This window comes from Cricetulus griseus (genome assembly GCF_003668045.3).
Source record: "Cricetulus griseus strain 17A/GY chromosome 1 unlocalized genomic scaffold, alternate assembly CriGri-PICRH-1.0 chr1_0, whole genome shotgun sequence".
Classification (NCBI taxonomy): Eukaryota; Metazoa; Chordata; class Mammalia; order Rodentia; family Cricetidae; genus Cricetulus; species Cricetulus griseus.
The window spans coordinates 323,022-389,198 of NW_023276806.1; the positions used below are offsets into that span (position 1 = coordinate 323,022).

At 38.6% G+C, this 66,177-nt stretch overlaps 1 protein-coding gene across 1 annotated transcript; it reads right to left on the reverse strand.

The window, feature by feature from the left end:
• Positions 1-4,053: 4,053 nt before the first annotated feature.
• On the reverse strand, positions 4,054-43,453 carry Rpe65 (retinoid isomerohydrolase RPE65). The gene is made up of 15 exons (XM_027395218.2): positions 43,258-43,453; positions 24,983-25,030; positions 23,874-23,956; positions 22,163-22,313; positions 19,446-19,553; positions 19,214-19,355; positions 17,322-17,469; positions 15,848-15,929; positions 15,512-15,644; positions 15,267-15,406; positions 14,380-14,509; positions 6,813-6,927; positions 6,626-6,720; positions 6,411-6,522; positions 4,054-4,869 (listed from the first exon to the last, which is right to left on the reverse strand). Exons 2-15 carry the CDS (start codon positions 24,991-24,993, stop codon positions 4,718-4,720), a joined length of 1,602 nt encoding a protein of 533 aa, XP_027251019.1. The 5' UTR covers positions 24,994-25,030; positions 43,258-43,453; the 3' UTR covers positions 4,054-4,717.
• Positions 43,454-66,177: the final 22,724 nt, after the last annotated feature.

Here is a 66,177-nt window from a genome sequence, read left to right on the forward strand (position 1 = left end):
TTTTAGAGAAGGTATAAGATATCTTTCTGGGTCTCTGCCTTTCCTCTTTCCATAATTCTTCTAGTCTGGTATCCCCACCTATACTTCCTGATTGGCTCTATGATGACTACATTTCTCTATGTAGTTTTCTCCCCAAATACTCAGCATCTGTGATTTGGCAATAAAAGTTATTCTATGAAAATGTTTGTGATATATCTTAAATGGTACCTCACAAATGTGAGTTTTAATTATTTCCCCATTATAAATGTTATAACACTATTCCTTGATCCCAGAAACAATCCATAAGAGACTGTAGGAACACTTTTCTCAGCTATAGTGCTTCAGTCAAAGGTAAAATGTAGGTATGGATTTAATAATGTAAACAGAAGGACATAGTAAAGTAAAAAAAAAAAAAACCACCAAATTGTGACCTAGATCTGGCTCTGTAAGTAAATAGAAGGGTTTTAGGGAACTTGTTCTATACTAATCTAGCCATCTGACATGTTATAGAAGGGAGACAAGTCCAATAGAAATGAAGAGAGTCTACTCCACAGAGTTGCTGTGGAGGTTAGTTGGGTATAATGAAGAATGTGTAGAACAAGGTCTGGTACATTTAAGTCAGAAGATTATATCCTCTCCAGACTGGTGAGAAACTGATCAAGAGAGTACCCAACCAAAGGTAAGCACAATTTCTACAGCCACCAACAGCAAGGTAGATGAGAGTTTCTGGGTCTTCAGAGGAAGCCTGTCCCCACCAGGGGTCCTCACCTTCATCAGTGAAAGACAGGTGTGAGAACGTGAACAGTGCTGGCTCTGGTAAGATACCCAGAGGATACAATGAATTTCTTTCCAAAATACTCATGACTTCACTATCATTCCATCCTTTGTGTGTGCCAGAAATCATTTCATAGTATCCTTCAACTGCACATACTCCCTTATTTTTCTCATTCTTTAGTTTCTAATTCTGCAAGAGCCTAGACCTTGTCTTTTTGTTCTTATTTTCCCCACTTGAGAATCATCAAGAAAAATGCCTTCTATTTTCAGTTTCTCTTTTCTTTAGCTATATCCTGAAAATACTGCATCTTTAAAGCCTTTTGATTTAGTGATTGTTTCTTTTCTGAACCCCTGTATTATGGGAACTGGCTTTTTTTCTCTTTCAGGAAAATATTCAGTTCCAATCTCAGTGTCTCAGACTTTCTAAGAGCTTCTCTCTCTCTCTCTCTCTCTCTCTCTCTCTCTCTCTCTCTCTCTCTCCTTCCATACATACTCTCCATCTTAGGGTTTTATTGCTATGAAGAGACAACATGACCACAGCATCTCTCAGAAAGAAAAAAAATTTAATTGGTGTTGCCTACACTCCACTATCATAATGCTGCAACATGGTGGATGTAGGTAGACATGATGCTGTAGAAGGAATCCAGTGTCCTATATCTTGGCTTGTAGGTAACAGGAGTGGTCTGTCTCACTGGGAGTAGCTCGAGCATAGGATACCTTAAAGCCCACCCCCAAAATGACACACTTCCTCCAAGGCCACACCCACTCTAACAAAGCCATATCTCCTGATATTGCCATTCTTTTTGAGGATCCTTTTCTTTCAAACCACCTCTCTCTCTCTCTCTCTCTCTCTCTCTCTCTCTCTCTCTCTCTCTCTCTCTGTGTGTGTGTGTGTCTGTGTTTCTCTTTCTCACACAGTCTCTAGGTGTGTTTGTGTGTGTCCCTGTGACCATATGCACGGGTTCCTATGCAATTCTAGAGACTCTCAGCATTCATTTTAATAATTGCATATTTTCCAATGCTCCACTGTGATACCTTAACTTTCTCTTTTCTACCCTTCCTTGGCAATGTATTTCTGTGTCCTTGCCTTGACCTTATCATTTTTCCTCCTACAAACCCTATGAGATTCAGACATTCTATTTTTTTTTTGAGACAAGGTTTCTCTGTAAAGTGAAATGCAATAAATTCAGATTGAGATGGAGTCAGAGCAAGTTTGATAAGAAGTTTATTAGAAAAGTACTCAGGCTACAGAGTCAGTCTTATACCACCAGGCAGGTGAGGGAACAGAGAGAGCTGCGTGCATGCAATCATCATATTTAAGGTCTTGCTACATCACTCTGACCATGCCCAAGTGTATATGTTCTGCCTCACCTGTGCCAGCCCCCAAGAGGACGTGGCTAGCATTTCCTCTATATCTCTGTGTAGTTGTGGAGCCAGTACTGAAACTGGCTCTTGTAGACCAGGTTGGTCTTGAACTCACAAAGATCTGCCTGCCTCTGCCTCCCAAGTTCTGGGATTAGAGGGATGCACCACTATTGCCCGGCTCAGACATTCTATCTTGCAATTACTACTTTTGTTTTGCCTTATTACAATAGGACTCTGACAATATACAACTAACAATCACCAGTCCATTCCTGTGATTTCTGATTTTCCTATTTTCCTTCTCTTCAATTCCACGATAATTTGTCTTAAATATTATTTATTATTAATGTGTGCACTATTAAATTCCTAAACCTATCCAACATGAAAGTGGTCAAGAAAGCATCCAGGTCCCATCCTCTTCTGCCCATTTGATATTTACCCCAAACCTTCTTTTCCCTCATGTTTTCTTTGTCAACTATGTCATCCTTATTATATAAATAAATAAATAAATAAGCTATTTTAGATTACATCTACCTCAACTATCTGACTACCATCTTTTCTCTCAACTGTCCTTTATAGAAAGGAATGTTTCAAGCATTTTGGGTTCCATATGTTTTCATTTCCTCTTCCTTCCTTCCTTCCTTCCTTCCTTTCTTCCTTCCTTCCTTCCTTCCTTGGGCCTATTACTAGTAGTCCTCTCATTTCATTTATTATACCTTTTGACATAGTTGAATACATTTTAAAAAAATATGTTGTCTCCATAACTCTTACTTTGATTTTTGTTATATTTATGTCTGTTTTTGTGAACTCCTTCCCATATCCCTGATTTTCCCCAGTACTATTTTTACATGTTCTGGGGAGTCAAGCATGAGGGAGGAGTGACTGTGTCCAGTCTTCAAGTCTTTCAGATTATTTTTCCTGTCTCATTTGTTTCATGGCTTTAAATATAATTTGCATGGTGTGGAAACTTAGCCAATCTGTTTAATTTTGCTGAGCTTCAAACTTTCCTTCAAAACAAGGGCACAGAGTGTATGATCAGGACTTTGTAGGGAACTAACATAATAAAATACTTGGAGCAGAGAAGCTATTACTCAAGGATGGTTTGGACTCACAAATCAATTGTAGCATTTAGTGAGGAGTTAAGGTTTTTAATATGTACTTAGACTTGTATAAGACTTATCTGTACTTTACTAAGTACTATGATAGTGTTTTTTTTAAGTGAAAATTTAAATTAATTAGATTATTTTTGGTGTTATCAGAAACCAAACATTCTAGGAAAATGTGTTTTATTTCAATGTAGACTTTAGTCAATGCTTTACTACTCTTTAAGAAAATAACTAGGCATTGCTGTTTCATCTTCATACCATAAGTGTAGGAATAAAAGAGCTTAGTTTATTGTAGGTACCCCTGAGTGTTAATTTCTTTGTGTCTGCTTTTAGAGATTATTTCCCATCAACATGATATGACAGACTTTGAAGGTCCCTGGTGGAGGGCCTCACTATCCCTGGGGTGAGTTGGGGTGTGGGTTGGGGGCGTTGGTGGGGAACTTGGGAGGATGGGGGGTGAGGGAATGGGGGGATGGACATGTAAATATGAGTAGTAATTAAAGACTTTAAATAAAAAATTAAAAAGTTGATGAGCTTGAGAATTCTCAGGAAATACACACACACACACACACACACACACACACACACACACACACACGCACACACACACAATAATTGCTATGACATTCCCAAATCTAAGTATACAGTAAGTATACTTTCTCTTCCTTGACTGAACAATACTACATACAAATCAGGTAAATAAGATTTTGTTTCATGTTTTTAAATCGATATTATTTATTTATTATATATACAGTCTTTTGCCTGCATGTATGGTTGGACACCAGAAGAGGGCACCAGATCTTATTATAAATGGTTGTGAGCCACTATGTGTTTGCTGGGAATTGAACTCAGGACCTCTGGAAGAGCAGCCAGTGTTCTTAACCTCCAAGAACCATCTTTCCAGCTCCAAGAATTTATTTCTTAAACGTTAAAGAATAATGTGAAATATGTAGGCAGATAGCTTACTAGAAACAACTGTGATTATAGAAAAGACAGCTTTAAAAGTTTACATTTCTTTCCCATTTGATTACTAAGTGCTTCAGATGATTTTTCAGTTTATGTTTATCTCACAGAAAAGGTATCATCATGTAAATAAGCACTTAGCTTTTAAAGGAATTACTTGCTCAACTCAGTGATTTCTAAAAAGCACTGCAAAATTGTGTTCATCTTCAACTTAAAACCATGATACACAGCAAGCTAAAATACACAGAATTTGATTGTCGATTGGGAACAAGTGGCTTTCTTGGTTTTGCCATTAGAAACATGTCTTGCTAGAACATGTTGATGATTTTATTTATTTTTTAATTAAAATTACATTTATTTATTGCATGTGGACATGTACATGCCATGCTGTGTGTATAAAGAGATCAAAGGACAAATTCTAGGAGTAAGTTCTGTTCTTTCATTATGTGGATCCCAGAGACTGAACTCAGGTTTCTAGGCCTGGCAAGAAATTAATTTACCCAGGGAGCCATTTTTGCTGACTTGTAATATGTTCATGCTCTTTTGAACAGTCCATGGAAGGTAACAGGGATATTAGTTTCCACCTCAGCCCTTGCAACTTCACTCAAGTCTTTGGCATTCAGAATCAGGAGATATGCAGGCTTTTGTCCTGCTCCAGGGTTCACCACCACGCTCAGAACCACACCTGTTAATTAAGGCAGTTTAGAAATTTTAAAATCAGGTCTTAACATTATCTGGTATTGAAATTATATAGATAGTAATGTGGTATTACATTAACAAATAGAGAAAACCATGTGATTTAGCTTGTTCTGGCTCTTCAATTACCTGGTTATGTGACCACTTGAAGGACTCCTCTAAACTCTTTCTTCCTGGGTTACCACCACCCCAGGAAGGGAGTGACCTTGTCTTTGTCTCTTACAGCTGCAACCACAGTGTCTTACTACAATGACTAGATCAAAGTATGAACTCATTAATGCTTGCTAAGTTAATGGTTCTGCATTTCTATCTAATATAAGAATATAGTCTTGGTTCTATTTACTATAAAAAGTTATGATAAAGTAAAAATTTGTACTTTAAAAATTTTAAAGTGGAAGAGTGTGTTATAATTATAATTTACAAGACCTATATGTAAGTTTACTACTTTCAGACAAAATGAAAACATACCCTTTGCACTTTTGAATGTGTGTTATGAATGTAAAAACTACTTATCAGAAAATGGCCCTCTAATTATTTACTTCATTCTTCTACAGTTCCCCATATTTTAATAAATTAATCCCACAATATATTTCTCTGTCCTTACATTAATTTTTAGAAGTTATTTTATTATTTTTAAGTGCATCAGTGTTTTACCTGCATGAATGTGTATGGACCTATATGTCTGGTACTCAAACAGGCCAGAAGGGGGTGTAGGATCACCTGAGTTATAGGTGGTTGTGATACATATATGGGCACTGAAAATTGAACCCAGTTTTCTTTTCTTTTTTTAGGGGGGGGCATTAAAACAGGGTTTCTTTGTGGCTTTGGAGGCTGCCCTGGAACTAGCTCTTGTAGACCAGGCTGGTCTCAAACTCACAGAGATCTGCCTGCCTCTGCCTCCCGAGTGCTGGGACCAAAGGCGTGCACCACCACTGCCTGGCTTGAACCCAGTTTACAACAAGAGCAGGCAGTGCTCTTAACCACTGTCCTCAGCTCTCCCCGCTCCCCTAGCATTAAGTTGAGACTGATGCTATGTAATGCAATTGCTCAATTATATGCTGAGGCTCGGAATTGTTTCCAGGTCTAAACAAACAAAGAAAGAAACACTAGACTTCCAGAGATGCATGTTAATCGATCTGCTAGAATATTCTATTTCCCTTCTTAGAACTCTGTCTGCATTTTCAGAAATATATTTAGGTCAGGAAAAGCAAATACCTAAAATTCTTGCTGTCACACCCTTTTCTCATCCCTTCCATTTAGAGCTCCACTATGACACAAATGGTGTTTTATTGTGTTTTTTTTTTTTTTTGTTCTTTGTTTGCTGTTTTTTTTTTTCTAGTGCAATCAATGACACCTGACCACAGATGAAAGTCACTTTCAGTAAAATTTCAATTATTAAGAATATATCAATTACAGTTTAAGAATTACTTTTGAAGGTTAAGAAATAGTCAGCCTAACTACTTTCCTAATATCAAACACACAGAATTTCAGCATAAAGGGAAGTTCAGACACACGCATTGCTCTCATTACCATCATCCTCTTCCAGGGCATCTGGATGAGAAACAAAGATGGGTTCAGATGGGTAAGAATTCGGCTCTTGCCACATCCAGATTTCTTTACTTTTGACATTCAGCTTACAGAGCTGTTTGTGTTCAAGAAAAAGCAATTGGTTAATTAATGAGCTGCTTTACTTGACTACCACATGACTAAAAGTTATATTGGGTGTTAGCAAGGTGCTTCATTACCTTGTCTGGAATGAAGTGATTCAACCCAAGTCCATACACATAGGTATAAGGCTTCCCCCCATATTTCTGATAATTGATTTGAGGAAATTCAAAGGCTTCAAAATAGAACACAGACATAGGAAAACTCAATCTCTCTAAGTAGAACATCTGTTCCCTTCTCAGTGATATTTTCCTTAGATCATCTTACCTTGACGGGGTCCTGAAAAGAGAACCTCAGGTTCCAGCCAGATGGTCTCATCACTGCACAGAACAGCTGTGGCAGTTGTATGGGCAAGTGTGACTAAATTCCTGCCTGTATCAGCCTTAGAAAGAAGATAACAGAGACCTCAGTGAGCAGTGAAGGAAATTCAAGTATCTATAAATGAAAACTTCTCAAATTTTGTCGCCTCCTTTCAGAGGTCCTCATGCAGGGAGGAACAACAAAATAAGAAGCAGTCTAGGTAGGTGGCTACTGTATCAGACTTGAAAGTCTCTCAGATGACATATTGGTAGGTTATAAGTAACCCACTGGAAACACATTGTTTAGGGTTAAATGTCTGCCTAAATTTGAATGTGACAGCCATACTAATTAGCTTAAAATTCTAGATAATTGTCATAGACTTTAGAAAACATGGCATATGACACAGTCCTGTCCTAAAATTCCATTCTTCCATGTAGCCAATCAGTCAGGCAGATTAGTTTCTTAACTACTTATTTATTTGTATGCTAGACACCATGCTAGGTGCTAGGAGGCCAAAGGGTATTTAGGGATTCTACAATTGTCTACAAATTCTCTATTACAAATGCAATTGGCATGACTGAAAACATCTTGGTCATTTGATTTCTTCATGAGCACTTATTGAACATCTCCTGTAGACCATGGATTATATTAGGTGTTGGGGAGACAGCTCTAAGAAGGGTTGAAATGGTCCATGTGGCATGTGAATGTGGAATTTTGGAAAACACATGTAAGCATTGTAATTCAGGACTTTTGTAATACTATAAAAGTATATTATATAGTATAAAGTATATATATTATATTATATAGTATAAAGGAGAACATAGGTAGCACTTGCTTGTGGGTAGAAGGATGGGACATTACAATGGGCTCAGAACATGAGGCAGTAGGTGTGTCCATGAGTGTCTGGAAGAAACTTTCTCTCTGTTTTAAGGAGTCAGAAAGACATGGCCCTAAGAACAGTCTGAAGTTGAAATTTGACTTCAGTTTAAAACAAGAACAAGACTTTAAACCTCAGGAGGAAATAAGGACTGTTCAGGGAATAAGAGTGGTATAGAGCTATTTAGCATGCTAGAGACTTGTAAATAAGCAGGTTTGGCTGGAAAGGTGTCCCTGTGACAATGAGAAGAAGAAGTTTTGAAACCCTGGTGAGACTGGAGCCTGAACCAGAGAAAGCCAGATTGTGGGGCTGGAGTTACAGCCTGGAAGCATGTTTTCACCCATTCAGAGTTTCTGAAGGCTCTGAATTTTAGGAAAGGTGACATGGCTCTATGAAGGTGAAGAGCAGGGAAGATAGAAAATAAGGAAAGGTCTGCTCAGAGATGATTGAAAAGATCCTACACATACAATGGTAAAGCCAAACTGAGTGAAAAGGAAAACAAGACTGAGAACATGAAGGAAAGGCAATAGGGAAGTGATGCCATCATGCACTGAACTATCATTATTACATCCAACATACACTGTCAAAGGAGACTGAAAAAGTAGCCAGTTTCTGACATCTCCTTTTACCACTGATTTGAATACAGAAGACTGATACATCACCATGACAATATTTTTATTTAGATCCAGACACTGTGCAATGCATTTGGCATGTATCATATACTTTTGGTCCTCACGGTGGCTAAGTCCTGTCTTTCTCCCATTTTACACATGAGGAAATTGAGCCTCAGATGAAGCACCATGCAAAGGCATAGAGCTATGGTGTGTCTTCATCCCAGTCTGAATCTGCCTACTTGGCTGGAAGCTGACTTGGGATCCCAGACCCATGGGGAAATCACAAGATCTTAGGGACCCAAAGATGAAATGCTTCTTAGGAGTGAAAGAGGGGGGTAAAATATTTCTATAGTAACTTTTCACACAATCTGAGTCTCATACTTTTTATTTCATGTGCTCTTTATTGTTGTTTCTACTCTAATAATCCAGTCCTATTTCTACATTCTCCATGCTTCTTCTATTCTAAAAACTCTTCTCCTTCAGAAGCCTTGCAGTGATTAAAAAATTCCTCTCATTGGTAAAAAACACATTCCTAGAACAAGCGATAAGGAGCTAAGCCATTTACCATGGCAACACAAGGGTCCAAGACCATAGGAGCAAAACTGCAAGCAGACAAGGAGGGTGAAGTGACCAACGACAACTTTAAGACACAGATCTATTGGTAGTAGACTAGAAAGTGAAGAATTGGCATGCCTTTCTTAGTAATATTGGTAGACATATGTGGCTCTGACCTTGTACATAGCTTTAAGGTTTTAAACTCATGATCTATTTACAAAAGACCTTTAATCTCATCTGAACTTGCTCTGAGGTAAAAGTTAGCTGATTGCTCCAAAGCTACACAGAGAAACCTTGTCTTGAAAAACAAAACAAAACAAAACAAAAAAAGTGAGCTGATTGTGTGCATTTTGTCTAAGCAAGAGAACAAGGCAGAGTGATAAGAATCCATAGTCCTTGTAGGACAAACAAATCCAGTTGTGAAGCATGTCCTAGTATATATTCTATATATCAGAATTATATAGCTAAATGAAAAGTCATCGTCTAGACCATTCACAGATATATGTGCCCAGTAAACAATTAATACACTGTAGTACTGTGGGAAAAATCCCCAAGCTGTAATGTGAGGGAAAGAGCTCATCACACAAGAAGCCAGCAAGGAGGACAGTTACCACATTCAGAAAGCAACATTCCTTATTGCCCTGCTAAATAATTTATCTCCATCATATGTGCATCTCTTGTGACAATATTCCCCATAGCCTTGCTAAATGAAGCCTATTCTCCATGAGATATACATCTCTGGTTGTTTGACCCCTAAAGTATGTGCTGAACTCTCATTGCATAATTCTGCATTCCATAGAAATAGGCCTCTTTGTAAAACAGGCATTTCATATAAAACTCTTAGATGTGGAAACATGCAATGCATTCAAGCAGGGAGAAAAAGAAGCAAAAAAAAAAAATAAAATAAAAAACCAAAAACAAAACAAAAAGTGTCTAAATCTTGGAGAACAATGATACGGAGTATATTCTAGGAGCATCAGGGATCAGCGCAGTGAAAATTAAGAGAGCTTGTAGGGAGTTAGTGTGTTTTGATTGTGTAAGGCACATGAGTTATAGAAAGGACCGGGGCTTTCCCTCTGGATAATTGGGGGAAACTATGAGCGTTTTGAGTAGATAAAGAACACACCACAGTGATTTACTTTTAATGAAATCCTTCTGGTTCCTTTGTTGAGTCTACTTGGGAATTTGTTTTGTGAATGTGGGTAATAACAAAAGATTGGATTCAGCAAAACCAGTTTGTTTTATAGTAGTCCAATCTCAAGAAAATGATTCTAGCTAGGCTGGTGACATTGGAGTCAGTGAGACAGGGTAGATAGAGTTGACAGTTTCCTGGTGAAAAGTGTTTGAAAATGAGAGAGAGTGTGAGCTCAGCTCCATGGTATCCATTCTAAACAACTAAAGGTTGGTAATGTCCCGGAATATTTGAAACTGTTACAGGTGGGTACACTGTAACCCACGTGTTTTGCTGCTGAATATTAAATGAAAAAATGGGGCTGGGAGGTGGTGGTGTATACCTTTAATACCAGCGTCTGGGAGGCAGAGACAGGTGGATCTCTGTGTCTTTGAGGCCGGACTCATCTACAGAGCTAGTTCCAGAACAGCCAGAGCTACACACACACACACACACACACACACACACACACACACACACACACACACACACACACACAAAACAAAAACAAAAAAAACCAAACCTGTCTCAAAAACAAAATAAGCTCTAGTTAGGAAGATAGATATTCAAGACATAGTACAGATGCTGGTGGGTGGTATATGAGGCAGCAGGGATATGTAATTCTTTTCTGATTAATTTGTTTCAGATGAAGAGAAAGCATCATCAATATTAAATATGAAGGTGGAGTAGGAGGCATAAAAGTAAGGAGAGGAGGGGGATTACTTTTTAGCATTTTTGTTCAGTTTTTAAATTAATTTTTTGCATTCCGTTCCCAGTTCCTCCTCACTCCTTTCCTTGAGGATGGGGATATTTAACTAGCAAAGTAAAACAATATGTAAAGTTAGGAAATGAAGCAGTAAGATTTTTGGTTAGACATTTAAAGTTGGATGAATTAACATGACCGTGTATTTACAGCACTTAAATTTAGACTTAGAGGTACAAAAATAGAGAGGATAGATAATCTAATTGAACTATGGTGTGATTTTTGACAAGTTTGATAAAGAGGTTAGATATGTTCAATGGAAGGAAATTTATAGTAGGAGTGGTAGCAGGGCAGGCAATATTAAAATATAAAAAGTACAGCTAGATCATGGAGTGAATAGGATTGAAATACCATTGAAATTGCAGAAAAGCATTTATATTCTTAAAGGAATTTTTAGCTTTAGACTGTCTACTACCCAATCTGCCCTCCATGCCATTTGCCGAGGGAACCATGTCATAACCCCACCCCTCCAAAACACAAATGCTTGAACTTTGGCAGTGAGCCCTTACCAATTATATGCTACCCAGAATCTGATAAAGAATGCCCCTGTACAGTCTCACTCAAATCCGTATTTCCAGCTGTTCTTACAAACTCCAGCCTCTCCTCTGCTCACAATGAAGCATCCCAGGGACTCTGTTATACTTCTGTGTTAAGTCCTGTTTGCTTTTTTTTTCTATTTTTTTTTTTTTGGTAAAAACTCTACAGAGCCCATTTTCACCCAACTGTTATTCTTTATCAGCTTGCAGATATGCTTACAGGCAAGAACATTATCTTCTAAGCTGGGTTAGCTTTCCTCTGCCTCTGATTTAAGTCTTTAGTTCAATGTATCTTCCTTAATACCTTTTGTTCAAACTGGGAGCACAAAGACAAGAAAAGTATGTTATATGCTCATGTGTTTACGTAAGAAAATTATATTTTTCTTGGCTTTGACTTGTATTTCAGTAAAAATTCTGGATGTTGCTGAAGTTATTCAAACACTGAAGAGACCAAAATGCAGAAATAAAGAGATGGCTGTCAGAACTAAACAGAGAATTCTCAATAGAGGAATCTAAAATGGCTGAAAAACACTTTAGAAATTGCTCAACATCTTAGCAATCAATGAAATGCAAATCAAAACAACTCTGAGATATCATCTTACACCAGTCAGAATGACTAAAATCAAAAACACCAATGACAGTTTATGCTGGAGATGATGTGGAGAAAGGAGAATGCTTCTTTATTGCTGGAGGGAGTGCAAACTTGTACAGCCACTTTGGAAATCAGTATGGCAGTTTCTCCGAAAAATGGGAGCCAGTCTACCTCAAGATCCAGCAATTCCACTCGTAGGCATATACCCAAAGGATGCACATTCATACAACAAGGACATCTGTTTAACTATGTTCACAGCAGCATTATTAGTAATAGCCAGAACCTGAAAGCAACCTAGATATCCCTCAACTGAAGAATGGATACAGAAAATGTGGTTCATTTACACAATGGAGTACTACTCAGCAGAAAAAAAGAAAAAAAAAAGGAATCTTGAAATTTGCAGCCAAATGGATGGAACTAGAAGAAACCATCCTAAGTGAGGTAACCCAGTCACAGAAAGACAAACATGGTATGTACTCACTCATACATAGACATAGACATACATTAGACATAGAGAAAAGGATTACGAGCTTACAATCCACACTTCCAGAGAAGCTAGGAAACAAGGATGACCATAAGAGAGGCATGCATAGTCCCCTAGTGAAGCAGAAAGTGACAAGAGCCCCTGAACAAATTGGGAGCATGGGGGAGAGGGGAAGGAGCTAGGAAAAAGAGGAGGGGAGGAGAACATGAGAGATCAGGAAGACTGAGTGGGGAGAGGAATATCGGAGAACAAGAAAAGAGACAAATCAATAGAGGGAGCCATTATAGGTTTAAAAAGAAATCTGGCACTAGGGAATTGTACAGAGATCCACAAGGATGACCCCAACTAGGAATCTAAGCAATAGTGAAGAGTCTACCTTAAATGCCCTTCCCCTATAATGAGAATGATGACTACCTTAAATGCCATCCCATAGCCTTCATCCAGTAGCTGATGGAAGCAGAAGCAGAGACCTACAGTTAGGCACTGAGCCAAACTCCTAGAATCCAGTTTCAGAGAGGGAGTGACCAACAAAGTGGTCAAGACCATGCTGGGAAAACCCACAAAAACAGCTGACCTGAGAAAGTAGGAACTCATGGATTCCAGTCTGACAGCTAGGGAACCAACATAGGACCATACCAGGCCCCCTGAACATAGGTGTCAGCTAGAGCACTGGGCAGTCTATGGGGACTCTGACAGTGAAACCAGGATGTATCCCTAGTGCATGAATGGACTTTGGGGGCCCATTTCCCATAGATGGATACTCTCTTATCCCTGCCCCAAATGACTTGAGAGATTTTGATGATTCCCCCATGGAAGGCCTCATTCTCGCTGGGGAGTGAACATGGGGAGGTTCAGTGGGGGTCATAGGAGGATGGGTGGGAGAGGGAACTGGGATTAATATGTAAAATACGTTTCTAATTTAAATAAAATTATAAAAATAGATGATTTGTGGGATTCAGAAAGCCAAATCTCCAAACATTCATGAAAACTGTGGTTTCTGATTCTAGATCTGCCATTCTTTAAATCACAAAGTCCATTTAAAAGCATACTTTTTCAGTGGTAGTGTAGACCCACTGATTCCTACAGCATTTCACAGCTGGATAACTGCAGATTCAGAGTAGGCTTTCCCCAAGTCACCTTGTCTACTTAAGCAGAGTCTCACAGTTACCTTCAAACGTCTCATTTCCAAAGGAAGATTAAACTCATATCACAGAGGAAGAAACGCCTGGAGCCCAGAAGATCTTTGTTTTTGATACCATCTATTCTCCAGGTTTATTTTTTTCTGAAAATCACCCCTCTATCATATTCATGGATCCCTACTTTCTTTTACCTTATGAAGAAAGTGTTTAAGACTCAACTTTTAGTTTCATGTTTTTTAAGGGTTCTTATTTATACATTAATTTGAATCCTATTTCTTTTGTGCCTACTGCAGTTATTTCAGTTACCAAACCTCCAAAGGATTACTCTGAATTCCTATAACTGTCTAATATTATTAATTACTTTTGTTGTTTAATGGCATCTTCAGATTTATAGAAAACCAAATTTCCTTTGCCAATGAACCTAACGCTTGCAAGAATGAATTCTGATCTATCATTTCTCCACATTTAAAATTATTTAGAATATTTATACAACTGACAAATGATACTAGGAATCACTGGATCTGTAGACATTAAGTATGCTTTCAAAGGGATTTTGCGACTGAAAAAGTCACAGAATTAATATCAAGAAAAGTACATTTTGTCTGGGTTCTGTGGAAGTCCTCTTTTCTAAATCACTGCATTTTTTTTCAGCTTCAGTTTTCTCATTTGTAAAATGAGAGGTTTAGTTAGTATTTTTAAAGCTCCTCCCAGACATAAAATTTCAAGATTACATGTATAAGCATGGCAGTTTCCAAGAGAGATAAAACATACTTTATATGTGCAATCCTCGTAAAGCAGATTACCTTGTCAATTATCAAAGGAAGTACATATCTCCTGACTTCAGGCTGAGGAGCCTTCATGGCATTTCTTTTCACTTCTTCCCAGTTCTCACGTAAATTGGCTAAATATAAGTAATTATAAACAAATTCAAACCTGTGAAACCAAGAAGTCAAGCATGAACATAATTACAAACAATCTGTCTTACTTTGTTTTGAAGCAGGGTATAAATTTGTAGCACAAGCTGGCCTTGTACATAAGATCTTCCTGCCTCTCCCTCCCAAAAGCTGGGATTTAAGTCATGTGACATCATATCTAACCAATCACAAATAGTTTTAGAGATGATTCATGATATTGATAGCCCATGTGTCTGGTTGTTCTTAAGGCTACATCCCAGACTGCTGTTGACAAAAAAGAGTGTAAGAAACATTTCCTTCTCCTATTCATTGAGGGGAAAACAGAGAGTTTTCTTGCCTCATGGATACACTGGAGTAATAGTGGCCTTATATACTCTTTGTTCTGCTTTACTGTCTCCACTCTGTCTTTAGGAATCAATGTGTTTTAAATGACTAGCCTGAGAATAGCACATCTGCTTCTCTTATTCAGAATTAGGGAAGTTCAAGATATCATAAAGAGCTTGTGAAGTTTAAACATACTTTTCAAGTCACAGAACCTTCTATTTTCAGGTCTAGTTCAGGTCCAGTTGGTTTTCATTATCAACTATAGTTCTAATAGTCTGTTTCTGATTTTTCTGAACTCTCTGATAATCATTAATTTCACTTTTTATTGTTTCATATCACTCCCCTTTTTATATGTGGTTCACATTAAACAGGAAGGGCTTGTACCTTTATTAAGACACTTTGTTTCCAGAAAAAAACTGGAGATGGGGAATTAATCCAACACATTTTCTTACCCTTTCCAACAACAGAGATCCACAATCAGAAACCCATTTTCTTCATAAGTATTGATGTGATGAAAAAGATTGAAAGGGGAGGTCCTGTATTTATTATTCAGATATTTTCTTCTTCTTTTGTCAGCAACATGAAGCCAAACCTGGGAAAGCAGAGAAATATTTTGATAAAAGTATAAAGGAAAGAATTATAAAATGCTTTTCTTAGTATTACAAGCTTAACAGATGAATAAACGAATCAGACATACCCCCATGTTTTCATTGGACTCAAAACAATCCATGTAGTTGGCTCCCCAAAGACTCCATGAAGAAAGGAACTTGAAAAGATTAATTTTGACTGGCGTCTCCACAAAAACAATATAGTTGGGAGTCAGACCAAAACTGTTCAGAAACACAAATAAACTTGTGAATGGGAGGGCTAGTTCTTGGTTACAAAGAAATAGGTCTACACAAGGTATATCTAGTTATTCATATCTACAATGATTACATGAATCTAATTAGCTTTAAACTTAGTTTTAACCAAGGAAATGTCCTGGCCAGGTAGACAAAGGAGATCTTTAAATTTGATCTAATCTTCAAATTACCTGTGTACATAAGATGGCTTGAACCGATCACTGCAAGGAAACTGCACAACAATCTCTGACTTGTTTATTGGATCTTCCTTGTCTGAAATAAAGTAGTTTTAAAGGCTTTAGAACATCATCATCATCTTTTTCTTCTTTCTCTTCTTCATATAAAACATTTAAAACAGCTTATACAGGCAAAAATAAATTTTCAGATGTGTATTTCTTTTCAGAGCTTGTTTTCATCTCCTCAATCACTGGGGCATCTTAATGGAATGACATATTGTTAACAGGGTCTTGAGTGAGAGGTGGTTACTTAGTGAGAGGTGTCTCACTAAGTTCTTTCTGTAGTAAGGACAAAATTTGTACATCTTAGATAGAAGCCTCACTCAGGAAAATAAAGTGACAGTTGGAGATCGAGGAGCCATTGACATACTGTCAGCTAAAGAACTGAGGAAGAGGACAATAAGTGGCAGCTGAGGGTCCTGGACAGAAAGTATCAGGTACAGCTGAGGGATGAAAGAAAGTTACAGATTGGCAGGAGAACAAAGATGCACCAGACACAGACAGAATTAAAGAACAAACACCCCAAATTTGACTTTAACAGACAAACCGCTTCGATTGAGAGCATGGAGAAACTCCAGGAGTTGGACTCCACTCTGGGTCTCTGGGTAAGACTTTTTATAGGCTCTGCTTCACTCACGCCTCCCTCTCTTTTCTGATTGGTCCTAGCCTGGGTATCTTCCCTTCAATAGGCTCTTTTCCTTTAGCCTGTCATTTATAGTCAGAAACAGTTTCAGTCTCTTCCAGGGAGGGGGATCTCCCCCCACACCCTGGAAGCATCATGTTGCTCTTCTTTAAGAGGCCCATCTTGTTTCTCAGATCTGTCCATGTTCTGACGACTTCCTTACCCTAACCTAGGAAAATCCAAACAGCAGCAAATTTGACAAAACATAGAATATCATGGAGTCACATCTTAGAATAAGTGGAGGTCAGGTTTAAGTCCAGGGAAGTAAAGCAGTGGGTTAGTGTGGGCAAAACCCCCTCATGGAACTGTAGAATTCCTTAAAACTACAATTTGGATGCGTGATATTAACTGTTCTGTCAAATAAGTACTATACATGCTAAAGTTCATGCATGAGAAAATAATATAAGTGACTTCTTAAATCATGACAATTGCCTCACTCTCAAATTTTTTCAGTCTACCCAAAGAGGAATTCAATATTTTTCTTGGCATATGAATAAATGTTCAATAAATGGTAAATATAAATTAAAATAATATTTAAATACACATATGCACTAGTTCTTGAAACAGTGAAAAATAGAACTTAACCCCCTGATTTCTGGATTTGAAGCCATCATTGTTTATTGTCCTGCCTCTGGACTTTAGTCACCTGGTAGGATAGCAATGAGAACAAGTCTTATCGAGCCTGAAAATAATCCTGATATTATGATTCATATCCTGTATCTCCAGAATTTTTGATAGCAGACTCACCTGATTGCAGTGGAGGTATCTTAACAATATTGTAAGCAATTGAAAAATTTTTCCCAAAGCAATTTCCAATATTATAAACAGTTCCATCACTTTCAATATGTGGATGAGCAGTGATGCCATTGACTGAGACATAGTTGCAAAGATCAACCTGTGGGACGAAAAATGAATCTTGGGGGTCCTGTCAGCTTCAGTTGTACACTATAGATATAGTATTGATAGTGACATTGTGTTTGTCAATAAACTAATGGTAGGATATCCAAACTCCCTTCTTCTATCTCTTTGAAAACAATATCACATTAATGTTATTTATAGTCCTGAATTCCATGACTGACCACCTAGATAGCCCTTATCTCCTTTGTACTCCCATTTCCAAGTAAACACCTTAAAATATAACTGTTTATATAATTTCTTTGAGCAAAGACTTTCAGCAACTTTTGATCAGGAAAACCATTTACTTCAAAATTTTAGTTCATTTATTTAAGCTTTCAGATTTACCCAACTGTTCCACTGCTACTTTTTTTTCTGTCCTGGAACTAGCTCTTGTAGACCAGGCTGGTCTCGAACTCACAAAGATCTGCCTGCCTCTGCCTCCCGAATGCTGGGACTAAAGGCATACGCCACCACTGCCCGGCTCCTCTGCTACCTTTGAAACTACTTATGCTTCTGTATTACTAGTTTAAAGACTGTCTTAAATATCCTAGCCATTTTTGAATTGCATAGTGGTCAAGGACATTTCTGGTATGTGGTAGACAAGGTCAAGACCAGCAAGCCTCTGCAGTGTGTGGGACAGCCCTACAGTAAAGAGCCATCTCCTGCCCAAAGCTTTCACAGGGAACTGCTGTAGGTATAGTCTAAAATGAGTATTCTCAGTTTCTGCAAACATGCCTCTTATATTTCTCCTTCTCTGTGCCTTTGATAATGAAACCCCTCATTTTAGAATGTTCTTTCACCAAATTCACGGAAGTTGTCCTGTATTCAGAAAATATACAAAAGTTCCACCTTTGATCTTTCTATACCCTCAACAACTCCCTTGAGATATACTTTTATATCTGCTTTCCTTAGGTTTACATTTTCTTAAAAGATTCATCACAATCTGAACCTTGCAATTGGGTGTCTATTTAATTTCCCCATATAGAGGTTAAGCTTACTAAAGACAAGCACAATACCTTGCAAAATATGTTAATACATACTGGTTGAGATTGTGTGTCTATTTTAAGAAATATTCAAGAAGACTGTGTAAGTTCTCAGCAATATGTCATTTTCTAATATTTTGGATTTTTATTTTAAACTTTTTATTCATTTTACATACCAAACACATTTCCCCCTTCCTTCCTTCCTCCTGATCCCTCCCATCTCTCCCCTACCCCATTCCCCATTCACTCCTCAGAAAGCTTAAGATCTCCCATGGGGGGAGTCAACCAAGACTGGCACATCAAGTTGAGACAGGAACAAGGGCCTCCCCCTGCATCAAAGATGAACAAGGAATCCCAACATAGTTGCCTAGAATCACCAATGGCAGATTTTCAATATTAATGGCTGTAATTTTTGAACACTGGTATTTGTATCTTATGGGTCAGAGTCAGTCCTGTGTTACTCATTGATACATCCCTTGTATCTTACAAAAGTTTTGATACATGGAGAGGTATCAGAAAATATTTGTGTTACAAATGAACAAAGTTTAGCTGTTTGAAGTTGTTCCTTCTATGTATTAAAAATGTCATAGATTAAGAAATAAAATTCATAGTATGTTACATATCTAGCAAGAAGTTGGTGACCAGAAAGAAGTTGAAACTTAATCTGCCTCATGTTCTTTATGTTGAATTTATCATAATATTTCATTCTAAATTTCCAATTTTATGTGCTTGAGCAATGTTCCCTGAGCAATGTCCTACCTGCTTTATTGTCTCCAAGGTCTCTGGGTTAACTTTTGTGATAAAGTTGGTCTCTGTACAGGCATAGTAATCTTCTCCCACTGGGTAGATATTTACAAGGGCATTGTCAGTAACCTCTACTCCTCGAAAGTAAGAAAAAAACCTGCAGAAGCAAATTATTTTTCCAGTTCAATAACTTTTAAGCCACATGAATAAAAAAGGGCTGATATAAAATGCAGTTTGGTGTATTAACCTGGAGAATATATTCTTGCAAGGGTCTGGGAAAGCACAGGTGCCAAATTCTGTTATGACAATCCTCTTCTCAGTCATTGCCCGAACATAAGCATCAGTGCGGATGAATCTAAAGGATGTTGAAAAATGGAGATAGGATACAAGTAGGCCATTCGTGAAGGACACGTGAAGCTGGGAGTCACTCAATGTGTTTCTATCAAACTGGAATCATGAACTCAAAAAAGAATAAAGAGAACCTCAGCTCTCTTTTATTGGGATGACCAAAAAATAGAAGAGCTTAAATTGAGTCTTCTAAATCTAACTGTTATTGATAGGGACACTGAGGAGCCAAAGGTTAGCTGGTTGATATATGTGATTGCAACAGTGGCCAGAGTTAGACAAAGGGAATGTCTCACATCATACCACAGCCCCACAGAGTGGTGTGTAGTTTTCATTAACTTGACATAAACTAGAGTCTTTGGGGAAAAGGGAACTTTAATTGATGAAGATGCCTCCATCAAATCGCCTAGAAATCTATGGGGCATTTTTAAAAATTAATGATCATTGTGGGAGATTCCTGCCTTCACTGGGTGGTACCACCACTGAGCAGGTGGTATAAGAAGGCAGGCAGAAGACTAGAATGATGGCTCATCTATTAAGATCATTGACTACTCTTCCAGAGGACATTGATTCAATTCCCAGTACCTATGTGGTAGCTCACAACTGTCTGTAATTTCACTCCTAGAGGATCTGACACCCTCTTCTGGCTTCTGTAGTCAGTGCATGAACATGGCACAAAAGATATACAAGCAGGCAAACATACACATGAAATTAAAATTCCAAAAACATTAGAAAGAAAACACAGAGAGAGGTAAAGAGAAGGAGGGAGAGGGAAAAGGAGAGGGAGAGAGAGGAGAGAGAGAGAGAGAGAGAGAGAGAGAGAGAGAGAGAGAGAGAGAGAGAGAGAGAGAGAGAATAGAGAAAACATGCAAACCAGTAGACAGTATTCCTTCATGGTCTTTGCTCTATTTCCTGACTTGGCTTCCCCTATTGATAAACTGTAAAGTATAAGATGAAATAAATGTTTTCCTCCCCAAGTTGATTTTGGCCATCATTTTTATTACAGAAATAGAAAACAAACTAGGGATATATGAATACTTCACACATGTTACTCATCACATCATAGGACACAGTGTGCTGGGTTATATTCCTTTCATTGACCTTGTGTTTCTCTTTAATTTCAGAATTTATTGTATACTTCAAAACTTAGTTATTATTGAATTTTATCTCTTCCACAGGCTAATCTGTTTTCCAGACTAGCAAATGCTGCCTAAGGTTTATCATGTGGAGGGAAAAATAAATTTTGAATTTTGTGTTTATGAAGAGGAATGTATATGAAAATATACGTTAGAAGGTATAAGAAAGCTTTATCTAAATTCCAAAATTGCTTTCCCAGAAAAACTTAGGCTTGGCAAGCCCTGCTTCTTTTTTTGTCATAGTTCAAATTCTATTTCCACTTTCTCCTTACTCTTCCTTTGCTATCTCTTCAAAATGCTTGAAATGCATGGTGATCATACCATTAGCAAGCCTGGACATGCAAATAGGAACCAGGATATTTACTTTGTTTTTGTGGGGGCTTCTTGGAATGATGGCTTTAGCAATAATTCTTTATTATTATTATTATTATTATTATTATTATTACTACTACTACTACTAAAATTATTACTTCTATTTTTATTAGGCATATTACATTTGGCCAGAATGTATGTCTGTGTACTACATGTGTGCCTGTTGCCCACAGAGGCCAGACAGGGTATCAAGTCCCCTTGGTCTGAAGTTGTAGACAGTTGTGAGCTGCAGTTACGGTGGTATGAGAATTAAATCCTGGGATCTCTGGCAGAGTAGCTGCTGAGCCATTGCTTTAGCCCTTTAGCAAATAACTTGTTAAAAGCTTTCTGTCTATGTCTTTCTCTGTGTCTCTCCTCTCCCCCCATATATCTCTTCTTGTCTCTGTCTATCTCTGGTGTTTATGTGACACACTTGCTCTCTCCCTCCTTTGTGGCACCCTTTCTTTTTCCTAGTTCTTAAAAATGTTTTTAACACACAGAGAGGAACATGTACAAGTGCTACTGAATGCATATAGAGATCCAGAGGACAACTTGCTGTAGTCAGTTTTCTTCTACTATGTGGGAATTGCACTCATATGTTCAGGCTTAGTGGCAAGCACCTTTACCTACTGAGCCATATCACCAGCCACTTTTTCAGATCTTTCTGATGATAAAAAATGGAAGGAACCAAGATAACCAGTAGTCTAATAATTGTAACAGTAACAGCAGCTTTTTTTCCACTGCATTCTTCTATGAGCTAAGTATTTTATTCTCATTTAGTCATGAGTAGATTCTATTGAGTAGATTCTATAATTTTGTTCATTTTACAGATGGCAAATAGAAGAATTAGAGGCCAATTTCCTTCCAGAAGTCATCAGTGAAGACAAGCAGTACCTGGTGTATTCAGTATTTGAAAACAGCCATGTTTGGTTCTGAGCTCTTGACCTTGATTGTCTCATTTTAGCCTTCTCAGGTGACCTTGCAGATATACAGACCTTCATAGACCACGAAGAAAGAAGAAATAAGTGTGGAGGTCTGCTCTGTGTTCAGGAAAATGTAAGTTCCCACAGGAGGAAAACTGAGATGGGCTTTACTTTGGTGACCACAGTCATGGAATACAGTGCTGACTTACCTCCTATGGTATGTGACATGGCCCTCTTTAAAGTCAAACTTATGCAAAAGGGCTTGTCCATCAAACAGGTGATAGAAGGGCTCAGATCCAACTTCAAAGAGCCCTGGCCCACATCGAAGGAGACTCCCAGCAAGCCAGAGGGGAATTCTACCTGCAGCAAAGTGATATAATAGATGGTATCACTTACTAGATTCCCTAGATACCTGTCCATTTGTCATTTGTCAGCTTACCTTTGGATAGAACATCAGGTTTTCTTATACAATTAGGTGGATTGAAAAGTAGAGTGATTTTAGGAGCATAGGCCAAAATACTATAACTAGGTATGTTGATATATTGATAGAAACTTTTTTATTTTAATTTTGAGACAGGGTTTTACTGTGGTACAGTTTACAGACATGACTGACCTCAAACTCATTCATCTGCCTATGTGTCTTGAGGGCTGAGATGAAAGATGTACACCACTATGGTCATCTAGAAAAACCTTTTACATGAAGGAACAGGAATACCGAGTTTTTGAAATCTAAAACTACCTTTTCTCTTGGGGTGTGAATTAGCACCCTTTATTAAATTCATTCTCTGTGGCAGAGAAGGTACAGGGTTTAGGTATTAAGACCTGTGTTACGATAAATCTTTCTGCCAGCGGCTTATAACAGACCTGGGCTCAGATGCAGGATATCCTTCAGTCCTCTCTAAGAGCCTTTGTTTTCTCATTTGAAAACTGAGGGGCACCCAGGATTGTCACCAGAGGTTTCCATTATAACAACATTATCATCTGCAAGTGTTTCTGATGTAATAAGCATGACACCACCACCCTTCAAGACAAAACCCTCAGACACTTGTCACTAAGCTTTCATTTATGACCTTTTTGAACAGACACTTATAAGACATTTTCTGTATGGTAGGTATTGAACAAGGCACTGTCAGATTGAAGATAACAAAGGTATAGTCTTTATTCTCAAGGAATTTCAGTTAAATAATGTGTGCACCTACAGTGAGGAAGTAGAATAGAGGTAAATGAGAGGAGATAAATTCTTAATATTAAAACATGAAGTTCAAAAGCAACATCAGAAGCAATTCTCAAATCACTGAATGTCTTAAACCCATTTCTTTCATCTTACTCTTCATTTTTCTTCTAGGTTCAGATCCCTCCAATTTTTAAAGAAATATTCACTCTGCATGTATGTGTATGGGCATGTGCCAAAGCAGGTCTGTGTAGGTCAGAAGACAACTTGCAGTTGGTTTTCTACATGTTGGTTTTTGGAGTCAAACTCAGGCTTGTTCAGTTTGGTGGCAAGATCCTTTAATTTTACCTGCTGAACTGTCTTACCTGCCTCATGGCTATTTTTAAAAATAAATTAATAAATCTTGGGCTGGTAAGAACTCACTATTTACACTTAGACTGGTATTCAGGAATATTTGATTTATTTTTATTTAGCAAAAATATTTAGAAAAAGTCAAAACATATGAGGTCCATATTTCCTCCCTTCTATTGTGGAAACAACCAGTACTGAGAGACCTGAACGAATATAAAACATGAGAAAAATTATCTTGACAGAAAAGAAAGCTTCCAGAAGAATCAGACTATGGTGGCCTGAACCCAGTGCTCAGAGGCTAAAGCAAAAAGGGTGTCATGTTTTATACCAACCTAGGCTATATATCAAGATCCCAATTTAGCATATACAACAAGCAAATTAAGATCAATGAGACCAACCTGTGACATGAGCTGTTAGTGGTGCGGACAGTTCCTCCACAGTTTCAAATAGCTTCTTGTAGCCACCAGCAGGATGCTCAATTCTGAAATGTGGGGTAATGAGAAAGAAGTCTAGGTTGATTCTCAAAGAGTTCCAGGGGTGGGCAGAGGAGAAAGATGTTTTAAAAACTTCTTCCAGTTTGGCTACAGCCCAGCCTACTTAAGGTTTTATGGGATACTTCTCAGGCCCTTTCTTTCATGTCAAAGAGAATGTCCTCACTTTTAACAACAGTGGCCATATAGTCCTAATCCTGCTTTCTGCAATATTTCATGCTCTTGAAGACATATCAACATATCTGTGTTCACTTCTTTTACTGAATTGTGACATCCACGATGTTTTTCTCAAGACATACCCTGTCATAGAAACACACAGCTAAGACATCTCTGACCTTCTTACGGACTCATTCATTCACACAAAAAGGTGTACCACCCTTTGTTATTCACTGTACTATGCTATTAGTTCTTCCCATAATTTCATGCTTCTACCAATCCTCAGGATCTACAGTACTTTCAAGAAGTAGATCAAGAGATTCAGGTTCTGAACTGCTTTGTGTGTGCCTATTTCTTCTGTCTTATATTTGCTTCAGTCTTATAACTTCTTAAAGTGTAGTCCTGACTAAACCTCCTAATTCTATTTTTTATCAATCACTTAATCCTAGACACTTTATAAAAAGAATTTCATATTGTACATGATCATTTAAATCTCTCAACATTACAGTAGGGTAAGTAGTAGTATGCTATTACTTCTTAAAAACCTTTAAGAATTAAGTATTTTAGACTTAAAAGCATATATGTAATTTGCTAGAGACACACAGGTAGGATATGACCAGACAAGACATAAACTCATCTCTGTTTTCACAACTGCCTTACAGTCCATTGCAGTTCATATAGATCTCACCACCATTTGAATACAAACTTTGTATATTCAGTTCACTGCAGGGAGAAATATATCCAGCCAGGTCCAAGGGCCTTCTTAAGCAAGCCATCACCTAATACTCTCTTTAGAACATTCTGAAACACTCCATCTGCTACCACTAAGGCACAGTAGAAAATATCTTAGAGATACTTACTGGATAGACATTTTTCTCCCAGTGAAAATTAGAGAGTTCTGGTTCCAGCTGTAGGAAAAGGAAGCAAGTCTTTAGCCAGGGCTTTTTGTATGACATATAATCCCCCTGGAAGTGCCTTTAACTCTGGGAATCCTTTCCACCCCTCAGCTGATGGAGGGTAACAGAAGTGGCTTTCAGTACTTTAGATGCTTGAACATTATTTGGACTTGGTATTTCCATAAAAATGTTTTGGCTATTTTCCACAGACCTGGATCCTTCCCAAGGAAATGAGAAGTGGGTTGGATAGAAAGGAGCTGTGTGGGCATGCCATGAAAGTCCTAAGCTGACTTCAGTCACCACACTTTTTTGGTGTCCACCTCTGTCTACTACCTCTTTGCCATCATCCTCACCCTCATTCATTTATTCAATTATTTAAAAACATCTATTGTATGTGATCTAGAACCAGTTAGAGGCAGCACATTCAGTATCCTCATGTTATAATCTCCATGGTGACCAGGCACTGTTTAATAAAATTTAGCTAGTGCTAACATTGAGGTGTATGGGAGGGTTCTGTGATTGCATTTTTTTAGCCCTGCTATCCTTCTTTGGCACAGTTCAGTACCCAGGTGCTTTTAACAAGGTTGGGAACTTTAGCTGTCATTTGTTGTTGAGGGGGAAACACTACATGTTCTTGCTTATCACCACTGTATGCCTGTTGTCCATCACTGTCCTGACCATGCTCATTTTTCTGCACTCAAAGACTAAACAATGCTATATTATTCACATATCCACACTAATATTAAGCCATTGTTATTATTAAGTACATTAAAGTCCTGGGAAAACAAACAAGATAGAGAAAACAATAATAGCATTTTTTCAAGAAAACAGAAAAAAATTAAATTTAATAAATAGTTAATGACTACTTACCCTTCCACAACAAAGCTGTAAAACAGTCAATCTGAGCACTCAGAAAGATACTAGAATTTTCCCAGCTTTTGTGAAGCAAGGGCACGGGCTCAATAAGAGTCAGAATGAGAAGGTTGTGGCAGCACACAGTGCCTGGTCTCATTGGAGGTTCTGTTCATCCATAATAGTCATTAAACCACTTAAGATACTGTGTAGAGAAACTTAGGTAATAACTGGACAGTTAAGTCTCCAAGTTCTGTCTTTTAATTATTCTAGAGATTATACTAGTTACCAAATATTTCTACTGTTTTACTTAGTTACAGTTAGTTTCACTGCTTGCAACTAAGGGTCCAAATTCTAAAATATTATGATGGTATTAAGGAGGGATGTCTCTATTTGTTTTAGGAAGTCCTAGAAGATAAAGAGAGCAATCTGAGCTAGGAAGACTATATAAAAGCCAGTCAAAGTTCAAGCAATATTACAGAGTTCATGCCAAGCTTAGAAAATTTATAAAGTTTAGACATGAATGTAATGCAGTGAAGAAGAAAGAGATGAAACTGGCTTTCCAAGTTTTTTTTTTTTCAACTTGATATAAGCTAGAGTTTATCAGTGAAGAGGGAACCACACCTGAGAAAATGCATCAATAAGATTGGCCTGTAGTCAAGTCTCTGGGACATTTTCTGTGATTGATGTGGATGAGCCCAGCCCATGGCGGGTGCTATAAAAATGCAGGCTAAACAAGCCATGGGGAGCAAACTAGTAAGTAGCACCCATTCATGTACTTTGCTTTAGTCCCTGCCCTCCAGATTCCTGCCTTCATTTCCTGCCCTGAGTTACTTCTGTAATGGAATGTGACCTGAGAGTTACAAGCATAAATAACCCCCTTTCTCCCCAAGTTGTTTTTGGTTATGGTGTTTTATCCTAGCAACAGAAACCTAACTAAGACACTGGTCTACAGATATGGTAGGTCCAATTTTGTAGAATGTTGTCTCATGTAAGGAAATCAATAACATAATATGAGAAGAGCTTCACTGAAGAATGACATAATCTACTTTGCATTTTAAAGACCACTTATAGTCAATACATTGGAATTGGAATTTGGGATATATAATTCAAAGGGAGGAAGAGATCAAACAAAGGAAGAAAGCTCTCATAGAAGGATGTACTGTGGATAGGTATACATAGTCAAATTAAAGAGCTATTTCAGAGGAGACCTGACCAAGCTTTGTGATTAGTAAATGTTCTGGCAAAATAAAAGGCCAAAGAGATGACCACTACATTCTAGTATAATTCATTGGGGTAGTCCACAGAGTATAAAGTGGGAGAGAGAGAGAGAGAGAGAGAGAGAGAGAGAGAGAGAGAGAGAGAGAGAGAGACAGACAGACAGACAGACAGACAGAGACAGAGACACAGAGAGAGACAGAGAGGGAGACATAGGATAGGGAGGATTGTGGTAGAATAACAGAAGGTAAGGTAGCAAGAAGTTGGAAGGGCATGCTTCAAAATTTCTATCTCTTTCACTTTCATTGAATATAACTTTCTCCTTGGGTGTAGATGCATGGCTTATATCATAATACTGTACACTTCCCACTTCCCAGGAAACAAAAATTTATTATTCCTGGTACTCCTCCATGTCCCCAATGTCCCGATGTCTTTCTTGGTGATTTCTGGGTTGCCTTTCTAGTGTTAGGATTGAAACCATGTGTTTATAATAATAGAGGGAGCCATAATAGGTTTGAGGAGAGATCTGGCACTAGGGAGATTTCCAGAGATCTACAAGGATGACACCAACTGGCATTCTAAGCAATAGTGGAGAGGCTACCCTAAATGCCCTTTCCCTAAAATGAGACTGATGACTACCTTCTATGCCATCCTAGAGCCTTCATCCAGTGGCTGATGGAAGCAGAAGCAGACACCCACAGTTAAACACTGAACTGAACCCTGGAACCCAGTTGCATAGAGGGAGGAATGATGAGCAAAGGGATCAAGACCAGGCTGGTGAAACCCACAGAAACAGCTGACCTGAACAAGGGAGAGCACATGGACCCCAGACTGATGTCTGGGAGACCAGCATGGGACCTATCCAGACACCTGAACTTGGATGTCAGTGGGAGGCCTCGGCACTCTGTGGGGCTCTGGTAGTGGATCAGTATTTATCCTGGAGTAAGAAAGGACTTTGGGAGCCCATCCCACATGGAGGGATGCTCTCTCTCTCTGCCTGGACACATGGGGCCTAGCCCTGCTCTGGATGAATGATATGACAGACTTTTGGGATCCCCCATGGAAGGCCTTACCCTCCCTGGGGAGCAGAGGGTGACATAGGATAGGGAGGGAGGGAGAGGGAGCAGCGATTGGCATATGAATAAGGCTTGTTTCTAATTTGAGCTAATATGTTAGTTTTTTTTCTTTGCTTTTGTTTTTGAAGAAGGAAACTAATTTGTTTTGTGTGTGGGGTGTGTGTGTGTGTGTGTGTGTGTGTGTGTGTGTGTGTGTGTGTGTGTGTGTTGTTTTTGAATCTTTGGTATCCCTTATATTTTTTACCTTTATGGACTCTAGACTCATGGTAAGTAATTTCTGGAAGGCTTATTATAGGTTAAGAGCTCCTATATATTGTTAGCATGCTTAGATAAAGTCAAGATGAAATTTAGTTTCTAAACAGGGCTGGTGGTGCAGGCCCATAATCTCAGGTTCTTTAAAGGCTGAGGTAGGAGAATCCTAAATTTAAATGAGCCAATTTAGTGAGACAGCCAAACTCAAAATAAAAAGTAGAAGGGACTAAGAATAGAGCTTAGTGGTAGATTGTTTGCCTAGTATGTGTGAGACCCTAACTTTAATCCTCAGTACCTTAAACAAATAACTAACAAATGAAAAAAAATACACTCACATGCAAATAATAATAAAACAAACAGACAAGAAAAACAGAACAAGAACAAAAACATCAGCTACCTCCAATTTCTGAAGACACTGCATTGAATCCTTAGTAATTAGATGTAAGTATGGAAATATGTAACGCTTTCACCCAACACCAGAGATTGAATCAGAGAGGGTCTTGTGGATTCTAGACAAGAATTTGCCATTAAGCTATAGCCCCATTCACAGCTCTGCAAATTCACTTTTTATTTACTTATTTTAGCCAAAAAGATCTAATATAAATATCAAGTAATACCCACCAATGCCTACTTTCAGGAGGTTTGATTTTATATCTAACATTTTATTGATGATCCAAGTATGCTTATTCTGTCCTTGGTGTACTCACCCTTCCATAGTCTCATTTTGGCCTCTTTCTGTATAACACCAAGATGTAGACTTCTCTGGAGGCCAAAGTTGATCTTTCTCCAATGCATTACTATTTTTTCTATCCATCTTCTTCTCTTGTTAGCTCTCTTAACTTTTTATCACTCAGTAACACCAGATATACATGTTTAACTACATGAACTATTTCATTTTGAAACATATTGGTACATTTACAGAAAGCATATTCCATGAATTAAATTAGAAAAGCATTTCCATGAAACAAGATGTTTCTATACTTTTTTGAAGAAGCCATTAATACAAGTGGAATTGAAATCACTGCTTTGTCTTGGTTCCAGGCTTACTTCACTGGGCGTGTGACTCACAGTGGGGAGTGAAGACTATGTTCTGAAAGCAGGGATGATGCTAGAGGGTGTTACGTAGAATGGCTAAGGCAGTCTTTGATTTGTGAATAACCCATTCACAAATATCTGTATCTGAAGAGAAATAAGTATCTGACTATGATGGAGGAATTCACATAGGAAACAAGCTGGTGGAATTGAGATGCTTCATGGGTTTAAGCTACAGAACTTGTACTGTCGATTATGTTATGAGTTTTAGAAAAAATGGGGTGAAAGGCATATCAATTCTCTGTTGTCAATACTGTAGCATCAATTAAATATCAAATGTCAGCGATATCTAACAGTAAGAGGGGCAGTTGGCTGTGTGTCTCTGCTGACATAGCTGGACTTGCTCTTATAATCAGCATTTGTAATCAGCTGTTGGCTGAACTGGATCTTAGTGAAGTAGGTGGTATGACTCTGCTTTACTAAATTTGTCTCCCTTGCAAGAGGCCAGCATAAACAACATTCTTGCCTAGTAGAGTTAAAGTGATTGGAAACAAAACATATCATTTAAGATCTAGGATCAGAGCAGATATAGTCATGTAGGCAGTGTTATGTTTGGGGCATTACCACAAGAACTCAAAACTTGTTCACTGAATGTAGTTAGTAGAGGCCTCTGAAATAAAACTTTGTTTCTAAATGAGTGCTAAGGATTTGGCTTCTTTCTGCTAAATAATTTGAAATATCTTACTTAAAGTCTTGATTATACTTGGATTTTAATTAATCAGCTCTTGAGTCATATGCTTGAAAAGCACAAAAAAGGATTCTGAGTCAGCCTTGTTGGGTTAATGATGGCTCAGTCATGAAAGGCCTTTGGTACTCTTGTAAGTTTTCAGGCCCTGCCAACTGGGTGACAGAACTGGTTCATAATATGAAAGAACTTTAAATATGGATTAAAATCACTTAACTTTCTTCTTGGGAATCAAACAAAGAGTTATTCTGATAGCATTAAAACTCTTGGTGGTGCTGATACAGTTTATGGAATTATTGTATTGCTTAATAAGTCTTTCTTTCAAGTAGAAAACTGGGTCTCCAAACAGAAAACAGAATTTAACAGTGTTTTCCATATTTACTTCTATTGCTCTAATAGAGTATGTTTATTATTTTTTCTATTGTTTGTTTCTTCACTTAGAAATTTTCCTGATGGCAGTGGTCCTGTTATATGTTACTGTAACAAAATGTCATTATTTAATGATAATTATTAGATATTTTAGGATACTGTAGATGACCTTGCTTTTTATTTTGCACTTATGCTTATTGGATACTAGTGCATTGAAATAAATTTAACTTTTATGTATTCAACTTGCAACCTGTACTCTTTTAAAACACATCTTTATTAGTTTTTCTTCCCCCTTTATAGATTACACCACAGTACACAGAGACAATCTTGTGTATAAACAAAGACGGTTTTACTTCTTCTTTTTCATTATAAATGTCTTTTTTTCCTTTTGTTTTCTTGTCTTATTGCACTGGCTGGAAACTCTAGTGTAATGAAGAGAAAGGACATACCTCTTTAATACTTGACCTTAAGATCAAGTCATTGAGTCTTCCATCACTAAACCTAATGTCAGTTTTGTTCCTTTATAGATATGCTCTACAAGGTCAAGGAATTTTTTCTTCATATTAAGGATTTTTAATCTGGAGCATATGTTCTAGTCCTTTTTTGAATATATAAAATACAGTTATAGTAAAAATTTTAGTGTATTTATATGATAATAACAGCATAGTAATTCTAGGTCACCATTTATTAATTTTATTTGTTGCTTAATGTTTGGGAAGCGTTGGTTGGGTGACAGATATTTATTTTTTACTTCATTAGCTGCTGAGTTTAATCTGTATTTCTTAAATAGTTTTGAGCTTCTGTCGGTGCTTTGTGTTACTTGAAACAGTCAACTTTAAGGTTTTTACTTTAACGATTTGTTAGGTAGAAATAAAATAGTACTAATTGTAATATTACTTTTCCTAATACTGTATTTCTCCTGAAATTCTTCTGTATTCAACCAAATTGCCCAAGAAACATGGAGTTTTTGTTCTCTTTAAAAAAATCAGAAATGGAGAGATAGCTCAGCAGTTAAGAGAAATTATTCCTCTACCAAAGGACCTGGGTACAATTCCCAGATACACACAGTGGTTCACAACTCTCTGTAACTTCAGTTCTAGGGGATTTGGTCAAATATTTGATAATGTTGCAAGTGTAATTATGAAAAAAATTGTTGGGAGCCAAATCTCAGGGCTTGGCATAAGATCCTAGGCCATGCTTGGCAGGTCACATCGTTAACCTTTACATAGAAGCTCCTTAGAACCTCAGCTCAAGAAAAGAAACAACATGACCCAGTCCACCACCCACAGGCTCAGTCACCTAGGCAACCCCTTCCTGGCCCTCTTATTCATGAACTCTTTACCCTGCCAAACATCCTCTTTGTGGCTTCCTAATATCCTGCCTATACTAACACGTGGTGCACAAACAACCCATTCTGCCCCTCCCCATATCCTGACTATATAAGCTAGCTTGAGAAAAGTAAAGTTTGACACTTGATCAGAATCCTGTCTTATGGTCTTTCTTTCTGTGTCTCTTGTCCCCATTCCCTATCCCTGACTCTCTTGCCCAAGGTTGACATCCTGCAGGTCGGGATAAAAAATAAAATAGAAAACAATAGCCCATTAGATACTCAAATCAGACTTGTTGAATTAGTTGCCTCTAGAATCTGTTTATCATATGTACACATAAAAGAAAACTGTTGGGGAAACAGATTAGTAGATTTTAATAGCTTACCAAGAAGACTTGTTGATTAGTGCTCAACTGTTGATAGTAGCACAAAATGGCTTTTAAGCTGCAAGATATGCCAAGTAACTCCTTTTAATGTCTTTTCCTGGCACCTGTCCATGTATGGATGAATTCACATTGAGTTAGAACTCTAATATTTCTTTATTTTGTTAATCCTACATAATCTTACTTTGCCTTTGTTAATCATAACTACTCAGGGATTATTTAGTGAGGCATTTATCCAAAGAATCTTATCCTTAAATCACTTTTATCTGCCATGTTTACATTTCTAAACTAAATAAATACTTTTTTATCTGATGTATCTTCTATTGAGTTAACTGCCATTTTATTATTTTGAGAACACGTTTCTGAAAATCTAATGTATTATTATTGCAATCATTAATTAAAAACACTTTAACAAAAAATTCTTTTCAAAACTAGACTTAGAGGCTTTCAATTGCACTGATTCAGCATTTTAAGTGTTATATTCAAAAGACCTATCTTACAAATAATAAAGAATTGGAAATCGAGTAATTGAGTAATGGACTAGGAGTGAGATTTCTTTGCAGAAATATTACATGAAAGTTGCAAGTTAAATAGGTAAAAGACATTCATACAGTTACTAGATGACTAGACTCTGGAGGGTCTTGGAAGAGAAGCACAGAAGAGTAATGGAAGATTTCATTCTGTAAAACTATTTCTCTTAGTGGTTAATGAATAAAGCACTGTTGGCCAATAGTGAAGCAAGATAAGTGGAACTAGGTGAGGTGGAGGATTCTGGGAAACATAGGTGGAGTCAGTTACCATGTAGGACACAAGAGGAATAACAGGTCCAGACCCTTTCTCTGGTAGACCACGTGGAAATACTTAGATTATTAGAAATGGGTTAATAATTTAGACACAGCTAGCCAATAAGAAGTCATAGCCAGCAGCCAACAGCTTTGTAATTAATATAGTGTCTCATTTGTTATTTTGGGGGCTGAAGAGGCAGCCGGACCCCATGCTGGCAGGAAAGAGTACACATGAGAGAACAGAGCATGAGTGAGTATTTTAGCTTCCTCCTCCCATATCCAAATTCCCATTATATGGAAATTAGTAGTTGAGTTTAAATTGATTGAATTGACCAGTCATATAATAACAATATTATAGTTCAATAAAAATTTCTGTCATTGGCTTCCCAGTTGAACTACCCCAACTTCCAGACCTTAAACCCCAGGGTACTTCCTATGCCCCTTCCCCTCCCATCAGAGACCCAGCAAGACAGCTTGGCCTTGTCTCCAACTTTGGTGGAACTCCACTGCTCTGGTACAGTCTCCAGCAGCCAACCAGCAGGTGAGATACCTACCTGCAGGCTGAACTGCCACTGCTACCACCCACTGAATTCTGTTCCCCCAGACACATTTTGTTACCCAACCCACCCACTTTACCATCCTTCCTGTGGCCAGCTATTCCCTACAACTTCAGCAGACTCCATAGGCACAATTACAGCCTACACAGCCAGAAGAACAGGAGGATATGCTGAATCTAGGCACCCAAACACCCATGAATGTCAGGTGAGACAACCCTACTGGACTTGAAGATCTGTCAATCACCAGACCCCTTGGCCATTCAGGAAGACAATAAAGGACACAAACAATAAAGGAACAAAGCACCCATCCAACAAAGACAACATAAGAATTTACACCTGGATCTATAATCATCCCAAATCCAGTTGTGTAAATGCCAATGTAAGAGTACATCCAAAAAGTAAGGGAAACATATCACCACCAAAAGCCAGTGAACCTACAACAGCAACCTGAACATTCCCATGCAGTTGAAACATAAGAAAATGGCATTAAAATAACTTTATGAAGATGATAAAGTCCCTTAAACAAGAAATGAAAAATTCCCTTAATAAATTGAAGGAAAAACAAAATATTGGAAGAAATCAATAAATTCCTTTTTAAAAGCCAAGAAAAACAAACAGATGCAGGAAATGGATCAAGACTTGAAAATTGAAATAGAAGGAATAAAGACAACACAAACTAAGGGAATTCTGGAATGGAAAAATGTGGAAGTAAACAGAAACTACAGATACAAGCATCGAAACTGAATGGGAATATAAGAGAAGGAAGAAAGTGTCTCAGGAGTTGAAGACACAATAGAGAAAAAGAGAACCAGTATAGCTATCCTAATATCTAAAAAATAAACTTCAAACTAAAATTAATCAAAAGAAATGGTGAAGGACATTTCACATCTATTAAAGAAAAAAAATCCATCAAAAAATGAAGTCTCAATTCTGAACATCTATGCCACAAACACAATGGCCCCCACATTTGTAAAAGAAACATTATTACTAAAGCTTAAATCACACATCAAACCCCACACATTAATAGTAGGAGACTTTACCATCCTACTCTCACCAATGGACAGATCTGCCAGACAGAAGCTTAAAAGAAATAAGAGAATTAACAGATATTACAACTCAAATGACTTAATGGACATCTACAGAACATTTTATCCAAACACAAAAGAATATACCTTCTTTTCAGCACCTTTTGGAATTGTTTCTAAAATTGATCACATACTCGGTCAAAAGCAAATCTCAACAGATGCAAAAAAGAATTGGAATAACCCTTTGTATCTTATCAGATCAACATCAACATGAACAAAAAAGGCCTACAAACCCATGGGAATTAAACAATTCTCATATGATTTACCACTGGGTCAAGGAAAAACTAAAGAAAGAAATTAAAGACTACCTATATTCATTGGAAATAAATGCATAAAATATAACCCAAACTTATACTACACTATGAAAGCAGTGCTAAGATGAAAGTTCATAACACTAAGTACCTACAAAAATAATTTGAAGAAATCTCACACTAGTGACTTAACAGCATACCAGAAAGCTCTAGCACAAAAGAAGCAAGCATTCCTAAGAGGAGTAGATATCAGGAAATAACAAAACTATCTTTGTCTTTTCTTGGCTCTTTCTCTCAAGGTATACACCCTCTCATAACTGTTATTTTCCCATGGTTGCCTTTCCTGGTATGCATACATACACAAGCAAACATTTCTCTGCTAACACTTATGTTTGGGTTCTACACAGCCAATGAAGATTGCCTGACAGCAATCCCTGGATGCTCTGGAAAGAAAATGGACCACACTTCCTTGGCTACTCCAGATCCAACTTGCTCCATTTCAACGGACACTCCATCCAGAGCTTCAGGTACTGATTTCAATCAACACAAGAACTTCAATCATGTTGAGGACTTCAACTTAGATCTTCAATTAAACAAATCCCATCTAACATGGACTTGATACAATCCATTCTAGACTTTCACTATACTAACATTTTCTTCCTACAGGACCCCACGAGGCTATCATTGTCCCATTTCAATAGGAAATAACTTGGAGGATGCTATGCCCTCTTTCCCCTATCATTGCCACTAAGGATAATGTACACCTAGTTAAGGATAGTTTCCTATTGTTTATGTTTGGGCTTGGAAGGAGGTGTTCAGGCTTAGACACCTCTTTCAGATGAATTTAGGCTTTAGTTATATAGACATAGTTAGGATGTGATATAGCAGATTATTGTATCTTATTATAGTTCACCTTTATAATTGTAAATTATGGATACTTTATACTGTTAAGTTTTAATCCTCTTTTAGACTAAAAGGGAGAATTGTAGGGGTCTCCCTGACCATGTCTTCTGGGGCTGGCTACAGGATGATGTGAGTGTAGCTTAAGAGTCAGGGACACAAATGGGTAAGCTCTCTTCTCATTGCTGTGTCCACTTGCTCTGCTTTTCTGCCAGTTGGCTAAGTGCACTGTAAGTAAGGCATATTTACCTAATAAATTTACCCAAACCCTATCTACTTACGTATTGGTGAATCTGCGTTTATAGACCTCTTCCTGAACATTATACCAGTAGCACAGACTCTGAGATTGACAATTAATAAATGGGAATTTCTGAAACTGACAAGCTTCTGTAAGGCAAAGGACAGATCAACAAGACAAAACAACAGCCCACAAAATGGGAAAATATCTTCACCAACCATACATCTGGCAGGGGGTTGACTTCCAAAATATACAATGAACTCAAGAAGCTAGCCACCAAAACACAAAACAATCCAATTAAAAAGTGGTGTGCAGAACTAAATAGAGAATCCTCAAGAGAGGAATCTAAAATGGCTGAAAGACACTTAAGAAAGTGCTCAACATCTTTAGATATCAGGAAAATGCAACTCAAAACAACTCTAAGATACCATCTTACACCAGCCAGAATGGCTAAAATCAAAAACACCAATGACAGTCTATGCTGGCAAGGATGTGGAGAAAGAGGAATACTCCTCCATTGCTGGTGGGAGTGCAAAATTGTGAGGCCACTTTGGAAATCAGCATGGGGGTTTCTCAGGAAAATGGGAATCAGTCTACCTCAAGATCCAGCAATTCCTCTCTTGAGAATATACCCAAAGGATGTACATTTATACAACAAGGACATCTGTTCAGCTATGTTCATAGCAGCATTAATTGTAATATCCAGAACCTGGAAGCAATCTAGGTTCTCCTCAACTGAAGAATGGATAGAGAGAGAATATGATACATTTACACAATGGAGTATTACTCAGTGGGAAAAATGAAATCTTGAAATTTGTAGGCAAATGGGTGGAACTATAAGAAAACATCCTGAGTGAGGTAACACAATCCCAGAAAGACATGCAGGGTATGAACTCACTCATATATGGATATTAGACATAGAACAAAGGACTACCAGCCTACAATCCATACCACCAGAGAAAGTTGGAAACAAGGAGAACCCAAAGAGAATGAATGGTCCCCTGAAGAAGGAGAGGGGGAGAAGAACCCCTGAGCAAATTGGGAGCACAGGGGGAGAGAGAAGGGAGGTGAGAAGGGGTGAGGAGGAGAAGGGGAGAGGGGAGGAGAACAGGAGAGAATAAGAGGGCTAAGACATTGGAGGAATAGAGGAGGGCAAGAAAGGAGATGCCTTGATAGAGGGAGCCAGTATAGTTTTGGAGAGAGGTCTAGCACAGTAGAAAAGTTAGGTCTTCCACAGGAATGACCCCTACTAAGAATATAGGCAGTGCTGGAGATGCTGCCTCTGATGCCTTTTCCCTATAATGAGATTGATGACTGCGTTGGTTGCCATTCCTAGAGCCTTCATCCAGTAACTGATCAAAGCAGAAACAGGACCCACAACTAAACACTGAGCCATACTCCTGGAATCCAGTTGCAGAGAAAGGAGGGGAGATGAACAAAGGAGCCAAGATCATGCTGGCGAAACCCAGAGAAACAGTTGACCTCATGGTAGTAAGACTACGGAGACCCTAGCCATAAAGCTGGGGAATCAGCATTGGGCCAAACCAAGCCCTCTGAATGTGGGTGCCAGCTAAGAGGCCAGGGCAGTCTATGGGACCTCTAACAGTGGGGCCAGTGTTTATCCCTAGAGCACAAATGGACTTTGGAAGTCTATTCCCTATGGAGGGATACTATTGGAGCCCAGATACAAGAAAGAGGGCCTACGCCCTCCCCCAAATGATGTGATGGACTTTGATGGCCTCCAGTAGAGGGCCCCCCTATCCTTGCAGTGTGGGTGGGGGGGTGGGTTGGGGGATTGATGGGGAGCATGGGAGGATGGGAGGGTGAGGGAATGGGGGATTGATATGTAAATACAAGTGCTTCTAAAATAAAAAATAAATAAAAACAAACAAGTAAAAAACAAAACAAACACCCCCCCCCCCGACCAAATCAGAAATAAAAACGGGAACATTACATCAGACACTGAGGAAATCCAGAGAATCATTACATCATACTTCAAAAACATGTACTCCACAATTTTCTTTATAGGTTCCACATATCAAAATTATATCAAAAGCAGATAAACAATTTAAATAGACCTATAACCCTTAAGGAAATAGAAGCAATCATTAAAAGTCTTCCAACCAAAAAGAGCTCAGGGCCATATGGTTTCAGTGCAGAATTCGATCAGAATTTCAAAGAAGAGCTAAGACCAATATCCCTCAAATTGTTCCACACATTAGAAACAGAAGGAACATTGCCAAATTATCTTTATGAAGCTACAGTTACCCTGATGCCCAAACCATGCAAAATGCAGCAAAGAAAAAGAATTACAGACCAATCTCCCTCATGAATATCAATACAAAAATACTCAATAAAACACTGTCAAACTGAATCCAAGAACACATAAAAATCATTCAATATGATCAATTAAGCTTCACTCCAAAGATGCAAGTATGGCCAACATGTGAAAATGTGTCAATGTAATCTATATAAACTGACAGGAAGAAAAAAAAACACATATGGCCATTAGATGCTATGACAAAATCCAATGCCCCTTTATGATAAAGGTCTTTGGGAGATCAGGAATACGAGGAACATACCTAAACATAATAAAAGCAATATACAGCAAGGTGACAGACAACATCAAAATCAATGGAGAGAAATTCAAAGCAATTCCATGAAAATCAGGAACAAGACAAGGCTGCCCACCCTTTCCATATCTATTCAATATAGTACTCAAAGTTCTAGCTAGAGTAATAAGACAAGAAAAGGAGATCAAAGGTATACAAAGTGGAAAGGACAAAGTCAAACATTTGCTATTTGTAGATGATATGATTGTATACATAAGTGACCCCAAAATTATTTTGGGGAATTCCTAAAACTGATAAAAACCTTCAGTGAGGTGATTAGATATGAGATTAACTAATAAAAAAACCCCATAGTATCACTCCTACATACAAATGATAAATGGGATGAGAAAGAAATCAGGGAAACAATACCCTTTACAATAGCCACAAGTAATATAAAATGTCTTGGTGTAACTATAACCAAACAAGTGAAAGAGTTGTATGAAAACAACTTTAAGCCCTTTGAAGAAAGAAACTGAACAAGATATCAGAAGATGGAAAGATCTCCCATGCTCATGGATTGGTAAGATTAATATTGTAAAAATGGCAATCTCACCAAAAGCATTCTACAGATTCAATGCAATCCCAACACAATTCTTTACAGACCTTAAAAGAACAATACTCAACTTCATATAGAAAAACAAAAACAAAAAAAATCTAGGATATCTAAAACAACCCTGTACAACAAAAGAACCTCTAGAGGTATCACCATCCCCGAGTTCAAGATCTACTATAGAGCTATAAGTAATGAAAACAGCATGGTATTGGCATAAAAACAGACAGGTGGATCAATGGAATCGAATTGAAGACTGTGACATAAATCTATACACCTTTGAACATCTGATTTTTGACAAAGAAGCCAAAATTATACAGTGGAAAAAAGAAAGCATCATCAACAAATGATGCTGGCTCACCTGGATATTGATCCAAGAGGATCAAAGACCTCAACATAAATTCAATTACACTGAACCTGATAGAAGAGAAAGTGGGAAATAGCCTTGAATGCATTGACACAGGAGACAACTTCCTGAACATAACACTAATAGCACAGGCACTGAGATTGACAACTAATAAATGGGACCTCCTGAAACTGAAAATCTTCTGTAAGGCAAAGGACATTGTCAATAGGACAAAATGGTAGCCCAGAGACTGTGAAAAGATTTTCACCAACCCCATACCTGACAGAGGTCTCATTGCCAAAATATATTAAAAACTCAAGAAACTAGACATAAAATGCCAAATAATTCCATTTAAAATGGGGTACAGGTCGAAACAGACCATTCTCAGAGCAAATTCAAATGGCCACTTAAAGAAATATTCAACATCTTTAGCCATCAGGTAAATGCAAACCAAAATGACTCTGAGATTTCATCTTACACCTGTCAGAAAGACTAAGATGAAAAACACAAGTGACAAGTTACTTTGGAGAGGATGTGGGGTAAGGGGAACACACCTCCATTGCTGGCAGGAGTGCAAACTTATACAGCCACTTTGGAAATCAATATGTCAGTTTCTCAGAAAATTGAAAATCAGTCTACTACAAGACCCAGGAACACCACTCTTGGGTGTATACCCAAAAGATGCTCAATCCTCTGGACATATACCACAGGGACACTTGCTCAACTATGTTCATAGCAACTTTATTTGCAATATCCAGAACTTGGAAATAACCTAGATGTCCCTCAACCAAAGAATAGATAAAAAATGTGGTGAATTTACACAATGGGATACTCTGTAGCTGTTAAAAACAAGAACACCATGAAATTTGAAGGCAAATGAATGGAACCATAAAAAAAATTCTTCCTGAATGAGCTAACCCAGACCCAGAAAGACATGCATCATATATACCCCCTTATAAGTAGATATTAGTTTAGAATAAAAAATAATTATGCTACAATCTACAGACCCAGAGAGAGTATGTAAAAAGGATCTCACTGGGAAGGGGAAATAGAAGACATTTTGTGAGTGGACTAAGGGTACATTGGGATAGGAATATGAGTAAGCAAGTTAGGGGGTTGGAGGGAGAGAGTAATGAAAGAGAATCCTAGAAAGGGGGAGGGACATTTTGGGGTTGGGTAAAAATTTTGTGCAAAGGAGTCTCACAGGAATCTACAAAGATGACACCAGCTATGACACTTAGCAATAGCGGATATTGTGGGGGACCAAATATCTCTGTTAAGGAATATTTTAGGTCCCAGTCTCTGGCTGCCATTGGCATCAGGAAGCCCCGGGTCACCATTGTATTGTTAATTAACATTAGGCTGTTATTGTTTACCATAGTCTCAGGGTAATATGCCTCTTATTTGCATCTGTATGTGCCTAAGCATCTGAATAGGCCCTCACCTGGGCAGAGGACAGAGGTATGAGTAACTTGTGAGGACAAAAGGTTAGGAGCTAAGGGGTGAGCAACCAGAGCAGGAGAGAGCAGTGAGGGAACAAAGGGAGAAATGGTTGCCTCATGGTATTAGCAGGATGGTTAAGAGACACCAGAAAAGATGGCTAATAAAGAAATGACTCTAGTTCCACAACATGGAATTGAGAGCTCTGTAAAGATGACAAGATGCCTATGTTTGATCTTTATCGCCCTTGGGTTGCTGGGAGCTTCCAGGTCCACACCCCCCACTCAGGCCAGACCTCATGGCTGTCGTGGGTTAAAGCTGAGACAAGCCAGGCCACGAGACAAAATGGCACCCGAACTTGGGGCCTGAGAACGGGGGAAGAAGCCATGGACATCACGAAGAAACTGGCAAGGCAGAGGCTTAGACACTTCGGAGAGAGAGTTGCCACAGGCGAACCGGTTGGGGAAGAAGCCTGAGATTTGAGTGAAGGTCTCCCTTCGGGGTCTTACAACTTCAGAAGAAATCCCCCCTGTAGAACCACTTTATAACTATACAAGCCATCCCCCAATTGAGAGCAATTACCTATATAGGAGAGGTTGCTGCCTAATCAGGAGTAAGGAACAAACTGATTCTTTTGAACCATGACAACAATAGATCCTTTTTATGAAAATTATTTTTTTATTTTACACCCCTCCTCTCTTCCCAGTCCCCCTGCCTCTGTTCTTATCCCCCAATTAACCCCTCCTCCATTTCTGGTTAAGAAAGGGCAGGTCTCCCATGATTATCAATAAAATATGGCATATCAAGGTACAGTAAGACTAAGCACCTCCCCATATATTAAGTCTGGCCAAGGCAATCCAGTATGAGGAGTGTTGTCCCAAAAGTCAGTAAAAGAGTCAGAGACAGCCCCTCTTCTCACTGTTAGGAGTCCCAAATGAGGACAAAGCTATACAACAGTAACATATATGCAGTGCTTAGATCAGTCCCATGCAGACTCCTGGTTGTTCAATAACTGTCAGCCCCTATGAACCCAGGTTAGTTTATTCTCTTTTCTTGTAGTGTCCTTGATCCCTTTGGCTCCTACAAGCCTTTCTCTTCTTGCATGATTTCCCAAACTCCACCTACTGTTTGACTGTGGATCTACAACTATTTGCATCCTCTCTAGATGAAGTCATTCTGATGATAATTGGGCTAGGCACCAATCTGGTCACAAGAGATGGCCAGTTAAGGCTACATATCCTGTTGTGACCTAGCATGTCTCAGCTTTAGTCCATGAGGTTCTACCTGAGTGGGGGTGTGGACCTGGAAGCTCCCAGCAACCCAAGGGCGATAAAGATCAAACATAGGCATCTTGTCATCTTTAGAGAGCTCTCAGTTCCATGTTGTGGAACAAGAGTCATTTCTTTATTAACCATCTTTTTTGGTGTCTCTTAACCATCCTGCTAATACCATGAGGCAACCATTTCTCTCTTCTCTCTGAAGGAGGCACTTTCCGTGTGGCCACGGCCACCGTAGCCGTCCCTATTCCCGATGTCCAAGGTTTCATCCAGGGTGGCGGGTTTTGGACTAGGTCCTGCCACACGATAATGTATGGAACCTGATCAGGGTGTCCCCCTGTGGCCTGAAAAATAATTCGCTTGACAGCGGAAATAATAGATAGATTAAAAGTTCCCCCCGAAGGCCATTCTACACCGAAACTTGGCCATTCGGAAGAACAAAAAGTCCGCCAAGATCCTTTTCTGACCTCGACAGAAAGATTATGAGCCCGAGTCTTAACGTCCATCCAATGGTCCAGGGTCAGTGTTAGTGGGGTCGTCACAGTCTGTCCCATGTCTACCTCTACTACACACACAATAAAAACAATCACCACGACAGAAAGACAAGAAAGCAAAGCGAGCTGTTGACCTCGAGTCGACCAGTAATTCTGAAAGGAATCAGACGGCCGGGAAATGGCCCTTTGACACAGATCGTCAAGGAGAAAACTTATCTCCTGACCTTTTCCGTGGAGGTCCACCAGGCGTCCCTGGTCTTCCTCCTGTCCTCCCGGGATGTCTCCCAGGGCTAACAAATGGTGGACACCTGGACACGTCTATCCCCATCCACTCCGCTCCTCCTCCTGGAGAGCTGCCTCTAAAGAGCGTTTGCGAAAACAAAACTGCGATCGCACCAGATTTTTGAACAGGCTACAAACAAAGAGTCACAACAGAACAAAAATTCTTACCTCCAAGTGGGTCTAGGACCCCTGGGTGGTCATGCAAATCCTGGACAAGCCCCCAAATGTAAGACCCCCGAAGGGAGACCCTCAATCAAATCTCGGGAATAGCGTGCACCCAGTGAGGCACCGAGACCGGACTTGCTGCAATCACATGAGGAAGTTTATTGAAAAAGGAATTGAATGATATCTCAAGCCAGCATGCTGGGGTCGAGGCTCAGAGGAGTTTGACCCCTACCCAAACTTGTGACAAGCTTATAAAGGCAAAAACCATAAAGGAGGGGGGGACTAGGGAGGAAATAGGGGAAGCCCAAAGTTACACATTTACTCATAAAGGCAAAAACCACAAAGGAGGGGGAGGACTAGGGAGGAAATAGGGGAAGCCCAAAGTTACACATTTACTCATCAGTTAAACTATGTGGACACACCTGGGGCATTTGAACTTTTCACAGAGGTCTTTGGGACATCCTGTGGTTATTCCAGGAGCTGTTTTTTTTTTTTTTTTTTTTTTTTCCATGAGAGTTCCGGGAGCGGCCACCTGCAGGGGACGGGAGCCCCCAAGGTGATGAGCCCATGTTCTTATAAACAGCTAGTAATTTTTACTCTTCAAAGTCACTAGGGGAAAATCTGTTCCCTTGCCTTTACCAGTGTCTAGAGTCTCTCCACCATGTTTTTGTTTGTTTGTTTGTTTGTTTGTTTGTTTGTTTTTTTGGTCATAGTCCTTTCTATAGCTTAAAGTCAGCATCACAAGCATCTTCTCTTCTCTTCTCCTTAGCTCTAATAGGCATTTTAAAACTGCTTTTGTTGGAAAACAACTCCTCACATGGACCCACAGAGTAGCTAAAATAGAATGAAAATCTGATATCTCTACCTTCAGTTTTTCTTTACTTTGTCTGTAAACTTCTGCCTAATTCTGCATGGACACATGAGTAATTCAAGGAATCAAGGAGTGTATACCTACGTAACCTGTATGAAACCCTTTAAAGTGGAAGGCACAGATAGATAAACTTGCATTTACCTTGGATCCAGAACAGAAAAGAGACCATCCTCCAGATGAATGCAGTTATTAATGTGAGCAAGTCTGTGCTCTGAAGCAAGAGGGATTATTTCCTGAGAATCAAGTTGTCTTTTCAGGCATGAATAACTTAGAATTTGCAGAACCAAAACTCAGGCACTGGGCAGCTGGACTATAACTTGATCAGAATTGTATAATTACAAAAACTCCTTGTCCTCCACCCAAAGTCTCCCTCTGTTTAAACCTGAAGCTTATGCCAGAACCTTAAAGATGGACTTAGGGTCATTGAATCTCTGTTTTTCCCAATGTGACCACACTGATTAAATTTATTCTTGTCATTATTATTAATCATTGCTTTTCTCTTTAGTTGGTGTAGTGAAATGGGTTGCTGCACCTAGTGCTTTCCAGAGCCAAAATTTGGGCTCTGGTTATAGCCCTGCTTCCATCTTCATACCTTTTCTCTGACTCTGATCTTCCTGTTCTCCTCTGATAATAAATTGTGTTGATACTAGGTCCTCCCAGATAACCAGGATGATATGCCATCTCAATGGGGAATTTGTTTATATCTAGTCTTTTGTTATATATAACATAATAGCAGCCTTTGGGTCTTAGAACATTGATTTCAATGCCCTTTATTCAATCTTCTGCATGAAATTTACATTTCAGGAAAAATTTCCTTTATAGAATAAAGTTCAGGTTTTTCAATATGACTCAAATAGATTTTTATGAAGTTCTTTCTTGCTAGCCCCATCTCAAACTCTTCTTTAAACACATGGTACAGCATTTCTCATTTCTGTGTTCTCACGCCTGTTTTGTGAAGCCCTGTTGACCATTACAGACAAATCTATGTCCTCATTGCCCCTTGATTAGCAAAATATCAGTCATTCCTCAGTGTCTGTTGTCTGTAGATCAGTTCCAGATTTTTGTGACTGATATCTAAGGGTGCTCAAGTCATTTGTATAAATGGCATAGTCCTTACACACAGTTTGCACAGTCTTTCCATGTTCTTAATCATCTCTGGATTACTTAAAATTTTAATTATATATAAATGCTTTGTGAATAATTGTTATACTGTATTGTTTAATGGCACTGATGAGGAAAATGTTTCTGTATGTTCAGTACAGGCACAATTTCTAAAAATTGGATATCTTTCTATCATCAATCTATCTATCTTCTATTTATTTATCATCTATCTATCTATCTATCTATCTATCTATCTATCTATCTATCTATCTATCATTATCCCAGGTTGACTTCCCAGGTATATGATATGCAGATACAGCTGACTGTGCTCATCTAGGCTATCTTCTTATCTGAGAAATCATGCCCCTCTATTTATTCTTTAAAAAAAATTCTCTGTGAGAGAGAAACAATACAGACACAGAGAAGTACATTGGGCGTGTGCATGCTATGGCATGTGTGTGGAGATCAGAGGACACCTTTGTAGAGGTGTGTTTTTTCATTATGTCATAGGACCCAGAGATTAAACTCAGCTCATCAATTTTATTCAGTAAGTGCTCACTCCTATTGAGCCATCTTTCCAGTCTTCCCTCCATTTTCCATTTATCCTTTAAAGACTGCTGGTCTTTATCATCCCGTGTGAGGACTGTTTACACGTACCTCTGTCTAATTCCAGATGTTCTTTGTGAGCAGGTAGTATATCATTCATTTCCCAAGCCCCAGGAGTTAGCACAATATTTGACAAATAGTAAAGGCTTAAGAAATGTTGAAGGAATAGTAAGATCAGTGGAACCGTTTGTCTTTTGAGAAGAGAAATCTAAGTCATCTTTAGTCTCATGTCGTTATGAAAGTTTTGGGACAAGTGGATCTCTGCAACAGCAGATTAGAGAGTGAGGCAGATATAGGTGACCCATGTGACTTGCTTGCAGGCAGTGAAAATCAACCTGAGACTTCAGGGTAACTAACAGTTGGAATCCTTTTGATGTATTCTTGCTTTGATCTGTGCTGTGTAGCGCTGGTCTAGAATGTCCTAGAATGAAGCAAAACTATCTACTCTTTCTGGTTGCCAACTTGCAGAGAGTGACAGAGAAGCCTTTGGAGAAGGAGTTTTTTTTTATGGTGGAAAGATAAATTTCCCAAAAATAGCTTCTCCGACATGGCTGAGAGGTACAGAAAAAGAAGAGAATGCATAGGATATGAAATACGGAATGGAACATAAAAGCAGGAAATCTTACAGGTATATGTGGAGGGACAGCAGCATGTGCAGAGATTAGGTAAGCCTGAAACACTTGGGAGCTCACAAGAATGAACAGGATGAAACAGGCTAACAATCACATTGCGGGGAAGGACACATATTGCACCCTCCATATCAGTCATTCCTCAGTGTATGGAAATTCCTCCATGTATGGAAATCAAATGGAACTCCAAGTTGTGCAATTATTTGTACAAGCATAAGTTCTGTCATGTTCAAATTAAGTCAAAATTAGTAAATTTATGAGATGTGAACTTAGTTACTTTTGAAATAATTTTTTTAAGAAATGTTGTCAATTTGTGAGTCAGACCCTATGGACCATCTGAGACTACATTGGGTAATTGTAGCAGTGAAGGAATGCCTCCTCCCTCTTGTGAAGATTCTAGACTTTAAATCTGCTGAAAATATCTGGAAACAGACAGATTAGCAGGAGAGAAAAAAACACTAAAATGTATTTACCTGAACAGGGTTTCTGGGGTGGTGAAAATAATCCTATGAGATTCAGAAATTTGCATACTGATAGAGAGAAAAATGAGGACATACAGGCATTTTACAAATCAGTAATGAATTTTAAGGGAGATTAACATGCAGGAAGAACAGACAGTGACCTGACACAAAGTCTCCATAGGTTCTGACTGTGATATTTAATTTTTCAGTCATTTCCTGTGAGATGAGTTTAATCCTCCTTGGTTAATGAAGTTTGATAACAAAACAATTGCATTTCATTTTTGTGAATCTTGTGGTGTTTTACAAAGTATTTATTTTTATTCTTTCAAATATGGATATTCATGTGGATATGTGCATGTGAGTGCCAGTGTCTGCAGAGACCAGAGAGGGCATTGGATCCCCTGGAGCTGGAGTTAACATGTAGTTACGAACCTCCTGGTTAAGTTTTGGGAACTGAATTCACATCATCTGCAAGAGTAGCATGGGCTTTTAAGTACCAAACTATCTCTTTGGCCACAGGATCTGGTGTTTAAGTGATAAAGAAGTTTAAGATAAAATCTTCATCTATCACCAGTTAAGCCCTAGGTATTCTCCCCCCCTCTCTCTTTTTTACTGAGACAGGGTTTCTCTGTGTAGCTTTGGAGCCTGTCCTGGAACTAGCTCTTGTAGACCAGGCTGCTCTCTAACTAGCAGAGATCCACTTGCCTCTGGTTTCCAAGTACTGGCATTATAGGCATGTGCCACTACCACTTGGCTAAACCCTAGGCATTGTAAGTAAAACTCTTAAGTACAACCAAGCAATGTATCATTTACAGATCTCCAATTATATAATGTGAAAACTTCAGGATATATTTGTGTGTGTGAGAAAGACACACACAGACACACAGACACATACACACACATACACACACACACACACACACAGAGAGAGAGAGAGAGAGAGAGAGAGAGAGAGAGAGAGAGAGAAGAGAGAGAGAGAGAGAGAGAGAGAGAGAGAGAGAGAGAGAGGTTGGAAGCTTTTAATATAAGGAAAATATAATTTAGATGATATACTTATACTCTATAAACAATTTAAGGGACAAGAAGCTAGGGTTGTACCTGAGCATACATTTGATAGGTTTGATTTAAAAATCAAGGACTTTAGAATATAAGAATACATTTAAGGTTATATTGTTCCAGCCTCATATTCTGGTATTTGATGGCATTTATAAGTAGAGTTCAAAGTATGATAGGTTTTTTTGAGGACCTAAATTACATGATTAAGCACACCAGAAGGCTACAAGTTTGATTTTTAAACATTTTTATGACGTTCCAAAGGCCAATGAGACTCTGTTGTTTGAATACTGATTCAGCCTTAGGAGAAAATAAGTAACAGCTGAATTTTTATTGAATGTCCAATGTGTACTGGATATTGAGATACATAATTTAGATATACTTGTCCTAAGCCTCAGAATATTTCCCAAAGGTACCCAGTGATATACATCTTATAATTAGTGGAAGAGCCACAGTATTTTAAGTATTTCGATTAACTCACTAGCAGATAGTAAGGCAGTGTCTCAAACCTAGATTTCACTGTTAAATGAATGCTTTTATTCATAATTCACTCTCCCCAACAATGCATCTGTTTTGAAAGTCTTTATTATTATAGTAAAATTCATGTACATTCACTTTTGAACTACAGAATTTCTTATATCTTTCTTTTTGGAGGTAGTAATGGTGATGGGTAGTTTGAGGCCAGATCCTGATATAAAGCCCTGGCTGGTCTGGATTTCCTATGTAGCCCAAATGACAATGAGCTCATAGCAATCTTTGTGCTGAAGCCTCACAAATACTGTGATTACACCACAGAAATAGGGAAATTTCAAGGGAAAATTTCAATTATGACTATCTCCTTTCTTGTAAACATAGCAATGAAAATGATTCTCATTGTTCACAGTAATACCATATAGAGTCACCACGAAACCCTGAACTTTTGTTCCCTTGTGAAGCACAGGGTTAGCCTGTGAATTTTTGGTTATATAATCTCTCTCAACCAACCAACATATAACACTGCTTTCTGTATGTTTCCATTTAAAGATACCTTACCATTACGCATTGTTGATTAATATTAAACTCAGGGCAATACTAGTGTGAAAAATGAGTGAATATAGTTTAACTGTGTTTGTTCCCATCTTCTGCAGAAGGAATCTTCTCTGGTGATGGCCGAGCAAGACAATAATCTAGGAGTATAGCAGAATGTCATTGGAAATCATTTTATTGCTATGATTTATGTTGATATATATATATATATATATATATATATGTATGTATGTATATATAATTTGCTTTTACTCTGGGCCCCTGGGCTATCAAATCCCAAGTTCTTGATCACTTGATTACCCAAGCAGTGTTGGGTATGGGCTCCCTCTAGTGTAGTGGGCCTTCAGTCAAATCAGATGTTGGTTGGTTGCTACCATAAGCATTGTGTCACCATTGCATTGGCATATTTTGCATGTGGGTCACCATTGTGCCTGACTTAATGTTTACATTTCTTCTTTGGTAATGTATACAGTACCTTGCTGTACCAAGGATGCTCGAACATAGGGGTGAAAGTTCTATGTAGGCACTAGCTTGACTACTCCATGTTCAATGAAATGGGTAGGTGTTGTTTTCAGCCATGGAACTTTGCTGTCAGTTTGTGGAGAGTAACCTATAGTTTTGGCAACAGTATGGGTTGTTTGGGGATTTCTATTGGGCCCCTTTGGTCAACTCAATTAGATGTAACCCAATCCTGGTACTGGAAGCTGCATTTGGTGACAAGAGATGGTCAGTTAGGACTCCATCTCCCCCAGGTTTTTGGTGATTTCACTTAGACCACCTTCATATCTGCATACATTTGAAAAGCTTCTACTATATTAAATTTCCATATCATCTTTCAAATGGTCCTTAATTTTAGCTGTCTCTTGCATATTCCATCTTTCATACCCCTCTCTTCTTTCCCTCTCCATGTGTTCTTCCTGTTCCAGCCCCTGCATCCATCCACAGATATTTATTCTATTTCCCTTTCATAGGGATATCTGTCCCCTTCCCTCCCCTCCCCCCAGTATGCCTAGTCTATGTGACATACAATTCTACAAATTGTAGCTTGGTTATCATTGACTTAGTAGCTAATATCCACATCCAAGTGAATGCATACCATATTTGTCTTTCTGCATGTGGCATGCTTACTTTTATTAATTGTTGATCTTAGTGCCTTTGCTAGCAATGTTCCATTCAGAAAGCCTTTTATTGTGTCAATGACTACAAAGCTATTGGAAACCTGCCACCACAGCCTGATCTGTGGGGCCGCTGAGAGGCATCGGAGCAGTTTCCATATGCTCGAGCCATCCCAGCGCTCTTGGGCATTGGACGTGACACTTCTGAGATGATGAAGACAGATCCAGATAAAGAAAAACCTCTAAAGGTTTACACTACATTTAAAAATATATGTAGGCTTGTGAGAGAAAAAAATAACAGGAGGCAATAGAGTAGCCGGTTGTGGTGTCAGACGCCTGTAGGATTTGCTGAAGGAAGCAGAGGCAGGTGGATTTCCACAGAGAAACCCTGTCTAGGGAAAAAAGAAACAAAAGAAAGTAAAAATAAAGTAGTAAAGAAGCCACATAAAGATGGAAAATACACAGAGAATATGGATATTATATGCCATATTGTTGTCTTTAAATTGTTTGATGCTGAGGAAAAAATTACTGCTGCTAAAATACATTTGATTATAAATGCTGCTTAAACTGGGTGTTGGTGACACACGCCTTTAATCCTAGCACTCGGGAGGCAGAGGCAGTCGGATCTCTGAGTTTGAGGCCAGCCTGGTCTACAAGAGCTAGTTCCAGGACAGCCTCCAAAGCCACAGAGGAACCCTGTCTCAAAAAACAAAACAAAACAAAACAACAACAAAAATAAATGCTGTTAAATTAATCCAACTCATACATTTTAAAAATGCTTTCACTTCAGAATTTAAGTCTAAGGACAGGCTACTTGGAAAAAAAGTTTTTACTTGTATTTCCACAGAAAATCAAAAGCTATGGATTCCTTCCAGACTATTATGGTTTGATCAAGCAAGACCCCATGAAGCTGAGATGATACAGCCTTACAGACTACAAAAACAAGGTCTTGGTCAGGTTTCTATGTTTTATCATGATCCCCATGGTATGAAAATCATCCCCAATCAGCAGGAAGCAGTTTAGAAAGAACAATGCCCATATTCCCAAATATTGTTTATAAATGTTTGTTTTCATTTAAATGGGGTTAGTTATAAATGATAAAGTGCATAGTCAGTCTCTTTTTAAAGAAAGAAAAGGGGAATAAGATATAGGAATGAATACTTTGCATTGGTATAGATTTTCATTTATTGATGGAACTTTAAGGTCAATTTTGTGATATGTATATGTCTCCTCTTGTTTAGGTATTGTGTTTATACAGATCTTTTAGTTATAATAGTCAGAACTCATAATTAGGTTAGTTAGGTTTTCTAGATATACAGAGATATATTTGAGATGGATAGGTATTCTTCAAACCTTTCAAAGACCTACAGAAATATGGCATTTAAATGGTGTAGGGTTTTTCTTGGAAATGAGACACAACTGCTCCTGGCACACCAATTACATCAGAAAGGAGGATGGGCATAGAATATGGAGTTTGCTTTCAACATGGCAAGATTAGCCATTTGGGCAAGAAACTGCTCTTGCCTGGACTGTTTGTTGCTGTATAAACTGGACATACAGGACCCACAAGAAAGGGACTGCTGAACTTACAAAACAAGACAGTACTGAAGGGTTCCTGTTAAATGGAGAAGTGTGCTAGACACACTATGGCCTATAGGCTGAAGATGGATGCCCCAACATTACAGAGGAACTTTGGGTGACTGTCCAAGTAGCGAGATATCTCTGTCAATTCTAGAGTTTATATATTTTCCTTCTGTGGTCTTTGATAGAATTGAAGACAGATAGTTATGGTTAGAGTTTTCTTCAGTTATTATAAAAGATAAGTTATCCTTCTTTTATTTAGACAGAAAAATGGGGAATGTACTGTGCATGTTTATCTTATTGATTGTTAAATAAAATACTGTTTGGCCAATGAGACAGCAAGTTAGACAGGTCTAGGAATCAAAGAGGATTCTGGGAAATGTAGTAGAGAAGTGGTGATCCAGGCAGGAAGTAACATAGAAAGGAGAATCATATTTGAGTGAAGAGAAACAGGAAGTGTCCTTTTTTCCCATTTGCCTCCTACAGTGGCAGGATGTGATCCACCAGCAAGGAGGGATGCCAATAAGGCGTCCAATAAGATAAGTCTTATAACATATATAGATTTATGATAATTAAGACTGAGCTAGCAGATGAGAAGTCCTAGTCATTGGCCAAGCAGCTTTGAACCTAATACAAGTTTCTGTGTATTCATTTAGGCCTAACTTGGGCGGGCAGCTGGTGTAAAGCTCACATGTGGTGGTGGGGCTCAGGCAGCTTTTGGCAGAAAGATTTATCGTAACACCCACTTTATCTTTTATCAGGTTAAATGTATCTGGTTTTATGTTGAGATCTTTGATTCACTTGTAATTGAGGGTGACAATTATGGTTCTATTTCGATTCTTCTACATATAGCTATTCAGTTTGACCTGTGTTCTTTCATGAAGATGCTGTCTTTTTTTTTTTTTTTTTGACAGTGTCTATTTATGGCTTATTGATAAAAAAATCAGGTGTCCATATATGTTTGGATTTATGTATGGGTCTTTAATTTGATTCTATTGACCATAATGTCCATTTCTGTGTCTATATCATGCCAATATCATGTGTTATAAGTGGGGAAATAATTTCAACTATGATGGACAAAGATATGCGGTATTTTTAGGGGTACACACAGGAGATCTAATAAACAGTACTGGTGATTTCTCAGATAAGGAGAAAGAAAGTAGTCTGATGTGTAGCATAGGAAGGATTGGACAATATTGCTATGAAGAAGACACAGCAACATCGTATATACTAACAAAACTAATTATCTGATTTAGAACTCTTTGGAAACAAGAGGCAAACGATAATTGTCAATTTTTCTTTCCATTATCTTATAGAAAGTACATATTTGTCACATATTTTCTAACTCAGCCTGTACTGTTCATGATTATGCATAAGGCATAAAACAGGTTGTAGTTTATTTAGTATGGAGGCCAAGACTTTGTCTTACATTTACCAGTTCAGCTATACTTAGATTTGCTTTTCAGGTAGCATTCCAGATTACCCACTCATGACATATAAGGGGGATATGTAGGGAGCCGGTTCCTGCATTATCCAAGTCTTCCACCTTTATAGTCACTATATTCCAGATCCAAATGGCGAGGAGACACCCTATTCAACAAGAGACCCCCTGACCATCAAAAGCCCAGCTCCAAACTGGGGTGGAGATTCCCCACTCTACAGAGACCACACAGACTTGGAGAAATCCAAGTAGATTGCCCACCTGCCAAACTCCCCATTCTCTCAACATCTTAGCCTCCTCCCAACCCTATACCCAGCCCCATGCCATGCTACTTTTTGTTCCCTAGCCTTCAACTGAAGCAGGCATTCACTGCCCTACCAGAGACCAAACAGAGAGGGAGAAGTCCAGACAGACTGATTGAATGCCCAATTCCCCCACCTTTTCACTATCTTACACCCTCCCCCCACCATACCCTGTCCTTTGCCCTCTTGGTTGCCTTGTTATAGCCTCTAACTATGGTGGATACTCCCTGTTCTGCCAAAGACCACACAGACTGGGGGAAGTACATTTCTATGGTGCCCACCTAGTTGCCTTTTCTCAGACTCCAGCTATGGTAGAGAATCCTGCTTTACCAGAGACCACGCAGACTTCAAGAAGCCTGGGACACACAGAACAGAAGACCAGAGAGGAAAAAGAAACCAAGAAATAAAAAAAGCTTATCCAACAAAGACAAATTCAGAAATTGGTACCTAGACCTACAATTACTCAAACTCAGATGCCTAGAAGACATTAATAAAACACAGTCAACTATAGCCAAGGTACTATGTCACCACCAGAACACAGTTATTTTACTAGAATAACTCCTAAACATTCCAACACAAGTACAAGAAAAAGACCTTAAAACCGACTTTATGAAGATGATTGAGGTCCTTAAAGAGAAAACGATAAATACCTTAAAGAAAGCCAATAAAAAACAAACATTTGAAGGAAAAAAGTAGAACTATTCAAAACCTGAAAATGAAAATAGAAGCAATAAAGAAAACATAAATGGAGGAAATTCTGAAAATGAAAAATTAGGTAAGTGAAATAGAACCACAGATGCAAGCACCACCAACAGAACACAACAGATGGAATAAAGAATCTTAGGTGTTGAAGATACTATAGAATAAGTAGATACATCTGTCAAAGAAAATGGTAAATCTAAAAAGTTCCTGGCACAAAACATCCAGGAAATCTGGGACACTATGAAATGATCAAACTTAATAGGAATAGAAGAAGGACAAGATAACCATGTGACACACTTAATAGAAACTGAGACAGATATTGGGGTTAAAGCTGAAGATCAGAGAATCAAAGCCGCCCACCAGAGAGTTCTCACTTCTACTACCGAATGAGAGTGCTCATTCTCCACCAAACCTCATACTCCCTTCCCTCATGTCTCCTCCTGATTATATTCTTCTCTAGTGCTTGGATTAAAGGCATGGGAACCAAAGTGCTGAGATCAACTTTGTGTGAGTTCTGGTTCTCTTTTAGACTGGATCAATTTCATGTAGTCCAGGATGGCCTTGAACGAACTAACTGAGATCTGTCTGCCTCTGTCTCCTGAGTGCTGGGATTAAAGGTGTGTACCACTACTGTCTGGCCTCTATGGCTAACTAGTGTGGCTGCTGGGATTAAAGGTATGTACCACCACAGCATGGCATCTATAGCTGTGGCTATCTTTTCACTCTGATCTTCAGGCAAGCTTTATTTTTTAGATCATAAACAAAATACCACCCCATTCCCAGCTCAAAGGCACAGAAAATATTTTCAACAAAATCGTAGAAGAAAAATTTTCTATGAGAAAGGAGGAGAAGCCTGGAATGGTAGAAGAAGCTTATAAAAACAGGAAATAGATGGGAGCAGAAAAGAAAATCCCCTTACCATATAACATTCAAAGCACTAAACATATAGAACAAGTAAAGAATGCTAAAAGATGTAAGGGAATAAGAACAAGTAACATATAAAGGCAGATACATTAGGATCTCATCCAACTTCTCAATGGAGATCTAAGAACCAGAGGGGCCTGGACAAATTTCCTGCATACTCTAAGAAACCACCAATTCCAGCCCAGACTAATATGCCTAGTAAAATTTTCAGTCATCATAGAAGGAGAAAACAAGATATTCCATGACAAATTCAAATTTAAACAATATATCTCGACAAATCCAGCCCTACAGGTACTATTAAGAAAGCTCCAACCCAGGGAAGTTAATTATACCCATGAAACACAGGTAATAAATAATCTCACATGACCAAAACCAATATAAGGGACACACACACACACACAAACACACACACACACACACACACACACACACACACACACACACACACACACACACACTCACTCACTCTATGACCACCACCAAAATAACAGGAATTAAAAAAAAAAAACATTGGTCATTAAAACCTCTTAATACTAATGGACTCATTTATCCCAGAAGAATGACATAGACTAAGAGAATGAATGCAAAAACAGAATCCATCCTTCTGCTGCATAAAAGAAACTCATCACAACATAAAAGATAGACATTACATCAGAGTTAAGGGTTGGAAAAAGATTTTTGAAGCAAATGGACCCAAGAAGCAAGTTGGTGTGGGAATTCTAATATCTAAATTTCCAACCATAATTAATCAGAAGAGATTGGAAAGGACACTTCATACTCACCAGAGGGAAAATCTACTAATTTGAGGTCTCAATTCTGAACATCAATGCTCCAAATGCAAGGACAGTCATGTTTACAAAAGAACCATTTGTAGCAGTACTTTTCCATCAGGATCACTAGCCCACAAATAACAACATGGAGACTTATTATTCATTATGAAAGTTTGGCCTTACCTTAGGCCAAACTACAAAACATTTAAAAAGTATTTATTTATTTTGTATTGGTACTTTGCTTGCATGTATGTCTGTGTGAAGGTGTCAGATCTTGGAGGTAGAGACAGTTGTTAGCTGCTAAGTGTGTACTGGGTATTAAACCTGAGTCTTCTGGAAAAGCAGTCAGTGCTCTTAACCACTGATCAATCTCTCCAGCTCCCTCAATGAATTATTCTTCATTAATAAAAATTCTGGAGGTAGATATTTCAGTAAGAACAAGAGTAATCTGAGCAGTGGTGGTGAAGTGACCAGTGACCTCCATTGTTTGATTCCTTGATCCAAAAATGTCTGAGACTCTCTTGAAGCCCTGTTCTAATACTTACTATGTTTCTCTATCTTCCCTTGGTCCTCCAAAACATCTATGGCTAATCTAGAAAACTAACTTTCCTAAAAGTTTGACTATTTTAGATGACTATTAATTTGTATTTTTTTAAATTTAAAAACAATCTTATTTTCCATACCATTCCTAGTTCCCTCTCCCTCCTGTCCTCCCATTCCCTTCACCAACCCCTCAACTCACCCCCTTTCTCTTCCCAGGGAGGGTGAGGCCTCCCATGGGGATCTTTAAAGTCTGACACATCATTTGGGGCAGTGCCTAGGATCTTCCCCATGTATTTAGGCTGAGGGCCTATCCCTCCATAGGGAATGGGCTCCCAAAGCCCATTCATGCACTAGGGATTAATACTGGTTCCACTGCCAGAGGTTCTATAGACTTCCCTGGCTCCCCATGTTCAAGGTGCCTGGTTCGGTCCTATGCTGATTCCCCAGCTGTCAGACTGGGGTCCGTGTGCTCCCACTTGCTAAGGTCAGCTGTTTTGTGGGTTTCCTCAGCATGGTCTTGACCCCTTTGCTCATCACTCCTCTCCCTCTCTATAACTGGTGGCAATTACTTCTAGGATTAAAACTATAAGAAGTAATCAGACATCATTTGATCTGATGGAACTTATGCGTTTCTATGTTTGTTTTTTAAGAGTGTTGCAGACATTATCTTTTTAAAGCATATATTTAATATAACTCTACTTTATTCCTGGAAGTTTGTCTTTGATTCTTAGATTCAGAAAAAGCAAATGTAAATAAAAGGGAATTTCTATCTGCAACTAAGTTTAAATTCTACAGGTTAACCTGTGCCCATGAAATCCATTCATGCTGTAACTGTGCTAAACTCTAATTGCACACAAGATCTTATCTGCTTTCTGACTCTAGGATACTGTTTTGAAAAACATCCATTCTTAAGAGGCATCTAGATTGCTTCCAGGTTCTGGCTATTACAAATAATGCTGCTATGAACATTATTGAACAGATGTCCTTGTGATATGAATGTGCTTCTTTTGGGTATATGTCTTAAAGTGGAATTGTTGGATCTTGAGGTAGACTGATTCTCATTTTCCTGATAAACCATCATACTGATTTTCAAAGTGGCTGTAAAATTTGCACTCCCACCAGCAATGGAGGAGTGTTCCCCTATCTCCATATCCTCTCCAGCATAAGCTGTTATTGTTTTTTATTTTAGCCATTATGACAGGTGTAAAATGGTGTCTTAGAGTTGTTTTGATTAGCATTTCCCTGATGGCTAAGGATGTTGAGCAATTTCATAAGGGTCTTTCAACCATTTTAGATTCCTCTATTAAGAATTCTTTATTTAGTTCTGTACCCCACTTTTTAATTGGATTATTTCATAGTTTGGTGACTAGCTTTTTGAGTTCTTTGTATATTTTGGAGATCAGCCCTCTGTCAGATGTGGGCTTGGTGGAGATCTTCTCCCATTTTGTGGGCTGCTGTTTTGTCTTATTGTGTCCTTATAGAAGCTACTCAGTTTCAGGAGGTCCTATTTATTATTTGTCGATATCAGTGTGTGTGCTACTGGTGTTATGTTCAGGAAGTAGTCTCCTATACCAATTCGTTCAAGGATACTTCCCACTTTCTTTTCTAAGAGGTTCTGTATGGTTGAATTTATGTTGAGGTCTTGATCCATTTGGACTTAAGTTTTGTACATGGGGATAGATAATTGGGTGAAGAATAAAGGAGAGCAAGAAAAGAGATACCATAATATAGGGAGCCATTATAGGTTTAAAGAGAAATCTGGCACTAGGGAAATGTCCAGGGATTCACAAGGATGACCCCAACTAAGAATCTAAACAATAATGGAGAGGCTACTTTAAATGCCCTTCCCCTATAATGAGATTGATGACTACCTTTAATGCCACCCTAGAGCCTTTATCCTGTAGCTGAAAGAAGTAGAAGCAGAGATTTACAGACAAGCACTGAGCCAAACTCCTGTAACCCAGTTGTAGAGAGGGAGGAGTGATGAGCAAAGGGGTCAAGACCACATTGAAGAAACCCACAGAACCAGTTGACCTGAGCACACTGGACCCCAGTCTGACAGCTAGGGAACCAGCATAGGTCCAAACCAGGCCCCATGAATGTGGGTGTCAGTTGGGGCATCTGGTAGAGGATCAGTATTTACCCATAGTACAGGAATGTACTTTGGAGCCCATTCCTTATGAAGGGATACTCTCTCAGCCTAAATACATGGGCCTACCCCAAATGATGTGTCAGATTTTGATGATTCCTCATGGGAGGCCTCACCCTCCCTGGGGAGAGGAAGGTGGGTGGGATGGGTGATTGGTGGGAGACATGGGGAATGGGAGGGAGAGGGAACTGGGACTAGTATATAAAATGAGATTGTTTAAATTTAAATAAAAAAGGTCAAAACATGAGAAAAAGTTCATTATAAGATCTAACCAAAAAAGAAAAAAGAAGAGAAAATATCTATTTTTTCCTTTCTTTGTCATATTTTTCTGATCTACCAGATCAAAAATATCCAATCAGAATACATAATCAGAATCTTAATGCCATCACTTAAAAAGTTGAATAGTAACAATTATTCATAATTTTCTTTTGATTCATGTTAACCCAAAGTAACTGAATAGCTATAGTTGGATATCTTCTAATGTTGTAATTCTATTAATAATAGCTAATAATTTAAAGTGCTTATTCTATGTTACTATAAAACACTTTAATAATAGTCCTAAGAGAGGCTCTATCATAATCTTAATTAATCCAAGGAGACTAGGGCTTGAGGAAGTCAGTAACTTGTCTGAGATTATTAGCTAGTAAGTAACATCATACTTTCAATATGGAAAAGTTTTAGCATGCAAATAATTTCTATTTCATCTAATTAATTTGTAGGCATGTTTTCTGAGCTGAAGTTATATTTATCATTTTTTGTCCAAATAAATGATGGAATGTAGTAATGTTAAAGGGGACATTATCACTATTCATATCAATAGTATAAAATCACACTGATAAATTAGAATAGTCGTTAAACATCAAGAGCCTATTGCCTGCATTATATCTACTTTTAAACATTCATTGAAAAAGAAAACAGAAAAAAATGCTTCCCGCTATACCAAGTCAGTCAAACAATCTCTGAAGAATGTATGTTAAGTGGCATTGACACTGGGCATTTCTTATAGTCAAAGTATTGTTAGTGGTCCATCATCCCAACATTCAAATTTCTGTAAAAGAAAATGTTTAGGATACTGATTCTAAAAATTAGCTAAATACTGTAATGACTTGAGTTTAAAAATTTTCAATGCTACTCTTCCTTCCTGATCTGCTGGCCTGACCCCTACTGAGCCTGACCCCAATCAAGGTGAGTGCACCCTCTGCTCTTGCCCAACTCCTGTCCAAAAACCCATTCACCCCAATCTCTCTGTGCCTGTGCCTGCTTGGAGTGGACCCGCCCAGCCAAGGAGGAGCTCCCTGAGTCTGGAAACACCTCACTCTTCCTTCTACTTCTGCAGGCCTGGCACCTACCGAGCCTGACCCCTACTAAGTGAGAAGACTACCATGAGAGGCAAGACCATCCAAAGCTGCAGACATTGAACTCCTGGCCCCCACACACCAGCTGGTCACAAGAGGAGATAGAGAGACCCCACTTGCTCCCACTGGAAGAGAGATGGGAAGAAGACAGATTAAGAACACACTCAACATCAGAAAGACCAATATGACACCACCAGAGTCTAGGGACTCCACAGCAGCAAGATCTGAAAAGCCCAACACAGAGCATGAAGAAGAGATGGACCTCAAAAATTATCTTGGGAAGATGATAGAGACCTTTAAAGAGGAAACAAGAAAATCCCTTAATGAAATAGAAGAAAAAACAAGCAATAAATTACATGAAAGGGAGGAAAAGACAAACCAAAAAATTCAAGAAATAAACAAATCTCTTAAAGAATCTAAAGCCAAGAAAAAACAACCAAACAAGTGAAGGAAGCACTCGAAACAGTTCAAGGCATGAAAGTTGAAATAGACACTAAAGAAAACACAGAATGAGGCAATGCTGGAAATAGAAAGGCTGGATAAATGATCAGGAACTGAAGATGTGAGTATAACCAATAGAATTCAAAGATGGAAGAGAGAATCTCAGCTGTTGAAGACTTGCTAGAGGATATACATTCATCTACCAAAGAAAATTTCAAGTCCAACAAATCCCTAACACAAAATATCCAGGAAATATGGGACACCGTGAAAAGGCCAAACCTAAGAATAATAGGTATAGAAGAAGGTGAAGAAATACTGCTAAGAGGTACAGAAAACATATTCAACAAAATCATAGAAGAAAACTTCCCCAACCTACAGAAGGTTATGCCTATGAAAGTACAAGAAGCTTACAGAACACCAAATAGACTGGACCACAAAAAGAAGTGCCCCAACCCATGACACATAATAATCAAAACACCAGTTGCCAGGCGTTGGTGGCACACACCTTTAATCCCAGCACTTGGGAGGCAGAGGCAGGCGGATCTCTGTGAGTTCGAGGCCAGCCTAGAGTGAGTTCCAGAACAGCCTCCAACCCAACAAAGACAACTACACTCACAAAACCATACGTAATAGATAATCCAACTTTACCAAACAGAAAAAGAAACAGGAGGGCCAAATCCACACACAATGACATCACCAACAATAAATCCAAAACAAAAAGAACCAACAATCAATGGACATTAATATCCCTCAATGTCAATGGTCTTAACCTGCCCATAAAAAGAAGCAGGTTAATAGAATGGATATGAGGACAGAATCCATCCTTCTGCTGTATACAAGAAACACACCTCAACTTCAAAGACAGATATTACCTCAGAGTAAAGGGTTGGGAAAAGATTTTCCAATTGAATGGGCTCAAGAAACAAGCTGGTGTAGCAATCCTAATATCTAAAAAATTAGACTTCAAACTAAAATCAATCAAAAGGGATGAAGAAGGGCATTTCATACTCATCACAGGAAAAGTCCATCAAGATGAAGTCTCAATCCTGAATATCTATGCCACAAATGTGAAGATAGCCACATATGTAAAAGAAACATTACTAAAGCTCAAACCACACAAAAAACCACACACACTTATAGTAGGAGACTTCAACACCCCCATTTCACCACTAGACAGGACCGCCAGACAGAAACTTAACAAAGAAACAAAGGATCTAACAGAAGTTATGACCCAACTGGGTTTAAAAGATATCTATAGAACATTCTATCCAAACACAAAAGAATATACCTTCTTCTCAGCACCACATGGAAACTTCTCTAAAATTGACCACATAGTTGGCAAATAAGCAAACCTCCATGGTTACAAAAGAATTGAAATAACCCCCTGTATCTTATCAGATCACCATGCTTTCAAGTTAGAATTCAACAGCAATACAAATTGCAGAAAACCTACATATTCAGGGAAATTGAATAACACCCAATTGTACCATTCCTGGGTTGAGGAAGAAATAAAAAAAGAAATTAAAGACTTCCTAGAATTTAATGAGAATGTAGACACAGCATACCTAAACTTATGGGACACTTTGAAAGCAGTGCTAAGAGGAAAGTTCATAGCACTAAGTGCCCACATGAAGAAACTGGAGAAAATCACACAAGAGAATTGACAGCACAACTGAAAGCTTTAGAGAAAAAAGAAGCAAACTCACCAAGGAGGAGTAGACGCCAGGAAATAATCAAACTGAGGGCTGAAATCAATAAAGTAGAAACTAGGAAAACAGTACAAAGAATCAATGAAACAAAGAGTTGGTTCTTTGAGAAGATCAACAAGATAGACAAACCTCTATCCAAACTAACCAAACGGCAGACAGAGAGAGCATGCTAATTAACAAATTCAGAAACGAAAAGGGGGCTATAACAATGGACACTGAGGAAATCCAGAGAATCATCAGGTCATACTTTGAAAACCTGTACTCCACAAAATTGGAAAATCTAAAGGAAATGGACAGCTTTCTGGATAAATATCACTTACCAAAATTAAACCAAGATCAGATAAACAGCTTAAAACGACATATAACCCCCAATGAAATAGAAGGAGTCATCAAAATCCTCCCAACCAAAAAAAGCCCAGGGCCAGATGGCTTCATTGCAGAATTCTACAAGAAATTCAAAGGAGAGCTAATACCAGTACTCCTCAAAATGTTCCACAACAAAATATTGGTGAATCAAATCCAAGAACACATCAGAAAAATCATCCACTATGATCAAGTAGGCTTCATCCCAGGGATGCAAGGATGGTTCAACATATGAAAATCCATCAATGTAATCCACCATATAAACAAACTGAATAAGAAAAACCACATGATCATCTCACTAGATGCCGAAAAAGCCTTTGACAAAATCCAACATCCCTTCATGATAAAGATCTTGGAGAACAGGAATAACAGGAACATATCTAAACTTCATAAAAGCAATATACACCAAACCAACAGCCAACATCAAACTAAATGGAGAGAAACTCAAAGTGATCCCTCTAAAATCAGGAACAAGACAAGGCTGTCCACTCTCTCCATATCTCCTCAATATTGTACTTGAAGTTCTAGCTAGATCAATAAGACAAGAAAAGGGGATCAAAGGGATACAAATTGGAAAGGAAGAAGTCAAACTTTCACTATTTGCAGATGATATGATAGTCTACATTAGTGACCCAAAAAACTCTACCAGGGAACTCCTACAGCTGATAAACACCTTCAGCAAAATAGCAGGAAAGAAAATTAACTCAAAAAAATCAGTAGCCTTACTATATACAGATGATAAATGCAATGAGAAAGAAATCAGAGAAACATCACCCTTCACAATATCCACAAGCAACATAAAATACCTAGGTGTAACACTAACCAGAAAAAGTGAAAGACCTGTACAGTAAGAACTTTGAGTCTTTAAAGAAAGAAAATAAGGAAGATACCAGAAAATGGAAAGATCTCCCATGCTCTTGGATAGGCAGAATCAACATAGTAAAAATGGTAATCTTGCCAAAAGCAATCTACAGATTCAATGCAATCCTCATCAAAATCCCAACACAGTTCTTCACCGACCTTGAAAGAACAATACTCAACTTTATATGGAAAAATAAAAAACCCAGGATAGCCAAAACAACTCTTTAGAATAAAGCAACTTCTGGAGGCATCACCATCCCTGACTTCAAGCTCTACTATAGAGCCATAGTACTGAAAACAGCTTGGTATTGGCATGAAAATAGACAGATAGACCAATGGAATCGAATTGAAAACCCTTGATATTAACTCACACTCCTACGAACACCTTATTTTTGACAAAGGTGCCACATGTATACAATGGAAAAAAGACAGCATCTTCAACAAATGGTGCTGGAACAACTGGATTCGGACATGCAGAAGATTGCAGATAGATCCATATTTGTCACCATGCACAAAACTTAAGTGCAAATGGATCAAAGGTCTCAACATAAATCCAGCCACACTTCTAGAAGAGAAAGTGGGAGATACCCTTGAACAAATTGGAGACTGCTTCCTGAACATTACACCAGTAGCACAGACATTGAGGTCTGTAATTAATAAATGGGACCTCCTGAAACTAAGAAGCTTCTGTAAGGCAAAGGACACAGTCAGTAAGACAAAATGACAGCCCACAGAATGGGCAAAGAACTTCACCAATCCCACATCTGACAGAGGGCTGATTTCCAAAATATACAATGAACTGAAGAAGTTAGCCACCAAAACACCAAACAATGATATTAAAAAGTGGGGTGCAGAACTAAATAGATAATTCTCAACAGAGGAATCTGAAATTGCTGAAAGACACTTAAGAAAGTACTCAAATTCCCTGGCCATCAGAGAAATGCAACTCAAAACAACTCTGAGATACCATCTTACACCAGCCAGAATGGCTAAAATCAAAAATACCAATGACATTCTGTGCTGGAGAGGAACACTCCTCCATTGCTGGTGGGAGTGCAAACTCATAAGACCACTTTGGAAATCAGTATGGCCGTTGCTCAGAAAAATGGGAATCAGTCTACCTTAAGATCCAGCAAGTCCTCTCTTGGGCATATACCCAAATAATGCACATTCATACAACAAGGACATATGTTCAACCATGTTCATAGCAGCATTGTTTGTAATAGCCAGAACCTGGAAGCAACCTAGATGCCCCTCAACTGAAGAATGGGATACAGAAAATGTTGTACATTTACACAATGGAGTATTTCTCAGCAGAAAAAAAATGGAATCTTGAAATTTGCAGGCAAATGGATGGAACTAGAAGAAACCATCCTGAGTGAGGTAACCCAGTCACAAAAAGACAAACATGGTATGTATTCACTCATATATTAATTTTAGATACAGAGCAATGGATTACCAGCCTACAATCATCTGCACCAAAGAAACAAGGAAACAAGAAAGACTCTAAGGGAAAAATGCATGGACTCCAGAGAATGGGCAGGGGCAGGAACTCCGAGCTAATCGGGAGCATGAGGGGAGGGGAGAGGGAGATGCCAGAACGAGAGGAGAAGAGGAGGGGAGAGGAGGAAATGGAGGAGCAGAAATTTTGAGTTGGGAGAAGAATAGAGGAGAGCAGGATGAGAGATACCATATCAGAGGGAGCCATTATAGGTCCAAGGAGAGATCTGGCACGGGGAAGATTTCCAGAGGTCTACAAGGATAACAGGAACTGTCAGTCTAGGCAGTGATGGGGAGGATAACCTAAATGCCCTTCCCCTGTAATGAGACTGATGACTACTGTTTATGGCATCCTAGAGCCCTCATCCAGTGGCTGATGGAAGCAGAGGCAGACACCCACAGATATACACTGAACTGAACTCTAGAACCTAGATGCAGAGAGGGAGGAATGAAGATTAAAGGGGTCAGTATCAGGCTGGTGAAACCCACAGAAACAGTTGGCCTGAACAAGGGGGAGCACATGGACCCCAGACTGCAGTCTGGGAGGCCAGCACAGGACTGATCCAGACCCCTAAACATGGGTATCAATTAGATGGCCTCCACACTCTAGGGGGCCACTGGTAGTAGATTAGAATTTTTCCCTGGTGTAAGAAGGGACTTTAAGATCCCATCCCACGTGAAGGGATGCACTCTTGGCCTGTATACATGGGGGAGGGCCTAAGCCCGGCCCATGATCATGTGGTGGACTTTGGGGAGCCATTGTCAAGGGTCCTATCCTGCCTAGGGAATGGAGGGTGGATGGGGTTGGGGTCAGGTGGGGGGTCGACGGAGGGTTTGGGGGAGGGGAGGAAAAGGGAGAAGGATTGACATGTGAAGCAAGCTTCTTCCTAATTTGGAATAATAAAAAAAATGTAAAAAAAAGTATCAATGCCTAACCAATAGTTGTGGCATATGCTTGTAATCCCAGCACTTGGAGACTTGTACAAGATGACTACAAGGTTAGATGAGTCTAGGCTACATCTTGATGCCTTGTCTCAAAAATCCATAAGAGTGCTTTGTTAGGGTTTTTATTGTTGTGAAGAGATACCATGACCACAGCAATGCTTATAAAAAAACATTTCATTGGGGCTGGCTTACAGTTTCAGAGGTTTAGTCCATTATTGTCATGGTGGAATGCATGGCAATATACAGGCAGAAATGGTGCTGAGAATAAATACATCTTTATCTGCAGGCAGAAGACTGTGTGATAGGTGGGCACAGCTTGAGCATATGAGACCTCAAAGCCCACTCCCATAGTGATACACTTCTTCTAACAAGGCCATACCTACTCCATCAAGTCCACCTCTCCTGATACTGCCATTCAGTATGGGCCAAGTGTTCAAACACATGAGTCTATGGGGGTCATACCTATTCAAACCAC

What these genes read in the sequence shown, in the direction of transcription:
- Rpe65 (XM_027395218.2), bottom strand. An exon ending in TGCAAGAATATATTCTCCAG is followed by an intron (nt 19,356 to 19,445) that starts GTTAATACACCA and finishes TTGCTTCTGCAG; the next exon opens with GTTTTTTTCTTACTTTCGAG. An exon ending in AGTCCAATGAAAACATGGGG is followed by an intron (nt 15,407 to 15,511) that starts GTATGTCTGATT and finishes CTGCTTTCCCAG; the next exon opens with GTTTGGCTTCATGTTGCTGA.